Source organism: Aythya fuligula, chromosome 4, assembly GCF_009819795.1.
Source record: "Aythya fuligula isolate bAytFul2 chromosome 4, bAytFul2.pri, whole genome shotgun sequence".
Lineage (NCBI taxonomy): Eukaryota > Metazoa > Chordata > Aves > Anseriformes > Anatidae > Aythya > Aythya fuligula.
Genome location: NC_045562.1, coordinates 31,293,146 through 31,356,154, shown reverse-complemented (window position 1 = coordinate 31,356,154; position 63,009 = coordinate 31,293,146). Strand labels below are relative to the sequence as shown.

Below are 63,009 nucleotides of genomic sequence, written 5' to 3'. Positions count from 1 at the left end.
GAGAGGAAACTGAAAAAAAAAAAAAAAGTGATAAACCTCAATAGCAAACCTACAAGGATAAAAAAGGCTACAGTAAATATACATGTATGTAGTTTACTGTATATGCTGCTTAAGTGACTCTGTAAATGTGTATGCAACTATTTTAGAATTAAAGTATACATTTATAAGTATTAATTTGTTCAAGTCATTTAAGTTGTTTCTTCTTCTGGAAGACAGTGGTACTTAGTTCAGAGGTTCTTAATGTTCTGTTTGGGGGTTCTTTCACTTATTTGCAGTTTCATGCTTTGCCTTGTTGGTTCCCTTCTTCCTTCAGAGTTTATCTCTTGTGTCCCTGGTCTTTGTTAAATACAAAAACTGAAAAGAGCAATACGATGTTGTAGAGGGTTGGTCATTTACAGCTCTACAATAGAGTCTGTAATTTGTTTAAAAGAACTGTACGGTGTTCAAGTGGATTGGATATGGGAATACAAAGGGGTTTTTTATCTGTGGAATTGCCCTTTTGGATGCTGTGAAACCATCCTTCACAAACATGTTTTCTGTCCATTATTTCTTTCAGTGCACCAGCTTAAATGGAGTGGCATTTCCTTTCAGATACTTTTCTTGCAAAACATATCCTCCAGAAATCCCTATCCAAAGTTTTTATCCCCCTTAGTATGTTCTGAATTCACGATCCTGTACTTGTTCCAGCAATCCCAGCTGACCTGAAAGCTTGTTAAAGCTGCATTTGCTTGTTAATCTACAGTAGAAACTGAGCAATTGAAAACAAAGTTTGATTAAAACAAATTGTACTGGAAGGTGAGCATGCATGCAGCCAGCATTGGCTTAACTTCAATCAGTTAACAAATGCATTTCACTTGCTTGTTAAACCGGGGCTGTTCCTCTTATAGGCAAGTACTCACCTTCCCTTCCAATTGCCTTTCTTTCCTGCTTTTTCCCTGTTGTGTTAGCTGTGAGGGCAGGATGGAAATAATAATGACTAAAATTCTAAAAACAAGGATCCTTCTAATGGCTTTCAGTGTAATGGAAGCTGGCTCACACCTCTTACCTGGGAATTTGTTGTGCTGCGGCTCAAATGCAATACAAAACAAAGGCTGCATTTTCTTTTTCACCTCTGAAAGCTTCATTACTGTATCTTACCTAAATCTCAAGAATAAATCATGGGGTCTATCATGAACTTACTCTATAGCAGCTAGCAGTCCAAACAAGTACTTTGTTTCCTGTGTTATATTTAATACTTCAAATGATTTTGCCAGCTTTCAGGCAATTTAATCTGTCTAATGAAGGTATAAAAGTTACAGCACAAAAGCAATCCAAGAGGATGGGAAAGAAGTCAGCCATTGGAGTCCCAGTTTGAGGCAAAAAAGTATATTTTCAATTTAGCCATCTCCAGTGAAACAACTCTTACATTATTATTATTTTTTTTACCTTTGAACAGAGGAAAAAAATAATGGCAAGTATCCATTTAAATTTTGTTTTGCATGGTGGCAGTTTGAGAGGGGTGTTGCAACCCTTGGAATTTGACTACAGAAAATGGCATGTAGGTTTTCCTTTCAATATTCTGAATGGTTTAATTCAGCAATGAGTTCATTATTGTATTAAGCATAATTCAGAAATGAGTTTGTACTAAGTGTTTTGCATAGTCAGACAGTTTCAGGGTAGTGATGAAGCATTATTGGGATGGCGTTTGCTTGCTGCCACTGTGTGTGTTTAGCTGGAGGAGTGAAGCTCTTTCACAGATCTGTCGGCTGTGTAGTGCTCATTGCAGGTGGGGTTCTGAACCTGTAGGTAAGTGGTTTGGGGGGCAGGGAGAGACAAAGCTCATTAGTGCTTTGGGTATGAGGAAACTATCACTGAAGAAATGTCACACGGATCACCTTATTTCTTTGAAACCCTCCCTTGGAGTAAAACTTCAAGTCTCCTCCTCATTGTGATTCCTCTTCTTCGGTTTCATCCTGGCTTCCTCTCCGGATTTACTTGAAATGGGCCCTGGTGATTTTGGGGATTAAAGCTCACTAATGTTAAGAAAGCAAACAAAGGATGCCTCCAAGTAAAAGATCCAGTTAGGAAATAGCGGTTTCTGTCAGGGAGTTAGCTGAATTCCTCTCCCTTCTGTTGTGTAGGTCATGTTTTTAATCTCTTATTTTTCTCCAAAACTTTAAAAATGTACTCAAATGCAAAGAAAAAACTCTGTGCCTGTTTTTATTTACTTGTGGGCATGAGCAAAAGCCTCAGACCTTCCAAATATGTTTTAAAATCCAGACATTTAAAGATCTTAAGTAGTTGCATGGCTGGTGGCTAATCCACAGGGTTCCTACCACCACCATGAACCACATCTATGAGGTATTTCCTCCTTTGTGAGGGGTGTGAGATGCAGGAGGGGGCTTGAAAGAGACCTAAGCCTCTGTTGCATAAAAATTTGGCTGAGACTCTCCAGAGAAAATCCCAAATGCCTGATCCCATTGATTACAGGCCAGAGCCCCAGCACTTGTTACCAGTTGCTAAACAAGGTTACTGTGGACCTCTCTCTGCAGCTGAACCATGCACAGAATAACCTGGAGTTTCCCAGGAAGCTCCTTTTCTGCTGGGATCAGGAGGAAAGGGGGAGGGTGATACCAGTGCTCGTTTCCTGTTGATGAGCAGCAGAGGAACCCACACCCATGACACATTTTCTTCACTGGGGAGTGGTGGAAAAATTGCTCTGGGTCAATGATAAGCTTCATCGGTCCTGTCCCCAGGATCCTCCCTGGGCCTGGCCTCAGGTGGTAGGAGGCTCTCACCTGCCGGGTCCTGCCTGTCCCCTCTGCCTTTTATTTGTGCCGGGGATGTCGAAACGTTTATTTATTTATTTATTTATTTATTTTGCTGGAGTGATTGAAAGGAGTGGAGTGATTGAAGGAGTCGTACTGCTGGAGAGCCTTATAAGCAGCGTCTTGGCCTGAAGCCACACTGCAAGTGGATCACAGAAAGCAAGTGGGGAGCAAAAAAGCACCTTGCTGTGTGAAATGGGTTTGTCTCCGGTGAGGCGGGGTGGTGTTAGACACCAGCGTTGCTCCTGCTTCGCTGATACTCCACGGGGCGCTGCAGCAGCCACGGCCAACCTGCTGGAAGGCGGCGGGATGGGGAAAGCCGCACCTTCAGCCACGGCGGGTTGCAGGGACCGGGGGGGGACTGTGGCCGCAGAGAGCGGCTCCTCCGCGGCTCCGAGGGCAGGATTTACCCCTCGGCTCCACCGAGGCGGCTCCCCCGGGGCCGGGCGGGGCGGTCTCTCCCAGCTCGCCTCCCTCGGCTCGCCGCTGGCCCTGTGGGCTGGCCCCGGTGGCCGCCCCGCCCCGCCGCGCCCGGCAGCCTAGAAAAGCGGGGCCGGGGGCCGGGGCCCTTTCGGCGGCGCCGAGGTGTCCCGCGGCCGGCCGGCCATGAAGAAGGCGGTGCCGCAGGCGGCCGCGCTGCTGCTGGAGAAGCTGCTGCTCCTCGCACACCTCCGGCCGCTGCCCGCCGCCGGCACCGGCACCGACACCGACCGGGGGGAGCCGCCGCCGGCAACGGCACCGGCACCGGCACCAGCACCGCCCGCCGCCGGGTGCTTGCAGCGGGGCGACCTGCTGGAGGTGCCGCGCACCCTCTTCGTCCACTTCGGCATCTACCTGGGCGAGAACCGCGTGGCACACCTGATGCCCGACATCCTGCCCGCCCTCACCGACGACCGGCGGCAGATCCAGCGGGTGGTGACCAACAAGCGCCTCATCCTGGGCGTCGTCACCAAGACGGCCAGCATCCGCGTGGATACGGTGGAGGACTTCGCCTACGGCGGCAGCATCCTGGTCAACCACATGGACCGGCTCTTCAAGGACCGCCTGCTGGGCAGCGAGGAGGCCGCCCGCCGTGCCGAGAAGCTGGTGGGAGCCACGGCCTACAGCCTGCTCTGGAACAACTGCGAGCACTTCGTCACCTACTGCCGCTACGGCGCCCCGGTCAGCCTGCAGACCGACAAGGTAGGGGGGCAGCGGGGAGACAGGGGGCGTAGCGGGGAGAAGCCCCTCAGGTGTCGCCTCCTGCCCCTCTAACCCCGCCGCCCTGCGTTTGTCCGCTTGTTTTTTTTTTTTGCAGTTCTGCGAGACGGTGAAGATGATCATCCGCGACCAGAGGAGCGTGCTCGCCTCGGTGCTGGTGGGCTTGGCGGCGGTGGTCTGCCTGGGCCTGGCGCCCTCCACCACGCTGCCCACCATCCTCGTCACCTTCTTGCTGTGGATGGCGGGCTGACGGCGTTCCCGAGGGCCTGCGGACGGCGCCTGTATATAGGATGTACACTACTGTATTTATAAAAGCACAAATTACTCACCGGCGTTGTGTAACGTTTCTTAACCTTGTGTGCTGTTTTCCAGGACCGCTGTGTCTGGCATACAGCGCATGAGGCATAGCTTACTGTGTAAGCCGAGTAATAGATTTCCTGAAAATCTCAGTCGGTACATTCTCGCGCACCCTTAAAATCACTAAAAAGTAGGGGTGCGATGCAGTTCTGCTCCTTGCCTTTAGCCATAACTGATTCTGCTGATATCCTTCACGTGCTTTAATTTCTTAGCTGCATACCTGAGTGCCTCAGCTATTGATAAAATGGATGGTGCAGTGCCACAAAGCGGTGGATATGGAGAACAAACTACTTGCCTCTTACTTTGACAGATATGCTTAATATTCAAAAGTTACTGTCTTTTTAAGAATATCCTTTAGGGGAGATACAAGTAGGTAAACTGCCTCTCTCTGATAGCCAAAAGCAGCCCTCGCCTGGGTGCTCTGTGCTGCAGTAGTGTATCCGGCTGTGGTCCTCTGAGTTCCCTTCTGGGAAGTGCTCACAAATTTCTCATTTGTATTGATTGAATAAACACTTGCTACGTATCGAACAACTTTCAAGGAAAGTCTGCAATACCTCAGCATTCTCCTTGCTGCTGGTGGTGGTTGGTATGGCTACAGAGGGGTTCTCGTTGGTATGGGAGAAAACCAGTTTGCTTTTTGAAAGCTAGTGACATATAAATATTGCAGATTTCCAGTCTTTCAGGGCATGTGGCTGGGAGGAGAAGGAAAACAAATATGAATGCCCATCTAGTTCCCACTTTCCCACAGTAACTGGAACTACGTGGGTGCTGTAAAGCATCAGGCGTTGTTGGTGTGGTTCCTGTGGTCACTGTATTGTTTTGGATATTGCCTTAAAACAGGATGCCTCTTCGTGAAAGAAGACATATTTTTATACTCATCCCTTGCAAATAAGTTGTAAGCCAGCAGTCGGTGCTAAAAATCCCCAGTGTTGATGCCTTTCTATCAAGAATGTGTAAAGCTGGATTTGAAATCAAGTTCATCTAACTAATTGTTTCAGTGCTACAAAACATTGTTTTGTTGTCATTTTTCTTTGGCAATGTCTTAATGTATGCAGAGAAATTGTTCAGTTCCTGGAATGGCATGCTATACACGCACTTACACGTTCATGCACTATGCTCACCTTCTTTTCTAGTTAAAGGCAAATACTATGGTGTCTTTTCCAAGGACTCAAGCTCAGATTCACTTCTTTCTCAGCCGTGTTCAGTATCCTGATCAGCTCTGCTACCAGTTTCCATTTTTTCCTGTTTCTACAGGAAGACTCTGATTAACTATATTCTACCCCCGCTACTCCCTCCTCTAGACCTACAGCTGTTTGAAGATTGGGTTCTTGAACTGTGAGCCTCTTTGGCCGCCCTCTAATCTTTCTTCTTCTGGCTCCTCTGTTATAACCGACAAAGAATGTAAAGACCGGGGTGAAATTCCAGTCTCATAGGAAACAACAGCATTATTGCTGCAGTCATCAACTGAGAGGGGATTTCAGCCTAGCTTTCAGTACACGATCAGTCTGCAGCCTAGCTCCTAAGCAGCTGGATATCAATTACTGTTGGGTACTTGTAAACAGCTTCTGTTCTGCTTTCAAAGATTGTAATGCTCCACGTAACTGTGGCTGGTAACCCTTTTAAAGTTAAGGTGTTTTTTTTTTTTTTAAATCAACATGAATTGCTTTTTCATAGTGTATGCATTAGTAATATTTACATTAAATTCCAATGTGTTTTTTTACTTGCTGTGCATAAGGTATGAACTGTAGTCACTACTGTAATTATATAAATAGAATTTATTCATTTGAAAATGTCTAATGGTCTCTTGATATGGTGTATAATGCTGTAGCATTTCTCTTACATATCCCAGAAGGGCAGTGAACAGCCCATTAACATGCAGTTACACGGTGTCTGATTACAGGTGGGCTTTTATTTTCCCCTTTATTTAGCTGGGATTTATAAGAATTCCAATAATTCTTATGATTCACTTATACAATAAACAGCGGGGTCATGACCAGTAACCAGATTGTAAGTGGGATTGTTGGAAGGCAGAGAAAAGTTCCTGCTCTAGGAACAGCTTTGCTGATGGTGTTGAGCAGGAAGCATTCGGATTAATCTGGGGGACTAAACTGGGATTTTCATAGGGGTCTCTACAGAAGAAATGAAGCCAGCTCCTTGCGGACTTCCAGAAGCATTAGAAGAGAATTTTCCTTCAAAGCATAAAGTTTTAAGAAGCTTATGAAATACTATGAAATAGCCTAGGCTGTCCTGCTGTGTCCATTCATCAGAGACAAGTAATAGCATAGGTAAAGGCAGAGAAGTTCTGCTGTGTGGTAAGGAGTTTTTCCTACCAACAGTAATTCTAGAAGAGATCTGGAAATTTTGTGAAAGTCAGGCATGAATTCTCATGTTCAGCTCAGTGGGTGGTGTATGTGCTCTGAAATATTTTGGTAAATGTCAATGTCAACTTTTTTCTGTAATTGCTTGAGTAAAAATAAGCACTTGCCCTAGGTGGAGCATTGCATTTCAGGCTTGAGCTCAAACTATCATGCCATTGAAATGAAGGAGCTACTTATAAAAGAAAACCGCGGAAAACTGTGGAGTAGCTCCACTGCTTAAAATTGTGTGTGTTTAGGAGCAGCGTTGTTCATTGGTGACTGTAAGCAGTGGTGATGGGAAGAGTAAGTATGAAGCTGCAGGTCTTCTAGTGGTGGGGCTGTTTTGAAAAGTTGTGTGGTTAAACCTCGATGTGTAATGGGGGAGTGTAACCATCACCCCAGTGCCACTGGGAAATGCAAGTAGTGAAGACATCGAGTGAAAAGGATAGATATTTCACTTCAGGCTTTCCAAAGAAAACAAAAATAAAATGGGCATTCATAAGGCTCGAAATGTTTTTACAAAACGTGTGTTTAAAAGAAAAAAAAAAAGTTGCTAAATGGAGAAAGCCATTAGAACACTGAGCTTTCTGTTTGTGTTTATTTTAGCTCGGAGCGTAAATGATTACTCATTTTGTGGGTGAGCACAGCAGTCATCTGCTGCTTGATTTCACCTTTGGGTCCTCCTGTGCTGAAGGAGAGTGCTACATAGAAATACCATTGAGGCTTTTAATGAAAAAAAAATCAGCAATACTTGCTGTAGTCGGGGGGGGGGGGGGGATTAAACCTGTGTGACTTGACATCATCCAGACAGGTTTTAGAAAGCAAGCTGCATCTACAAGAAACATTACAGCTGCGATCTCTATGTATTATTTACTGCATGTTCTCACACTAAATAAAGTGTCTCACACCACTGAATGATCCAGAACTGTGTTAGACGGTCTAGATAGCTAGCATCTCCTTTTACCATTGAAATTGAAAAGCTCTCAGGTGACACTCAAAGCGAGTTGTGATGTGGGCTTTGTAATTGCTCAGGACTGATCTCACTAAGCACTTAATTGCCAAAAACAGGCTTCCTGCTCTGAAGGGAAGATGCTACCTACGGCTGGCTCTTTGCTGGAGTGCATTGCACTTTCTGGTAAGCCTTACAAAAATCTTTCAGGATACTGCACTGATAAAGTAAACTATCTCCTCTACTTTGTGAATATATCACAAAGTATTTGAGGGCTGTTTTTTGGCATGTTTTCTTAAAACTCAATTCTTGTCTGTATATCATGCCACAGCTTCACTTCTGAAGTCAAGGGAAAGCTTAGGGTACAGTCCTGAGTGCAGAGGGTGAAGGGGAGGAAATGGGGCAATCTTTAGGATACCTAAATCACAGTTACACTGACTGCAGCACAGCAGCTCTGTCTGGGACAGAACTGGAGATTTTACACTTAAAACAGCTTCTGTCTCACAGGTTAGAAATCTTTTTGTGAGGTGCTTTGTTGATTTTTTTGTTTGTTTGTTTGTTTCCCCATTTATTAGAGTACTTTATCAAGCCCTGTGCCCACGTTTTACTTGCTACCTCTTCTTTATAGCATATCTATGAACTGGAAAAGAATCACTGTCTGCTCTGTGATAGCGTGATTTTGAGCAACTCAGCTGCCCAGTCCCCTACAATGAATCACATTCAGACTAGGCACCCAGCTTTAGGTGTTAAGGCAGTGAAAGTGTGGGGGGGTAGGTAATGTAGGTTTTTTTTACTTGCAAAATCAGGGCATATTAAGCATGCTGTAGGACCAGTCAGTGAGGGCTGTGTGCGTGTGAAGACTGAGACACTGCTTGGTTTGGCATGCTGGGCACAATGTGTCTGCTCTCTTGTTCCCAGCTGGAGTTTAGGGGGGCTGAAATGAGGTTGTGTTAGGGCTGAGACTAAGGGAAGGCAAATTAAGCTGTTTAAATCGAGAATTACACCATAAATGCCACAGGCTGTAATCTAAACTGCTCAATAAAATGGGCTAGAGTCCATCTTTTGACACAGTGGTGGTTCGCTGTGACTCATGCCTATATAGCAACACCCTCACCAGCACAGCGTGGCTGCGCCTCTCACAGCTCTTGGAAGCACTCCCCAGCCTGTGCTGTCCCAAGGCGAGCTCCAAGAGAGCACTACTTAATGTGGGCTGCGCCTGGGATCATGCAAACAGCCAAGTAATATGGACGAGCACCACACGAATAGACAAACCTATTCTATGACCTCCTTTCATAGATTCACCTGGCCAGAATTTTAAAGTAGACCTGGCCTAGCCCATTTGTTACTGAAAACCTTGAATTCCTTCATGGAGCAGCACTTGAGTGGAAATGGCAATCCTGTGTTCTTAGGTGTGCACTAATGTGATGTCTACAGCATTTCTGGGGACATGGGAGGTCTGGTCCTAGGGCTTTCTCAGTCTGCCTTCAGGAGAATCACCAAACTTTTGATAAAACTATGAGGTGGCTGCCCTTCACCTTTCCTAATTTTCTCTCATGATTAGGTCAGTTGATGACTGAAGTACTTTTATCAGGTTGGGCAGCACCTGTGGCTCCAAGTTTGAAGGACAAAATGGCTCCCTGTTCCCTCAGGGCTGGAGCAGGTTCTCTTGGGGCTCAGTGTGTTTGGCACCCCGAAGAGGGCTGTTGGTCCTCATGGTCCGTGGGCCTCAGTGTGGTTCTGAGTGGGAACCAGGTACCTAGGCTTAGTCAGGAACTAGAAATGCTAAGTTTGGGATGTTTTCCTACTTTGACACAACACAAACTTTCAGGCAGATATAAGGAAGAGGCTATCAGGTTGGATCAAAGATTTGCTGCTTTGGTGTAGTGGGATTTTTTGGTGAAGTGTTCAGATACCTGCTGTAACTAACCATTGCCTTTAGTTTTTCTTTCTTTTTTTTTTTTTTAATTCTTTCATATGTCTCCCATGTCTGTAACTGAGACAACAATAATCTTCCTGTCTTCTTTCCAGATGCCAGACTTGGTTAATATTTGCATAAGGTTGTGAGTTTCTTGCATTGAACATACCAAACAAATGAAAACATGGGTCCTTACCAGAAGGCAACTTCATTGCCTGTGAAACCCGAGTTTTCTGTGAGGCTAAGGAAATATACTACTTTATATAATTAAGAATACCAGCAAATTTAAAGGTTATGCTCTGCTAAACTTGTCAAGCTACAATGTTCTGTACAAAGCTAATGTTCTGCATAGTCTTAGGCCAGACTCAGACTTGCACCTGTTTTCTTGCAGTTTTGTTGACAACACCTGCACACTTCCATGTAGCACTACACAGAAGCACAGGGAAGAGTGGGTCCGTTACTGCCACATAGTAGAAAAGAAATTAGTAAGTAATTCTACTCAAAAATGGGGATATGTGGGTGTAAAGATAACGAGAGGTATCCTGCACCCTTGGCTGAAAGATTTAGGTAGTTAGGGTTAGGTGTTAAACACAGTAACTTTTGCCATTTCCATTTGTGAACAAGATTATACTTAACTCCAAGGAAATGCTCAGGAGCAGGGAGGCTCCTGGTTTCAACCACATTCATTCAGAGTTGTTCTAAGCAATGTGCACAGTATAAGTAGCCCGGAGCCAATGATTGCTTGGTGGCCTCCAGAACCTGAAGTGTTATAGCTGTGGAAAACACGTAACTGCATCTAGCCCTAGGGGAAGAAGGCTATTTGGTTTGACACCATGCTATCACATCTCTGTTGCTTGTGAAACCCGAACAGATACCCCCTTGTGATCCTGTCCTGTTTTGTAGTCATACCAACTTGCCTGAAGTATGAGCTTAGGCTCTGATTCATGCAAATATGCCCCAGACTCTCACTTCCATGCCAAACCTCATGTTATTCATGAGTTACTTTCCATAGGCTGTAGCTCAGCCAGTTTCCGAGGAGTCCTTCCCGAGGTATCTAACTCTTCCAAGTTTTGGAAGAGAAGACTGAATGCATTACTCAGGGCTGAGAATCGCTCCAGACTGGAAGGTGTCTAAGGCCTAAAGTATACTTGAAGATGTAGCTCATGACATTTACAGTCATGTTGCTGTATCCCATTCCTTGGTCTTCCACAAAGTTTGGGAAGCTCCTCTGGAAATCAAGGTGTGTAATAGATTAGGACATGACCTGGACAAACAGAGGTAAACATAACCTCTCCTCATTCAGTGCATCAGCCATTGAGCACTGACAATTGCATGGAAAAGGTGACACTTTATTTTTTTATTTTATTTTATTTTTTAGGCATTACGCCCAACTTATGTTGGCTAGCAGACTGCTTTGGTCACACCATAAGAACAACTCAATTGTCATTCTAAATAGTTATTTGTACAATTTGATCATTTGCAGACCAGGGTTAGACTAGAAATGTCTTTCAAAAACTTGAAAAGCAGTAATACTGAAGAAAGCAGTATTTCTGCTTGGCCAGCAAACTGAAATTCCAGTGAGGAATGGAGCATTTCTATTTCTGATATCTTTGAGCAATTCCAGTAACTCCTAAACTGTTAAAGTATTGAAAATTATACAGGCAGTAGACCTGATACATAGTCATGAAATACATTTCAAAATTATAATGAGGTTTTTATGACTTGTAAAGCGTTTTTTTACAAGCAAGCTGAAAATATCCACCCAAACCAGTTATAGAAATTACTTTCCCTCAATAACTTTCTAGTTTGCATTTTCAGTTTAGGGAATGTATGTGTTAAAATCTCTCTCACAGACAGTACTCAATCCTGCAATTAAATATAAATCTATGTTGGCAACAACCATTTTTTTCTTATGGAAAAGACACTGAATTTGTGACGTTAGTTGTGAGCTCGCTATATCTGAGCAGGAAAGGAACGTGGGACAGGAGTGAGACATCTGCTTATACAAAAAAACACATTTGATCCTAACAAAAAAATAGGTTACCTAAAAGTTTAGATTTTTTTTTTTTTTAATCACTTTACTTGCAATGCATATTTAAAAATACCCCAGCAGGACACATTCTCAGCAATTCACCAGACCCACCACCAAGTACATAGTACTCCAAGCTTTTTTATTATAACAACACCATTCCGTTACATTTCTTCCAGCTAAAATCAACAGTGGCTTTGTTACTGGCTTCACATGGAACAAGACTAAATATGATATACTCCCTTCCATTCCCTGATCTCCCCAATATCTTGTGCCTGCGGCAACGTAATGATGGTGTTCAGAAATAAACATCCTGATCACTAAGGAACTTGCACTGAATTATGATTTGAAGAATCTTACAGGCCATAAACTGTGCAGCTTTATTTTTCATAGCTTTTCAAATCTATTCAGACAACTGCCTACAGCCAGTTCCTTCTGTGCTGCCACTTGCATTTCTACCTAGCTTTTTGCTAGTTTAGGTAATGCACCTTTCATCTGGCTTCCCAAGGTCTCTTCCTGTGAATACAACTACTCCCATTATTTTTTAGGAAACTTGGACTCTTGATTCAGAGCTGAGACAAGCATATCCTTTACAACCAGACACTGTTAGCAGCTTAATTACCTTTGAGGGCCCTGAGCTTATAGTGGAGGGCCAATTTTTTTTCAGCAATATGGGAACAAAGGAATGAACTTGGCAATATCCAAAGGTCGTTTAGCCCAATATCATTCTCTGCCAATGAGCAACAGTGAGTGCTTAGGGGCAGGGTATGGGTACAGGCAGAGTCTTGATGTAGTTTCAAAAATTTCCATAAGCAACAATTCATGATGTTCCTGTTTTGAAGCCTGCATTCATTACATCAAGTGCAATGCTCACCAGTGAATTTACCCTACCTGAACTTTTCTTATTCCTATTTTAACTTCTCTGTCTGGCCTCTAAATGGTTCAATGGCAACATTAGTTACGACTTATACAGAAAGGCACTTTATTTTAAAATGACTGTCTGATGATTAAATTAGCTGTTCTTCCCTTCTTTTACTACAGGGAACAATGAATATTCATTTTGCATGCCTTTTCTCCACTTAGCCTTAGAATTCTCAGATGTTCCTGGTATGGAACTCAGATTTAGTGCTTTCCACACATTCATGCTGGGATTCTTCTGAAAATGGTTCATTTGGCACCATTCTTCCGGTACAATGGCTGCTTTCAAAAATTTATTACACATTACACCTCTCAGTCCCACAGTATCATGCTGGAGTTTCTTTAGCCTTGAATATGTCCAGCCTTGCCAGTTTGTTACTTTAAGTTTACTAATTCCTCATAAAGCGGCTTCTTTTGATCCCTCAGTTTAGGACTAATGTGAGGATATATTTCCTGTAAAAAATAATTGTGAAAATTAATGGCTTTACTGTGGAAATCTCTTTTTTTTTTTTTTTTTTTTTTTTTTAATATTGCTGATACACACACACATACACATATATATATAAAGCTATGGCTAATCACGGAACCATAGAATGGTTTGGGTTGAAAGAGACCTTAAAGATTTCCCAGTTCCAACCCTGCCATGGGCACGGACACCTCCCACTCGATCAGGTTAGTCAGGGCCTAGTTCAACCTGTCCTTGAACACCTCCAAGAATGGGGCATTGACAGCTTCTCTGGGCAGCCTGTTCTAGTGCCTCACCACTCTCTGAGTGGACCTCTAATCTAAATCTCCCCTCTTTTAAACTATTCCCCCTTGTCCTATCACTGTCTGTCTGTCGCTCTCCATCTTTTTTATAAGCCCTCTTTAAGTATTGAAAGGCTGCAATAAAGTCACCCCAGAGCCTTCTCTTCAGGCTGAATATCCCCAGCTCTCTCAGCCTTTCTTCGTAAGAGAGGTATCTTTCCCCAAAGGCCCTTTCTTTATTATGTGTCAATTCTCTGACTCTGGCAAATGCCTGACTTATGGTTTATTTTTAATGAGGCTTTTCGTTATTAGCTTTTATGTTAGCAAGGTGGTCTGAAACTTTTTTACCCTTGTTCCCTGGGGTTTTTGATGTAACGAGCTTACTGCGCTCCCTGTTTGGGAGGGTTGCCCTGTCTGAAGGGCAGCCCTCACAGCAGGCCTTCGCCTCCTGTGGCATGGGAAGGAGGGTGGCTTCTCCCTGGTGCCCTGTGTGGGCAGGAGCATTGAAAATCCCCCATTCGTCAAGACCTCGACGTGGTGTGGACGATGTTGCACCATCTGCAACTGATGGGAGAAGGGAGTTGCAGGCCTTGCTCAAAATAAGAACAGCCGTGGCTGACAGTCCTTCTGTTAAGATCAGCTAATCCCACCTAGTGGCTTTCCAGGGAAGGTCTTGCAGTCGTTCTTTACCCATGTTCTCCCACAGGCCTGTCAGCAGAATGCTGTGCCAGACTTTTCAGCAAACTGGGATCACTTAACACTGGCATTGGCCCGTCACGCACCGCTACATCCATGCTTTTGGAGCTGGCAGAGCTGAGTAAGTATTGAAGCTTACTGAGGAGGCACAAAAGTGTTTGTGCTAAATTCCCGTTTCATTGGTGTAACACCTAACCAGAAATGGGGGAGGGACAGCTAAGCTGCAGAGTACTTTGATTTCTTCATAGGTGTCCACAGTGTGGTGGTTCCTGATTTAGTTTTTCATTGTAGTTTTGATTATGTCTCTTGGCCTCATAAGGAAAGCACAAGTTAGGTACAAAAAAGGCATTTAAAAATAATGTTGTTAGCCTTACTCAGTGAATACTACCACACACACACACACACACACACACAAAGATAAATGATGACTTTCTATGTGTGTCTAATATATGAAAGCGTATGAAAGAATCAACAAAAGAACCACAAAAAAGCAGGTTGCATTGTTTCAGACTTCCTTAATTATGTCTCTAAACATAGCACTATCTCCTTAAAGTCTCAGGAAAAATACAGAGAAAATTATAAGGAAGTATCATAAGTTGTTTAATTGTAATTGGCATTGACAGTCCTGAGTTTCCTGAGCTTCCTGACTTAAAAGCTAGTTAGCAGTTCACAGCAGCTGGATAATAAATTAAAAGGATGTGAGCTTGATAAATCAATGCCTTTCAGGATTGTGAGAATAAACTGGAATTCAAAGTCAAGTATGAATAGCCTAAGGAAACAGCGAACACTCCACTTTTTAAGCTACCATGAACATACTTTAAATATTTCATTCTAGGAAAAATAAAAACTGAACCTTGTTCTCCCCTGCTGCACTCAATATAATTTATTTCCAGAATGATTAAATATTCAATAGGTAAATCTTTAGTCTACCTTGTAAACCTTCAGTTAATATCTAGGTCAGATCAGATATGACCAAAGACTTTACAGTTTGATGCCTGTTTGGTTCCAATGCTGAAACCATGCTATAAAACTTCCACAGAAACTACCATAAATTAAAATATTTTCTGACAGGATTTGCAAAGAAACCAAAAACTGAGCAGTGACTGAGATGGAACCACCTCTGACCTTTCCAAGTCCTCCGGTGAGGACTGGGACACCAGTGGTATGACTAAAGGAAGCCTGCTCTGCAGCTCCTTGTGCTTCACATCAGTGTGGAAAGAAAATTCTGGTCTCGAGTTTTGTTACAAAAGTATTTCAAAAGTGCCAGAAAAGCCAAATTTCTTTAATTGCTGCTGTTGCAGACATGCAGGGGATATGCTGTCATTTCAGGTTATTGTCTGCCTAAAAAAACAGATGGAAAAGCATTGTGTAACTGTGTAGAATCAAAATACTGCAGTACTAAAGGAAAGGATTCTCCATCTTCTGCAGCTCTTCCCTCCTTCCCGTACTATCTTCCCTTCTATTTTCTGACATTTAGCTCTTCTTTCACCAACCCTCTGCAGTGTTACTTTTTTCAGCAATTCCAAGCTGCTCCTTCCCTTCTCTGGGTCAGCTGCATTCCCAGAGAACAGCCATTTCATTGATTAAAGGTAGGGTTTGTCGCACAGGGTTTTGAGAGCAAGATATAAAGGTGGAAGAAAGCAATAGCTCTGGAGGTCATGATGGAAAAAAATGAAGAGATTTTATACACCTCATTATAAACATTTTACTTCACTGTACTCAGCGATATTGGTTTAAAGTTGGTTTAGTTCAATTTACTTCAATAAAACTGTTGATATTCACGTTCATCTAGGTGAGCACAGAACATGCTTCAGAATTGATATTCTTTTCATATTCATTGCACATCTGCATGTTAAAAATCATATGTGTGTCTTGAAGTGGTTTACAAAGGAAAGAAAACAATTCTGTATGATGATTTCTCTACATTGTTGCCCCTTATGCTTCTTCCAGCAATATCAGATTTTATATTTAAAAAGGATTGCAACTCTTCAGAGGCAAAAAGCTGAACAAGAGCAAATGGTACTTTTCAAGAAAACAGACCCTTCGGGCACTGGGATGCCTTGTTAGGAGGATCCTACAAAACAGGCATTACAGCTACTTGATGAACTGGAACCTGAAAGAAAGTGGACCGACTGACTGAAATTAAGTCTTTCTGGACAGCTTGGTATAATTAGATTTACAATCATATTATGTCTAGGTTTTCTACAAAGACCTTTGTTTAAACTTCAAAGGATGTCTGCTTCCTTTTAAAGTATTTCCACTACCTACATATCAAACCTGTCAGAGTGCAGAAATACTACATACCCTCTTTTCCTGCTCCAGGCCATAGTAAAATTTACTCTGACCAAAAGAATTAAAAAAAAAAAAAAAGAAGAAAAAAAGGAAAAAAAAATCTTATGCTTCTATTAAAACATATTACAACTGCAGTGGCAGTCCACTCCAGGAATATATGCTGGGGCTTGCTAGCATTCCAATGAAACAGAAGTTAAAAAACATCAAGGACTTCTGTGTTACAGCTACCTAAAATAACTTAAAGGAAAAGAAAAGCAACCGTCTGATGCAGTGCTATAAAATAAAATGTGTAAGAAAAGGCCTCTTTCACGTTTTCAAATTTAGCCAAAGGAATAAATGTCATAATCTTGGCATCTCTGCCCTCATTCCTCATCCATCAGATTTGTGACAGTTTCAAAAAGACATTCATGAAGAAACTAACTCAGTGTCTCCTTTATATTAAGAGGAATTGAATAAAGCTTTAGGGCAAATAGCACATTATTTGCAATTTTAGGTAATTTTCTAACCAGAATTTATGCCAAATACTTATGACTCTTGTAAAATAACCCCCCAAAAGGCTTCTATTTATCAGGCTTAAATGTTTAACAGGTATGTGCTATGGTACCGATTAAATAAGGCGGTAAAAACTAAGTTCTCTGATAAATAACAAACGTTCTTCTGAGCCTGGTCCTCTTTCCCATCTTTTAGTAAATCTTCATTAAAAATAAGTGCATTAAAATATGTCATGTCTTTGGATAAGTGGTATTTATATATGGGGGTGGGGAGAAGAGAGAGTAATAACTGAAACTGTCTCTTTGCTGTGAAGAGTTATCACTCCTAGAAATGAGAATTAAAATGTTCATTGACCTTCTCCTTCCTTTACGAATCACCTTTACAAATGATGGCTACTGATAAATGAGCTGTGTCTTTTGAATGCACAATGCAATCCAGTACTATGTGAGACAAAGGGGAAGACACGAAAGCAAGGCAGAATTCACTGGTGGCAGTGCCTATCTGGAGGAGGAACAGAGAAGGCTTGTCCCCTGCAACTGTTCCAAGTTACTTGACACAATTACACGTTGTATAAAAGCATAAAATTAACTACATCAACTTTTTAAAATAAAAGATTGGCTGAGAAGGTTGCTTGTTGAGGACTCTTCTAGCTTTAATACAAGAAAAGCTATGTTTTTGAGAGCGTTATCTGGGTTCAATAAGTAGATTTGTTCTAGCCATGACATGTTTTCAGCTATGCCAAGTCTTTTTTTGAATACCTGAAGTTATCCGATAAGCTGTTTGATATAAATATAGTATTGTATTCCCTTGTAAATACTTCCTTACTGTTAGAAAAGACTCAAAAATATTAAGCTCAGACTTTATCACATTTGACAAGTCACAGCAGAATCCAAGACAAATACAGGTTAGAAACAGCTGTTCATAGTAAAACTTAATTATACTGAGCAATTTGGATTGTCAGAAAGAAACAGCTAACACCTGTGGGCAAGGCAGTAGTGAGAGCTCTAATACCCAATTAGCACACATGGAGCAAAAGAAGAAAAGGATCTTAATTTCTGTTATATAGGGAGGGGTCAGCAAGAAAACCAACTGAGTCTTTAGTTCCTACAGCTGACTTTGATGTTTAATAAGAAATAAAAACTAAGACTTTTTTTGCTATTTTGATTTTCTTTTCTTCATGTGATGCCATAAAGAGGAAGATCTGACAGCAAAGTTGTGTGTTTCCTTAAGATCTGCTGCTGTTGAATTACTGCAATGGGTTAAAATTCCTTGCTGAGCAGCTGCTCATCAGCAAACTGTAAGTTGTACCTCAGAAATGGTTGTGCACGGTCACCTGCCCAGTGAGATGTCAAATTTGTGAAATTCAAAGAAAATGCTGAAGAGGTTTTTCACTTAGAAGTCGTTGCTCATGTTCTTTCAATTCTTTCCACTAGCAATAACAAATGAAACACATGGGGTTTTCTGCCACAAAATGAGGAGTCTCCAAGGTAACAAGGGCACTGAGTTACAGATAAAACACACAAAACTTTGTTTATTGTAATATACCTCTAATTCATTCCTATTAGAGGTTTCACAGCTGAGTTAGATACAGTCAAAAAACCAGCAGGCACCTGAACAAAAAAGGTGGTGGCATTTAATCTTGAAGGCAGTAGCATTTTTGGCCATTCAGGACTTTTAAATGGTGTCATATCACTTGTAAAACACACAGTGAGTGTATCGTGCCATTATTGATAAAAAGATAAGCTTTTTCTTTTTAAAAAAGAAACTCAAATAGATAAATATTTAATATGCTCTATTAAAATACAATTTTATGATACTATATATTAAAAAGTAGACTGCTAGAAACTCTAGGACATATTTGTAATAAAGATGAATTTGCATGTCCTTAAGCTAAATTTCTTGGGATTCTCTGGTATATTCAAAACCAGTTTAGGCAAGGTGTGTAAGGAAGGAAGTTTCTGCTCCATGCTTCTTGTCAGTGAGAGTCTTTGGTTTGCTAGATACGGAAAATTGGCTACAACACTTGGATAGCAACAAATTGAAGAACTTCCATGCCAATTCCATACTTTTTATTGACAGCTGTGCACTTGATGCGTGCCCATCAAAGCTCTGTGCCTCCAGCACCTCTGAGGAGCTTTAATACGGGCTCTGAAGCAGTGCTAAAACCACAAGGCCTTCAGAGCCCAACTGCTTTGGGAAGGGCCTGTTTTTGTTATGGCACTAACAATTATGTTATTAGGCCTGGGTAAAAACTGAACTACAACAGCAGGAATTGAGAACAGATTTATTTCACTGAAGCATTACATTGGCCAACAGGAACCAGCACAACAGTAAGCACATGCTTACACCACAGCCTATCCTAAATGCCCAGACAGGCCTTCCAAGAACAGTTATGAGCCAAAAAAGACACAAAAAAGCTGCCTCTGAGCCCAACAAGGGCGCCTCCTGCCTAAAGGAAGGACGGAGGCCGGTCCGAGGGGCGGCAGCACCCCGTGCGCGACCCTCAGGAAGGGCCCTGGGGGGGCCGCCGCTCCTCCCTCATGGCGGCCCCACCTCGTGCTCTAACGCTCCCGTCAGCCCTAACGGCCCGCAACGGCCGCCATTTTAAAAGAGCTCGCGTGCCCCGCCCCGCTGCCCTCTGCCTCACTCTGACAGGCCAGCGCCTGCTGTCAATCACTCTCGCGCCCACCTCAGCCGGCTGCTGATTGGCTGAGCCGGGGCAGGGAGAGGGAAAGCCGTGGCGGCGGTGTCGGCTCTGCCTGGCAGCGGTGCTGTGAGGGGCGGACGGGCGGCGGTGCCGGCCTGAGGGAGTCCCGCTCGGGTAAATGGCGCCCTGAGGAGACGGGCGGGGTGTTTGTGGGCTGCTGGCCGCGTCCAAAGCTCAAGGTTTTGAAGTCAAGTTTTAGGGGATTTTAAGTTGTTTTTTTTTTTTTAAATTACTGTTTTGTGTTGGGCGTCGCGCGAATGTTATCTTTCCAGAATGGTTGCTTACATAGGTTCCTGTCCCAGAATGAATACCTGGTTGATAGAAAAGAAAAATGCATATATATGTATATATATATATGTGTATATATATATATATTTATATATAAATAGATCGATATTACTACCACAGATTTACATAAACTAGACCGTATGTAATTATGTACACAACTCACATTATTACTCAATACTGCTATAAATCTATAAGCTAAATTCTGTATAATTATATACACAAAACCTTTCTTTTTCTGGGATGGAAAAAAAGGAGTTGTGTTTATTCTATCAGTGTTCTAATTAAGGGACATGTATAGGCTCTTAAAGCGTCAGCTGTTGTGGAAAGACTGCACCAAAGAACAGGGCCATGACTCAAAAACAGGGCCGTGATTCAAAGCTTGGTTAAAGGGGCTAAGCTGTTAGGCAAAATAATGCAAACACAGAACAGTAATATCACAGTATAACATGCATTAAATGTAGCGGTGGAAGGGGCTTAATCATAAAACCAGTCTAGCCACAAGTATGGCATAAATCTTCTGAAAAACCTTTATAAATGTACACAGACTTGCTTTAGATTGAGGAACTGTTGTGGTTTTAATGGAATATCTAAGTGAAGAACAGTAAGACTTCTAACAACCATGGGGCTGGTTAATGTCTTTAGTATGGAGGCAAGAACTTGATCAGTGTGACAAACAATCATCTGAATACCCTTCTATGTGAAAGGGTGGGTGGGATAAGTTTTGTTACGTTACCTATTATGTATGGCTTTATTTTTAGTAATTCTTGTTTTTTGTAGCAGTAGGAAGTTACCTGGATGGCTGTTGTGTGAAAAATAAGCTGTGTAGATAATGGTGCTCATTTGGGTAATGAAGCTAGAAGTAAAAGTTCACTGAAGTTTAGTTTGTACAAAAAAAACAAGAGTAACAAGATGAAGAGGACAAGGTGACTTCTGCTTCAGACTGTAGAAAATGAATGCAATTATAGCTGCTTCGGGATCCTTCTTCCTTTTCAGCAGCATTGATCAATTTAATGCAGCAATGGAATTAATTCAAGTTTGGTGCAGCACTTGAGCTAATTTGTTTCTTGGGACCTTGAGTGATGGGAAGTCCAACGAAGAGACAGGCACATAAACGCTTACTCTTTGTGGTTTAGTTCCCTTTATTCTCTGCTTTCCATATACTTTCCTAGTGAAGATCTTAACTAGGTCCAATGAAGGAAACTTCATTGTTCAGCAGATAATTGTGGTTTGACAAGACGTTTTTTGTGAAATCAAGCCTGGTATTAGCTGTTTTTTATGGTGGGGGTGGAGTGGAGAATTCTTCAGGATGTTACTTAGTGAAGCTTCAATTTATTGAAGACAAAGCAAGATAAAAATATAAAGGGCATTAAAGAACAAACAGTTGTAGTTGATGTTTCTCATGGTGATTTTTTTTTTTTTGGCTGCATGTCTTTTGGAGAATGAGGGACATACCACGTGGACGGACCACGGACCAGGGATTGAAGTGTTGAAGAAGATTGGCTAAGTATAGTGGACCTTACGGCATAAAATCTTGGGAAAAGAAGAAAAAACAGGGCAAGGAGAGAAAGTCAGTGGAAAAAATCTGACTTTGAAGTCAGACTTTTGTGAGTAGTGTGACTAGTAAAGTTCTTAATTACTGTGTGGTTTTCTGGGTGTGATTAGTTTCCTGTGACCTAGATAACAGAAACTTAAAGCTGTTGTAGGATATCTTGGCACGCTGGGAAATAGCGGTCATGGCAGCAACAAGTCTTTTGATAAAAGCTTGATATTGATAAACCTTTTTCAGTTTTGATGTGAAAATGGATAAAGGCATGAAAATAAGGACCCTGGGGTGGAATTATCTCAGCTTCTTAGTTTTGACAGACAGTTCTGCCAAGTTTTATTATATATTGGTTTTAATTAAATTATTTCTGTTCCTGAATTCTTTGAATTCTCTACATTAATTAGGCATGGACTTAGTGCATTTCTGAAGTCTTTTTTTTGGACTCAAATCCAGTTCTAAAATCATTGGTACTTCCATAAAATAGAGTAATAAGAGAGAGGAATTTGTCCCTTTGAGTAGCGTTTAGGTCTCTATACAACTGTGATAACAAGCTTTATGAAAGAATTCATTATTGTAACTTGAAGGACAGCATACCTAGAAAATAGTCGTGATACCATTTGTATAAAAAAAACAAAAAACAGAATGTATAATTGCTGCTTCAAGTTGAAGATTATTACAGCTACGGAACAGTGTTTTGAAAACAAGTATGTAGATGATAGTAATTGCATGTAGGATTGCAGTCTTACGCTAAGTAAAGTCACATTAAATAGCCAAATGTAGCATGACTTGTGTTTTTCCGTGCTTTGGTAGTTTCTGTATACAGGCAACAGCTTAGACTTACCTGACCTGAAGTATCTGTGATATTCTGTTGAAGCTGTTGCAGATATGCATGAGGAAAATACAGCTGCAACGAATGGATGTGGCAAAACCAGAAGTAGTACTCAGAATGAGGCGGCCTTACTGGCCCTGATGGAGAAGACTGGATACAGCATGGTTCAAGAAAACGGGCAAAGAAAATTTGGTGGTCCTCCACCAGGTAAGCATTTCGTTTGAGATCACAAAGTTGAGGTTTTTGTTTAAGAATAGCAATACCCTTAGTTTTGAGTAGAACTCATGAAGAGTGTTTTTGTTTAAAGACCTTGCAAGGGCATGCAACTGGCATGATTATGGGGATGCGTGAAACTAATGTTTTGTGCTGGAAATGCTGAAAGCTTATGAAATAAATGGATAAAACTCGAATGATTTTTGTTGTTTTCATTTTGATTGAAGAAACTTAAATACAGAAGGAGGAATAGTTCATTAGGTGTCTTTCTTAATTACATTTTTTTCATTGTTCTTGTATTCAAGAGTTAGAACACATGGTTTTGTTTTCTTTTACCAAAACATCATTGTGGTTTTTATTCTCTTTTATTTGTTCTTGAGAATGTTTTAAGAAAAGAGGTGGTTTCTAAATCATGTAGTTTCAACTTCTTGGGTATTTACTTTCTCCTTCGTTGCTGCTGTGTTGAGCCTGATGACTTTTTTTTTTTTTTTTTTTTTTCCCAAAAATGCATTTTCAGAAAAGTATCTGGCTTTGATTTTGAGAGCCATGGAAGATGGGTTTGTCTACTCTACCCTTAGTTTGTTAAAATGGTTAACATCTTTCATGCTGAATTCAGGCTTTTTTTCTAGTCTGAAATAGTTTTTCTGAGTTTTCCTGATAAGATATTTAGTACCTGCCATTCTCTCTAACAATACTGTCAGTTACCTATATATAATAATTTTGCCATAAGTTGTGGCTGTAACTCTTCTTTTTGAGACAGATTATGCATTTACACAAGCAGAAAGATGGTAGATTCTTCGTGCTGCTGTTTTGGATCATTCTCCCTAGTGAGCTGTGATCCCATGGCTTTAAGTCATGTTTGTAAGCCTGAGCTCTACTGCTCATTCCTACATGGAGTTTAACAGACAGCTGTATCAAAATGATTGCTCTTTAGAAGCTTTTCCTGACTAAAATTACCTGCCCACTTCTATCAGCATTGGTAAAATAGAAGAAGAGAGCCAAATGAAATTCTTTTGAAAATGGCCCTGAATACAGAACTGCAGGGCTTTGCTGGCTGCTTTCTGAGAATTCAGCCTGTTTCTATGCTAATATATAAATATATTTTTTTCTCATAATGAAAACATTGTGTAATGTAAAATTACAATTTTAATTAGAATGTTACAGAATATTAGGTGTATTCCTTTGGTAAAAAGTATGTTTATTAATGGACTTTGTTAATCTTTCCTGAAATGAGATCTGTTGGACAAGATATTTTCCATAGATCTGTTCACTGACATTAATTATTTGTCTACTTCAGGTCTTCATGTATTTTCTTATTTGCTTAGGCTGGAAGTTGCCCTAAATAACTGTGAACGTTTTTCTAGGACAAGTGAGACTTGGATGTTTGAGATGGTTTCTGAGAAACTACAATTACTATTTGCAATTTTTTTGTGAATCTTGATTGTTTATGACATAGTTCATATAAGCTTATGTTGCTGTTGAAGGAGACATAGCTTCGTTTTTCTGTTACCATGCTGTTTGTTTGGCTGTCATATTATCCAGAGCAAGCAGTTGATCTGGCTCTAAATTAACCATAAAACCTGATTTATTAATTATTTTTAATTTTTCGTCACCTTCATTGTCAGTAGCAAGGTTCTTGTCACTTGAGGAAAGTATATCAGAAAAGTGTTTTTGAAAAAACAAAACAATTTTAATTACTTTGTTTGTTCCTCTGCTTAGATTGCTGCAAACATAATATTCTTATATGTGTAATTAGTGTACAGTTTATAAACTTAATCTGCAAGAAAGCAAAAATTTCCTAGTGGTTCTATTTAAAAAAAATAAAAATTAAATTCAGGAGTAAATTACTTGCCCTTTGGTGATACGTATGTGAGGGAAAAAATGTAAGTTAATTACAGAATAAATCATATTTAGGTGATCGTGAAATTCAAGCCAAAGTGAAACATTTAATTATTTTTCTTGTTGTAACTTGATAACTGTCATATTTTCCTTTGCTTCCTTATGCTTTGTCATTTCATACTCATACTTAGTTACCAATTTTTTTTTTCTAACAGTTTTGTACCCCTTGCTTTCTCTTCTGTAGAGAACCTTTCTTGTCAAAGCCTTCAAAAATATACTAGTTATGATTGAATGATTTGTCTGAGTTGAAACTCTTTTCTAATTTATTTGCCTAACTTAAAAAAATAAAAATGAGCCATTTTTTTTTTTTTAATACAGATTTTGGGAAAATAAATGACATCATTACGGACCATTACTCCGTATTTTTAAAAGCGTATACTCATTTTTTAGATTATCTGTTGAACATGTATGAATGTGGCATGTATGGCAGAGATACAGTCTTTATTATACATCAATGTGCTTGGCATAAGGACAAGATGCATGGATCTGTTCTGTGGATTTTACTTTTTTTTGCCCCTTAGCATCCAATTCCAGCATGTGAAAACTGATCCATTTTAGGAGGAAGAATATTCAGTGTTCTTGGGAACTGAAAAAAAGGATGGTTTCATATCCTACCATCCTTAGGGATTTCTTGTTTTAGTGGATGAATGGAGATGGTGAAACCAAGATGTTGGACCTTTTGAGTGGTATTGAGGGGGGACAAAAAGCTCTGGGGACTTCCGAAAACTTCTTAAAATGTGGGCAAGAAGTGTGATGAAATGTTTAAAATTGTAAAATGTTAAATGTAGAAAGTAAAACAAGTTCTTCCTCTAGCAATTGAGTTACCTCATATCAGTTGTACTAATAAGTAACACATAGTTTTAAGGGGCAAAAAATGATTGAAATGTAGACTCTGACAACAAGCTTGTCAGTGTTTTAAATAATGTTAGTTTCAGTGGCTTGTCATCCAACTTCAAGTGAAAGAAATTGAAAAAGAATTTAGAAAAACAGCAAAAAAAGGAAAGAAAGGACTATTGCCCTATGTGTACAGTTTGTATTTAAACATAAATACATAAGATGAGAACATACCACTTTTAAACAGAGACTGATAGTAAGTAAATAACTCCCAACCCCAGATTGTGTGTGGAGGTGTGCCTGTCTGGCATTTGTACTAAGGTTTCTGTTGGACAATTTATTTTAAGGTTGGGAAGGTCCTCCACCACCTCGTGGATGTGAAGTTTTTGTGGGTAAGATTCCTCGTGATATGTATGAAGATGAATTGGTTCCTATTTTCGAGAGAGCTGGGAAGATCTACGAGTTTAGGCTGATGATGGAATTCAGTGGTGAGAATCGAGGCTATGCTTTTGTAATGTACACTGCTAAAGAGGAAGCCCAGCTAGCCATCAAGATTCTTAACAACTACGAAATTCGTCCAGGGAAGTTTATTGGTGTCTGCGTCAGCTTGGACAACTGCAGACTATTTATTGGAGCTATTCCAAAAGAAAAGAAGAAACAAGAAATACTGAATGAAATGAAAAAAGTTACAGAAGGAGTGGTGGATGTCATCGTTTATCCAAATGCCACTGACAAAACTAAAAATCGTGGCTTTGCTTTCGTAGAATATGAGTCTCACAGAGCAGCTGCAATGGCTAGAAGGAGGCTAATCCCAGGTAAACCTCTTTTTAATTAAATCAAATTCTGGGGTAGCAGAATACGTAACTCTTTTTTTTTTGGGGGGGGGAGGTGAATAGTAATCTCTTTTCTCTTTGATTTATTGTACTTTGAGAGTTACAAAACTGTAGTAGTGCTTTTCAGCTAAAACAGTTTTTGTTTATGAATCATTTTTTAAAATAAGTGAAGTTTTAAGCAGTTCTGAGAACAAAAAAAAAAGCGTTTTATTAACACAAGTTACTGCAATTTACAAGATAGATATTGGCTTGGGCAAGCATCCAGTCTTCATTTGCATGTACTAGTCTCTGCACAGGTGTTCTTTCAAAGCTGAGCTCAAATTGTGTCCCTTGTTTTCATTGAGAGGTTTGAATGACGTTACTGATATTTCATATTTTAAAGACGGTTGGAAGCAGGTCTTTAATATTTTCGTAGAGAATCATTTGTTGTGATTATTTTCTTTAATTATTTCAGGTAGTAACATTTTACAAATTTTGCTTAAGTGGCAGACAACAGAACCGTCTGTTTCTGGTGGTGTGCATCATATTTATTTGCTTCTTAGAGAGGTAATCTATAAGAATGGCTTTGTTTTCCTTTGCGTCTTTCTTATTGATGTAATGCTTCTTTGCTGTAGGAACGTTCCAGCTCTGGGGTCATACTATTCAAGTAGATTGGGCAGACCCAGAGAAAGAAGTTGATGAAGAAACAATGCAGAGAGTCAAAGTGTTGTATGTAAGAAATTTAATGCTCTCTACTACGGAAGACACGATTAAAGCTGAATTCAACAAGTTCAAGCCAGGAGTGGTTGAACGTGTGAAGAAGCTGAGAGACTATGCTTTTGTTCATTTTTTCAACCGAGAGGATGCAGTTGCTGCCATGTCTGTAATGAATGGGAGGTGCATTGATGGAGCTAGTATTGAGGTAACACTGGCAAAGCCAATTAACAAAGAAAGTACTTGGAAGCAACATTTTAATGATCAGATAAGTCCCTGTTCTGAAAGTCTCTTAGGGTTTCCCAGCAAAGAGGATGGTCATCAAAAATCTGCATGGAAACAAGCAAACCTTTCAGTTCGTCTTAATGGGCAGCACAGTCCAAGCCCCCCTGAAGTTGAAAGGTGTACGTACCCATTTCTTCCAGGAACAAAGCTTACTCCAATTAGCATGTATTCCTTAAAATCTAGTCACTTCAGTTCTGCAGTAATGCACCTGGATTATTTTTGCTATAAAAATAACTGGGTACCACCAGAATACTACCTGTATTCAACCACGAGTCAGGATGGAAAAATACTTTTGGTGTACAAGGTACTTGTTCCTAGTATTGCATATGGTTCCCAGAGTTACTTCATGCCAGACAAACTCTGTACAACATTAGAAGATGCGAAGGAATTGGCAGCACAGTTGACACTTCTGCATCTAGGTAAGCATAAATGCTTTTAAATAGTTCTTAAGAAACAAAGCTAAAAAAGTTAACTTCAACATTGTTCTTTGTGTATAGTTTTGGAAAGCTCTTTTTGCATTGCTCTCTATAGACATTTTCAGCACTATAATGGTATCATTGGAGGGTTCTTGAAGTGAAACGTGCTTTTTAATTATTTTTTCTAAACCAAAAAAGGGAGAAAACTGAGATACAGTTATTCTTAATTCTTTCGAAGTTTAGCATCTTCATTTGTATTTATTTCTTAAAATTAGAATGTGGCTGCTAGAAAGTAGAAGTTCTAATATTATAAAAACCTATGATATCTGTTCTTCTTGTAACTGAGAAAGCAAATTATTGCATTTCTGACAGTCCATTATCCCTCCTTCTGTTTGAAGTCAAAATACGAAAATAATATAAAATGTAATGTTTGACATCTGGTTCCTGTCCAGTATTTTTCAATTCTGTAATACTGTGCTGTAGCATCCAAAACACAGAACTGATTTCTAGTGCCATGTCATTTCATTAGTAGTTGTAGCAGCCCTCAGCTGATAAAACATTCAAAATGAAATCAGAATTTCGGCCCTTTGGTAAATGGATTTGAAGGCTGTTACACAGACATACCATATGCTTTAAAAATATGTATTTCCAGATGAAACTTTGTGTAATTTATTCCATCTGCTCTTATCAGCAAATGTACTTTCTCTTCCCTTCCTTTTTCATCCTGGTGTATTTCAAGATGAGATAGGACTGACCTTTATAGGTTTGCAGGTATTATGAACCGTCACTTGACTTCTCTGATCTGCTCAGTAATATTCTTGTGTATCAGTACCATGCTTTCTTTCAGCATGCCTAGATCTGTAGGTGCTGTATTGTGAAATGAATTCTTGCTAGACTTTTGTGCAGCAACAGGAATATTTTTCTGTCATTAAAAAATATTTCTAGTTATTTCTAGAGCCAGAGGCTTCCTTTCTTTCCGTGAAGAATTATATTGGAGATGATAGGCTGTTCAGCTAACACAAACTAGTTCATTGTCCTATTCTATGTAAAAGACTTTTAGGTAGCTTTTATTACCATTTAAAAGAGGGGCAAAGCAAGAGTTGTTTGGGCCAAGGCATAGTTCGGGTTTTGGAGTGGCCATAGGCATGTTACCTACAAGCCTTATCTAATATCTAGGAATTTCAGGCAGTTTGTACTTCTGTTACTTTTATTTCAGTATATTAAAGAGACCACAGTGGTTTTTACACTTTCTAGTTTTAGGAAAAACGTGTTAGAATGTCAGCCTCCTGAGGCATGAGCTTGCAGGTTGAAAGGCACGAAATTCCTTACAGGCAGTGTCTGAGGCATCGGGCTTGGTGATGCTGGATTGTGCAGCTCTAGATAGCGGCATGGTAAGATTGCACAATGCAGCTAATAGTCATTTCTGATTAGCTGTGCATGCATCCAGCGCTCAGAAATGCATCCACATTGAATAATTGTTGTTTTTTTTTTTTTTTTTTAAAAAAAAGTAAAATTATGTATGGCTTACTGCTTTCTCTTCTCAAAGTATCTTCTGCTGTTGGTTATAATTTTTTGGTTTGATTCTTTTTTAGATACGAAGGGAGGATAAATGAGATTAGATAAAGAAGCGTTTATTATAATGGCTTCACTTAATAATTTTGGTCCAGTAACCCTAAATTTTTAGGGGAAAAAATGATAACCACAAGGTTAAGTGTGCTCCTGTGTTAGTGACACTTCATTTCCTAAGAAATGCTTCAAGACAGCATTCTCCATTCTGTGCTTTGTTTCCCTGCATATCTGGCCGTGCATATCTGCCCATTTTGTGGCTTAAAGCTACCATTATAAAAAGGTGTGCTTGAAATTGTTTTGGTGATTCTTTCTCAGAGGAGTATAAGAGAGAATTCTATAAGAGAGAATTTTAAACTGAGAATGCCTATCCACAGCTGATATCAAATCCAGAATGCAACAAGTTTAAAAAAAAAAAAAAAAAAAAAATGAAGTGTGTGTTGAGCTTTTTATCTTCAATTATAGTTGTAAGCTCTATAAGGGAAAATGTTTTAAAGTGAATTTAAACTATCAGTATTTTAAAGCTTTGTAACATTTCAGGGTTCTATGTGCACTGCAAGTGATATGAGTTTTTACCAGAATTCCCAAATCCCAGGTTTGGATTTTTAAAAGCCACCTAATGGCCTGGTACTGGTAATGCTGTGTTGTTATCTTTGAACTCTGAATGTTCTTTATTCTTCTGTTGTCTCTGTGCATCCTCTTTTCTGAGGATTTGGTTCAGCACAAAGCATTCACAGCCTTCTTTCAGAGCAAGTGTGGCTGAATTCTGAAAGACACACCTTTTTCATGTTGATTTAAAAACCTCTGTTTGGTGTTTCACATTGTTGTAATACCAAAACATAGCTTTAAGGACTGCAGAAATAGTGTTTTGTTTTTCTGTATTTCCCCCCATCTAATCTACAGAAGTTTTTATTCGAAGTTAATATACTCTGTTGAAACAAATACCTGTTGCTGGATGGGACAGAAGATCCCTCTTACTCAGTGAAGTGTCTGTCATATGGTCTGACATGTTGAATGATGCTGCATGGGTATGTGTGCTTGTACGTAGCAATGATTTTGAGAAAAGTCTCTGTGTACTTCATCTCGGAAGCAACTTGCTATAAATATAAGTATGCAAAGATGACCCAGAATAATTCCAGCTGGTAAGTAATTTTCTTACAGGAACATAAAGGTGTTGCCTGCTTAATTTTCTGTAATGTTTATAGTTTGTTTCTTTTAAAAGTCATGTAAGTAGATTAAGGTGAATGAGAAAGGGCTGCTCTGAGAGAATTTGAAAATAGAATACATGGAGAAAAGCTGTTGGAAACCAGAATGAAAAAGTCTTCTTAGTAATCTGTGCCATGCTGAAGTCCAGAGACTATCCAAACAGTGGGGCAAGAGTATGAGTTTTCCAGAAGGTATAAGAGGTAGCAGCAGAACATAATTTTTGCCTTATTTTAGGAAGAAAAAAGGAATTGTGACTGTAAAAGTTAAGAGAATATCTGTACTTATTTTGTTTGCTGTTTCAGTAGTTGTCTTTTTTTGTGTGTTTGAAAGGCAGAGTCAAGGTTTTGTCGTGTTTTTTTTTGTTTTGTTTTGTTTTGTTTTGTTTTTTTTTGTTTTTTTTTGCCCCATAATGACTTTCATTAAGGTTTGAAGGGTGCATTAAGTTGAAGACTGTCTTTCTGACCTTAATGCAAAAGGATTGAATTTCAGGTTCCTTGTGCTATCATTTGTGCTGAGCAGTCACAAACTTTGCAGCTATATATTTCGTTTGGTGTTGATAGGCAAACTGTTGGTAAAGGCAGGCTTCCCCTAATCATTTTTTCCTTACGCCTTGTTTTGGTTTACTTGGTACACTTCAAGATGTATTAAGTTTTGTTTTGTAACTCCTCATACATTGCTTCTTAAAGCAAAAATACATGATTTGACAAAGTTTCTTAATTCTTAAAGCCGAAGAAGACAGTCTTAGCTAGTCCTGTTTCTTGCAAAGGTAGACAAAATTTCAACAAGATGCATCTTGTTATTTCTTTTGTTGATAAGGAGATGAATTGGACTTACTTTGGATATATTTATTTTTTGTGCGTAGACTGGCACTGAGCTTTTTAAAGAAAGCTGTAGATGTTCTGCAGAGTAGATAGTGTTTTAATAGCTTACTGCAACTCTTTCCTTTTGAGGTGTGCAGCCCCACTCCCCAGGTGACATCTCTGAGGTTACATGGTGTCAGAAATAATGTCAACATCTTAACTCTGTACAGTAGCAGTAAGTACAAAAGCAAAACAGCAGCTTGTGGTTGGTCAACACCTCAAAGCTGGTATGGGGTAGGTATGCCATCCCTGGAAACCTGCTAGAATACAGGAGGAAAAAAAAAAAAAGGCATATACTACTGGTGTTGCTACGTAATGCAGAGTATCGAGGGGCAGCCAAAGTAAATCTGCACTTCTCAGTTTTCAGAAAACACTTTTCATGATGCTGCAGTGCTGCACATAGAGTACAGGTAATCTCCATGAGAAAAGAGGATTTATTGATATTTCTCTCTTACCATGTGTAAGTCTTGGGGTATGTAGAAGGACCTTGTAGATTCAGAAAGGTCTCTGTTCCTCTGAATTGGTGTATTATTGTTTGAGATCATCTGGTGATCTAAGATCACATTTTTACACAAACAGTTCTTTTTATGTAAACATTCACATTTTGATCAACTTAAGTTGAATGTCAAAACAATATATATATATATATATATATATATATATATATATATATATATATACACACACACACATATATTTTTATCAACCATGTTATGCACCCGGTAGAGTTTGGAGAATACTCAGTCTGTTTTTCATGAACATTTTGGGTGTACCTTGTATATAGTCAAGAGAAGAAAAAGGAGAACCGAAACCGCAGGAATAAGGGTTTTTAGAGAAAAAAAATATTGTAAAAATCATAAAATACTGATTATGTAACTTCAGTATTTTTCTGTTGGTCATTGCAAATAGTGTATTTTTATCTAAATGTTATGCTACAAGTAGAAAGTTATTTTTTAATGTTAGAGCGGGTTTTTTTTTATCAACACAATAAGCAAGATATATGAAATCAGGATATTCACATAGTAAGGACATCTTTACTAATCTCCTGTATCTAGTATAAAGCGCTCTATTATTAAAAACAGGTATTTCTGTATCAACAGTACTTGCTTGTTGCCATATACAGTAGTTCTGAATAGATAGCAGTACAACAACTTACCACTTGGTGTCACCTGAATATTTTGAAAATGGTTCTCAGATAAGACAGACACGATTTCAGTGAAAGACAAATAAGCTATATTTTAATGTTACTAGATAAGCCTGGAGTTTTTTAATTCCTTGTTCTGTTCGTGATTTATTTAAATATATGGAAACTATATATCTAGGTGTTCATTTTGGGGATATGGAGCCAGACTGCATGTTGAAGGTCCAGAAGAAGGTGACAGTTTACAGTTTGGGTTGGGAGGGGTAAGAGGGAAGGAACAGAACAGAAAGAAAACTCTACGCCCTGTAGAAGAAATGATTACTTTCTCTGTTATTTTGAACATTGTTTCAGTGTGGGCTTGTCTCTAGAAGTTGTATGACACCTTGGTGTTCGCAAGTTACGCTTTCCTGTCAAGTGTGGTGCCCATGTAGAAAAACATGGTTGGTAACGCTTCCAACTCCTGCCTTTTTGGACTCTGTCCTTCAGGCTAACTAGACATGAGGCAGCTCCAATTTTGAGACTATATAGCTGCATTAATTAATGCAGAAGCTGCTCCAAGACCAGCAGTGAAATAGTGCAGAGCCAAATTGAAACTAAAAAAAGTCTGTTGAGAGGCATTATTTATCTGTCAGGTACCTTGCATCATTAATACAGCTTTGTAGGTTCTGGAATCAATTTGGCTCATCCAGATGACTTTGAAGTACAGGTAAAGGAGAACCTGAAGTTGTGTAGATTTGAGTTGCAGGAGAATTTCTACCTCCCTTTCTTCAGTGAAGGTAATCATCTGAGGCCTGAAAAAGCAGAACATTCTTCTAAGAATGATTTCTGGCTTTACTTACTGCTGGTGGAACTCCACTGGTATAAGGAAATTTTGACTTGTTTGTTAGGTTACACATTAAACTGACTTTATTTTAATTGTGTTAATTTTTTTGTATAAGAAATGTATTTGGATATAATTGCTTGTTAAATTATACCCAAATAAATTCTTATATACTACATTTTCTTGTGAAATACTAGCTTCTGTTTGGTGAATGTAATTGCATAGATAAGCATTTATTTTAGAATGGACGTATCAAAATGGAGTCAACTGTAATAGTGCGTGCAGGCATAAATACAGCGTTAGGTAGCTGTGACCCCTATACTTAGTAAACATACAGGTGCTTTAATATCTAAGAGTTCTGAAAAGCTTTTCTGATGTAACTGTAGCACTGAGGTCCATTGTGTTTACTAGTGACTTCTCTGCTTGGTTAGTGACTGACTATCAATTTTCTATTTATTTATTAAAAAACAACAACAACCCAACACATCCAGTGTTTGGTTTCCTGCGTATGCTGTAGTCATGTTCCTGTCTGGAAGTGATGGAGATTCAGGAAGGTCCCTGCAGTTGTAGATCTTCCTCTCCCATCTTACTCATTTGCGTGATCTATTTTGGAGGCTGAGGATAGTCCCTTCAGTTTCTTTCTGTTATGAGTAAAAAGAGTAAAGCTTTCATAGTCTTGTACCAAATCCATGTTATAGCAGGACTCTGTTTTACATAGTCCCAAAATAGTGTTTTTGGTGGAAATTACATCACTGTGCACTAGTAAGTACTCTGTTAAAATCTTGTTAGTCTTAGAATGTTGTGATAGCCTCCTTAAAAATTAGTGTTGTTTTTACTGCTGTATTTTGGAGAGAGAGAACCTGAATTGTAATTCAGATGTTTGGCAAATTCTTGTTTACAAAAATGCAAGTCTATATTGTTATTTAGCTAAAGTTTTTTTGATTAAGATCAGCTCTCTCCTCTCCTTCTCCCCCAGCTGAAACTAAATGTAGATGGAAAAATACATGAACTATATATACTTGGTCCAAGTGAAGACCTTCTTCATTTATTTAAGCAAGTTAAAAAAATATAGTATTGCCTTTCTTGATAACAAAACATCAGATGTCTTGTAAAACACGAAGATAGACAAAACATCTAGAAACTAAAGTTTTATTTGTACTGTTTATCTGCAAAATAAATTACTATTTATGTTTTTCTTATAAATAGTTAACATTTAAAATGGAAAACTTCATATGTTCTACAAAAAATGAGAACTTAGCATAGTCAGTTGGAAGGAACCTACAAAGGTCGAGTCCAACTGCCTGACCACTTAGTGTAAGAAATAAAGTACTCAATTCAAAACTCTCTCTGTTAGGATTCTAAAGCATTTAGGAAAGAAACGGTATTTTTTGCTAATGTTCAATATTTTCTAGGTAGCCCATCTGATTTCAGGGGAACATTGTGCAGAATAAATTATTATTAGATTACCGGGGTAAGAAAACATGGTTCTTGACCGTAGTTAATATAGTCCCTCAACTTGAAACAACTCCTTTATATTTACCAGAGAACTCCTTTATTTTTTTAAGTTTTGATTTCCTTAAAGAGGTTTAAAAATAATAATAAAAAAATTCTCTTAATTTCCGGCAGAGCTCTGTACTGATGTGATGATTCATTCCTTCCCATGGCAGGGGGGTTGGAACTATATTATCTCTAAGGTCCCTTCCGACCTGAGCTGGTCTGTGATTCATTCTGTGATATTCCCTATATAGTAATGGGAAACAAAAAATGAGACTTAAGCAAACTGCTCTATTAAAAATGTACTGGACATCACGTTATTTCTCTCGTTAGAAGAGACAGAACTACAGTTTTGATGTCTTTATGGAACAAGACACAAATGTTTTGTGTCTTGTTTCCTTTTAGACTTTGTCCAAGCTGCTTCTCCTTAATCCTGTGTTGCAGGGTTTATGAAGGGCTGTTGCATGGCTACACAGCAGTTAGTTACTTTTTTTTCTTGATTAGACATTCCTAAAAATCAAATTTCTTCACAAATCTGGTGAGAGAACTATAAATCCTATACTGTCCTATAACAATTAAGTAAGCTTTGCTACTATCCATCTGGTTATTAACAATTTGGTTCATATAGTGTCAAGGTTTCTGTGTTACAAGATGTCTGTGCAGTGTATCATTCTTCCAGTGCTGATGCAAATGGTCTCCTGAATTTACAATTTAAAATTTCATTCAGGGAGACTCCATCAGCACATGGAGACCTATGTAGCACATTGGAAGATGGTAGAATCTCTTTCTAGTCCTTAAGATAATACTCTCTGCAGCAAGAGGCTGGGTCCTGGGAGGTTTCTCCCTGCTGAATCTGACTTGGGAGTTATGGGGAAGAAGTTTCATTAAAATTTCCTCAGTTTTAGGGATCTGCCAGGTTTTATAAGTGTATTCAACAATAAAATATCCTTTGTTCCCCTGCACCTGCTATTCCACGTGACATCGCACTGTGACACACTTTAAGAAGTTAATTTTCAGGTAGAAGAAAGCATTTAGAAGCACTAGAAAAGTAAAGATACTACTACATCTGTGAATCAAGGAAAAGCATTTTAGTGGCTTATTAGAGCATATAAGTAGCAGTTTAATTCCAGTTCACCATGTGGTATTGTTTACTGCATGCATTCTGAAGTGAGTGGATTGAGTTTCATATCTTACTTCAGATTCACTTGTTTAAGCTTTTTAACTATCGCATGCAGTAGCAATTCACAAATCAAGGATAAAACTTATGTAAACTAGTTCAAGAGTATACTCAGCATCTGGCTTTTTGAACAGTTGTATTGGTAGACTTCTGTCATGGATTTGGGACATTTAACTTAAACGTGTCACAGTTGATTTTTTTTCTTCTACTATTTCATTATAAGCATTTTCTTTACTTCGACATTGCCTTGGTTTGTGTTATAAAAATTACCTTTATTGCTGTTCGAACAATTAACAGCTGAGTACAAAAGGTAAGATGCTTAAAAAATACATACATGTAACTTACTGGCTTTATCAAATACAATCATAAGTGGTGGTTGGTATTTTTTGTTTGTGATTTTTATAATGTAGTATAGGATGTTCCTTTTACAGTATGAATTTAAATCTTAAATATTTATCAGATGGCTTACACAATTGTTCTTGTCACAATCCTGAAGCAACCATATGCTTTTTCTGTCCCTAAAAGCACCAGTGAGATAGTAGGAATGAGCAAACATCCCAAGATTACTTGCTGCAGTTTTCTGTCCATCAAAAACATTCTCAGCACTACTGTTTGGGCTGTTAGTTAGAGCAGTTGGGGGTGTGCATATAGCAAAATAACCTTGAGACCAGCAAGGCTCTTAGAAATACCTAGTCCGGTGTCTGTTTTCAAAAGAGACTGTAGCACTCCTGTTACAGACCTGCTGATGGATCAGCCAGTCTGATGTTCACTTGGATAGTACAGCACAGAAGTTAGGGTTTTAATTCCTACAATGACTTTAAACTGATCTCTGAATCACTTGCATTTCCAGATAAGGTTTAGATTTGTGTTAAGAACCAGAGTTGTTATTATACTGATGATAGGGGCTATTTCTCTGGGGAGCCAGTTCCATGTAAAAAAAAGTCTGTGTTCCTCCTCTCTTTTGAAGAAAATAAAAATAGCATTATTTTAAACTTTCTGCATGATACGCCACGATGGTAAATGTTCTCTTTTTTTGGTGTGTGTCTCTGTGGATGAATTTAATGTGTCAATGGCTGTCATTGCTGAGGCTTCGCCCATTTTAAGATGGGGATTACCATTTTCTCTGAGTGTTGTGAGATAGCTTTTTAAAAGCTTATAAGGGAGTTTGAAAATAAAGTTAAATCCATGCTTCATGTTAGCTTCATTGCTGGGAGCTTCTAATCTGAGTCATCCAGGATTTGTCCTAAAGATTGTTATTTTTCTGTCCCTGCTGCTCACAGACAGGGACCATAAGCTTGTAAATCTAGGCCTGTGTAGGAGAACTTGGAGAAAAACAAGTCAGAAAGATAGAACAAGGTTGGTCTATGTTTATGCATGAAATAATTTGACTGACATCAGTAGAGTCAGTAACTTCAAAATAAGAGTAAATTTAATGGGCTTTTCTAGTCAGTTGCTGATTATGCTGAAGACAGAGGTTTGTTTATGAAGTAGGGCTGGCAGAACATGGTACTCCATCGTTAATGCTCACTTTGACCTAAAGCATTAATATGAAAGACTGCTGCTATGATAGCGTTATATGTAAGAAATTGAGACAATTTATGCCTATTAGATCATTGTCCTATTTAAGTTTTCTTCACTAAAAATTTGTTCTCAGTGGAGGTAAAGTAGTATGGTTAAATATAATTTCATTAAGTATTTGAGTTAATATTAGGGGTGCAGAATAAAGGGAAGAATGCAGCATTGGGATAAGACACTGAATGCTTTCATTACACCATTATCCTAAATTCCTTATTTCATCTTTGAATAGGTAATGCAGTATGCTTGCTGAAATGAAAAGTTGTCTTCTCTTCTCTCCCCCAACTTTTTTCCCTTTTTTTATTCCTTTTTCCTGCAGCGAACTGTGCACCATACTCTGCTTGAATTGCCATGAAGAACAAGTTGAGCAGTTGAAAAGTTTGAAATTTGTTACACTGGATCTTGCCATCGAAGGAAAAAGAACACCACACTAATGCACAATTACTGGAAATTCAGATTACACATTTCTTGATGAATTATTTTTCAAAGTACATTTTTTTTAACTTTTGATTTTTGAAGATTAGTGCAATTGAATGTTAAATCGTTTTAGTTAAATTTGTTTTGAAGAGAGAACTTGTTTAAAAGATTTTTATTACCTGTAATAGTTTCTACAACAGTAGCTTATCTTTAGTGTTGAAATAATTCGGTGCAATTCCAGCGCTTGTATTGTGAGTTACATACAGAATATTTTTTTAGTTTCAGTTGTAAGTAATAAATCTGAAGTAAACACTTAAAAAAAACAACAACAAAAAAAAACAAAACAACCTGGCAACCCTGCCTTTTAATACATAAACATAATTCCCAGTATTCCAGTTGGAGCTCAAATATGAAATGCAAATGAGATACTCAAAAGACTTGTTTCTGTAACTTAATGCCAAATTTTATAGGAAGAACACATCCAAAAAAATTTTTGCTTCTGGAATAGCATTGTCAGTGATGGAGTGGTATTTTGAAGGGCCTTACGTCAACATGCTGTCAGGCTACGTAAGGTATATTGCTGTAGTCATAACACAGGTTCAACACTTCAGATAATTCTTAAGACAAAAATTGGCGAAAGAAAAAAGTGTGACACAAAAATTGCAGCTTAGTGAACTGTACATAAGATACATGTCCTAGGAGAGAGACCGTAACAAGTACACATAGTTCTTCTGAGTTCATGGAAGCCTTACTTGTACCTAGGTTATTCCTTGTAACCAGCAGTTCTATTTGCCTGTGGTTGTCACGTTGAACAGCAGCTTGCTCACTCTAATCAGGCCATATGCTGCTTCAAAAAATCTCTGTTAGCATTAAATGGAAAATAGTTCTTAAGTTTTTAAATCGGGTATATGTAACTCATTTTGAGTGAGCTATCTTTACTCCTGTAGCGTTAACTATTCAGCATTTCTCAGTAAAGTGCCTTATTTATTGAATGACAATTTTTTTTCCTTTTATTCCTGAAACAAATACAGTGGATCAACCTCCTTTTTAAACTTGGTATGTAGTTTCAGTTCCTGGTCAAGGAATGGGCCAAATAGCTTATGTTAAGAGTCTAACGGCCTGACTTATACAAGTATTGGTTGTAAGCTGTTTTGTTTGAAGAGCTTGTCAAAAAAATAATATTATGTAGACAGAAAACAATGCAATGGAGAGATTTAAAGTTGAATATTTTTTCTTAATTCAGTCAAATATTGACGTTACATATTTTAGTTGACCATGTTTCATCAATACATTGAATTTTTTTGTGTTAATTTAGGTACTGATAGAGTAGTTAAATTTTATTTGTATTTCATATTAGCTACGTAGGTGTTTTAAGTGTTGTAATTTTTAATGTTGAAATCATTTTTGACTTCTGTACTTGAATTGGAACATTGATATTAAATTTATGCTGTTAATATTCCGTGTGTTTACTTAAATATTAGAAATGTACATATAGTACCTTTGTAAACATATTTTGTAAGGTTTGTTTTGCTCTCTCCAGTAGCAAACTTTGGCCAGAGGCTCCAGTTCAGATGCTTTGTTGAACACACAAGTCTAAGTGAAAAAAGAAAATGAAAACACCCTTTTTAAAAGTGTGTTTGCTTAGGAGCTTCTGTAACACTCAAAAGCTGTTAAACTCCTAAAATTTCCTAAGAAATTCTGTTGAGAGGAAAGAAGAGGGGGCTTGCTTAACTTTGTGTTTAAAGTGAGTGGTCCCTGAGGCCAAGACAGAAGTCAGTATCTGAGGTAGAATAATACCATATCATGCTGATAAAGTAGGGTGGAACTAAGATCATAGTGATGCCTGGCAGCTTGAGAATTGCCCTCTACAAGCTGCTGAAACAAGCTTTGTTTTTGTCATGAATCTTGCTTAAGATTCACGTTCTTAGGGCAAGGTTTTCTAATTGACACCTTAAAATACAATAGACTTTTCACAGGTGCAAGAAAGACTTGATAAAACAATGTTCTGTGGTCCTTCTAATGGAAACCTGATACAATGAGCATGGTTAACTACTTACAGGAGTCAGGTGATGAAGTACACAGAGGTTGCATAATACCAAAACATTTATAGACCTGCAATACTACCCATCCTTCCAATCTGGGTTTGTAACCTTGCACCCATATTTGAAGGTCTCGTACAAAAAGCAGTTTTGCTACAAACCAGCAACTTCCATCATTATTAACACAAGCATGTACCTTTTGCAATTATTTTAAGTATTCCCAGTAAGCTTGACTGTACAAAAGCACGATCAAACATTTGAGTGTAACGAGTACTGGGCAGCTATAAGCGAAGTGCAGCCTTCAGCCACAGTTTGGTCTTTGTTTTGCAGATAAGAACAAAGGTGTAAGGAATAAGCAGTAGCACTACGTTGCTGTAATTCAATGTTTTTGAAGTTTATTTAGAACACATCATTAAAACTCTCTATAATCAGTGTTCAAAAATGCAAGCATATTTTTCATATTTATAAAAGTCTCACTGGAGCTTATTAACCTTTTGGAAAAAAATGTATTCTAAAAACATTGCAAAACCATATTCTCTCTTTGCCATGTATTTTACAGTACTATTGTATAACACTGATAGAGGTGGATCTATATAGAGTCCTGTTCTAAAATCAGTGTAGAAAGTAGAAGTCCTTCTGAAAGCAGATGTCACTGACTGCATTGAAACTAAGTTTTGCTCAAGTTCCCTTGCACTAAACCCACTGCATTGAAAAAAATGCCCTGTATAAGAAAGGGTGGTCCTTAATCTTAGTTTCCTTCTTATCTATTCCTTTTTTTAAGCCTTGGCACATGGTTATGCCAATGTTGTGAAGCAAATGTATTGTGGGCAACAGCCCGCATCTTCCACCCTGTGTTTTTCTGGGGGAAGCTAAGGCCATTTGTCACCAGCAGCTAGTGTCTTTTTGAGTAACACAAAGGGAAGTTGCTAAATTAATAGGAATTTCTTTTCAATAGAAAACTATTAAAGAACAAGTCAGCTGGTAGTTACTAAATTAACACAACCTTAAGGTGAAAGCAACCCCCAAGAAGTCAGTTTTACAAATCTGTTCCTTTGAATTCCTTAATAGAGTTGTTGCTGATCAGCTTAGCCTCTCCAGATAGTTTAGCAGCTATTTGGTGTTCAACTTAATAGGAAGAGGAAGGAAAATAGATGATGATTTAGCACTATTAGATACAAGTGTCCTGCACTTAAAACAGTCAAGATGAAGGACAGTTTAGAACAATCACTTAGTTCTTCTACCCCTCTCAGTTTTTCACCATGCTAACAAGGCTGTTAGGAGATGCTACAACCTGAAATAGTTGTTAGTTATCTGTGGGTGTACTATTAAGCTTAACAGTCAGAAAAAGTAAAAAGCTGTGCCCTCCTTCCTACATCACCAGCGACACTCAGTACTGCAGTAACTAAACACCCATAACATCCTCAGGAGGCAAAGCCCACGTTGCCCCATGAAAGCACTGCTCAAACCACCTGATGGCACCAGGGCATCAGCAATGGTGCCAGACATACAGGACCATGGCGAAGGCATGCCACTTCCAAAGCAGGGCCATAAAAGCAAAGGCGACTGCAAAACTACCACATAGAGGCATTCATCAGCAAACAAAATAAAAATATCCAAGTGTATCTCAGTAATAGCTTATTTTTTGTTTAAATGGTCTTCTGTCATCCAACTGATACAATTTTGGCCTTACACACAGAAGGGCTTAATTTTTATAATCTTTGTCCTTTTCTTGAAAACAGGCTTTTCTGTCTCAAACTATAAACAACAGCCATAGAAATAATATTAAAAAAAACATAATACATAAAAACAAAAACACACACACTGTTAAGCTAGGTGGAATTTTTAGGACTCTAAAATGCAAATATGTGTACAGAATTAGGAAGAAAGTTACACATACTGCTCAGAGGTGGGTGGAATTTAAAGAAGTGTGAGGACACCTAAACATCTTCAAAAAGAAGGCAACAAAAATAAGGTAGTTTGGTCTCAATTCCAGTCTTACATTTGGAGAATGCAGTGATGCTGAGCTAGCAGGTAAAGTTCTAGACTCGAAAGAGTTGAAAATACAAGGTAATAGCCACTGAGAACAGTACTGGCTTGTAGATCAAACAGCAGCGATCATACTCCACACTTACAAGCTTGTGGTGCTCCAGAAAGAACGTGTAGTATTGCCATTTTTTACATGGGGGGGGGAGGTCATTCAGGCACAGGAGCTTGTCAGCTATTTGTTGACAGTGATAATCAGAAATTGAAGTTAATCAGTATGAGAATCAAGTGTTTACAAAGGCAAACTGCAGCTCACTGAGGCTGGTCTGTATGTTACAGCTCAGTTTAGGTAGGAAGTCAAATTCCCTTAAAAAGCCACGGCAGAATGTGTCTGACATGAACATCTTTTCTCTCTCTCTCTCTCCTGTTCTCATCCCACCACGCAAAGAGGTTAGTATTTCTAAGCACCTTTGGCCAAAGTTATAATATTCAGTGTGGATATTGGCAGAGTACTTGCTGTCAAGAGCCAGTGAAAATCTGTGAGACTCAGTGGAAATACCTTGATGGAAAACTTAGGTAAAACACAGCCATACCACCAGGGCAGCTGGCCAAGAAACAAGTACCCATTTCTTTAACTACAAGAATTACCACTTCAGGTCTTGAATGTTTTTTTCTGCACTACCACAGGCTACAGCTGCTATTGACTTACAGTTTCCTGCAGAGGGAAGTATTCACTAATGTATAAAAACAAATACTGAGTCAAACGATCTTTGTCAAAGTTGGAAATGTCGCAGTGTGTGAGTGAAGAGCGCAGAACTAGAATGTCAGGAATGGTATTCACTCAATTAGTTTGTACAGAGAAGTCAAAACATTTCAAGGGATAAAACAGTCAGCTTTCCAAGCAAATGAAAACTTACTAAATCAATGGGAAATTAAAAATTTGTGTCTTAAATCTCACCCCTTTACAATTTAGGAGCCTAACTCTGTGCTTTGATACTGACATTATTAACCTAATGAAGAAGAAAAATAAGACATTGCTACTTGTGCTGAGTGCTTCAGGTGGTCCCTGCACCAACAGGGCCCTTCTGTCCGAAATCTTCATGTCTCCCTTGCTCTGTTCCACAGATTCAACAGCAAGGACAAAGACAAATGTTAGAATGTTTCTCTCCTTTCCCCAGGACCTCTTCCTAGCCAGAACTTACTCTTTGCAATGCAGTCCTAGAGAAGTCAGATTAGCAGGTTGGATTCAAACTGATGAGGGAAGAGTACTTTCATCCCTCCCTTTCTTTTTGAATAAAAGAGCTATGAGGGTCATTTTGTTGTTCAGAGGTACATACTTTAACACATGAACCTGCATCATAGGTAAATTGGGCTCTAAAAGAATAGAGTAACATCTATCAGGAAAGTCTGTTCATGCTTTCAGAAATGAACTGGTTCTGACTGGAGAGGAGCTAAATGGCAAAGAAAGGCTTGGGTGCATGCAAAACAATCATCTCACAATTTCCACAGAATGACAAAGATTTTGAGGAGCACACAATGTTTTGGACTAGGTAACTTTAAAAGAAAAAAAATTAAAAAAAAAAAAAGCCACCTCCATTGTCTAAGGCAATGTTCATAAGAGAAAGCTACCTGGACTCCTTTGAACACTAAAGGCGTATATTTTGATGAAATTTTTATTACATGTTTTTCCTTTAAAAAAGCATTTGGTTTTCAGCTACCATGAAATCATATTTATTTTATTCATTCATCCCCTCCAAGGATTTAGGCTATGGAAGCGCTAGATGAAGACCAGAGGAAACTCCTATCACCCTGTTCAGCCAGCAACACAAACATACACACTGCTGAATTTCATTACATGCCCTGGAGCGAGCCCAATAACATACCTAATGAAAGCACATCTTCCAGAAAGGCATCAGAGCCCACAAGGTGCCAAATCTTGCAACATAAATTGGATCAGGGCTTCTTAACTTTGAACAGAGGCAGTACTTTATTTGCAAAAACTCAATTTCTCGCACATACAGGCGGCATTTGCTAAGCTCCTGAGAACTCCCCTTGGTTCAGGAAACTTTCAAAGCTACCTACCACTTTTACATGCTGGTAACAGCTTGTCTCCATGAATACATCAGCTACATTTTCCTGCTTCTCTTTCACAGCCTCATGTGAAGTTTGTCTAATATTTCAGTAGCTACTTAATGCTGCTGTGAATAAAACAGTGGGAGTATTCCACGAGCACGTGGAGATCAGCTGTATTTAGCTCTGGTTGAACCTGCACCACAGAAATGAGTTTAGTGAGAGGTAAAGCTTTTCCAAAAGCTAACTAATACATAAATGCTGTGGGCTTTTGGGAGCTCAGCTTCATGTCTATGTACCCCCCACACCGCATATTCAAACCCCACTGAAAGAAAGCAGCCACAGCTGCTTCTTGGGCTAGGGAAAGGTTGGCACAGGAATCCTGTTTGAGTAGTGGCTCCCAGAGTTTTTGTGCTCCTGCTCCAGAATTACATGCCAGAAAAGCCATTTGTTCCATGTCATACTGGATTTGTGCTTGTTAAACCCACTTCAATTGCATGATATTCCAGTATTTCAAAATGGAAGGAAGGTGTACTTCTGTATAGGTAAGATTTGACTTCTTGGCTATTCTTCCTTAGATTTACATTAATCCACTGGGGGTAAAGAGAATGATTTTTCAGTTTTCTGCTCCTAATAGAGCATTTTGCATATTTTGAGGGTTCTTATGTTGGTACTAAGCTTTCCACGTTCCTTCTTCCCTCCTCCCTGTATACTAGTTCTGCAGCTTTTCAGCTTCAGGAATAATTAAATACATGGTGGGATCCCAAGATGTTAGAAAACTATGGATAAAGATGCAAAGGACAAACTGTTCAGACACTTCCCCAGGTTTTTAACAGCCTCGCTATTACAAGCTAGCCAGAAATAATTTTAAAGCCTCATCTCCTTTGGCTAGGAAAACAACAACAGAAAATATATTTTATGTGCTTACATTCAAATAATTGTACATTACTTGCTAAACAGGAGTGGCGTCTAACCAAGTAAGAATATACCAGCAACCTGAAAAGGAGGATCAGCATAACTAAAGGAAGCTTCACTTGAGTATTTTGTTTAAAAGTTTATGAAAGAGTTTGATTTTTTTTTTTTTATGCAACATTTAAAAAAAATTAATGGAATTTTACTCATATTCTTGGTGGTTTAATAGTTCATTAAAAAAATAAAAGCAATTTAATTACATGGGAAAGAGTTGCAGAGAAGATGAGAAAAGTAGGGATAAAAATCTAAGTACCAGTGAACAATTTTTAATTGCATTTACACGGATAGCTGCTTCTTGGCTTCTTTTAGATTTGTTGGATTTTTATGATTCATAATTCCAGGGTAAGCATATGTTTGTTTGGGTAGGATATTCTCATTTATAGTCAATCTTAGTGTAGATAAGACACAGATATATTACAACCCTGGAAAGCAAGCTGTGATTAACTTTTTCAGTATATTTTACCTTAAGTATTTCAGAAATAATTGAACATATTTCAGTAAGTACATGCAGTAGCTGTTTAATGAACAACTTGATGTTAACAGTTACTTAATTTTTGTAACTGCTGAAGGAAACGAGCTATCTTATTTTTGAAAAAGTTGTTCTGATTAAAAAATAAAATAAATAATAAAATAAAATAAATAATAAAATAAAATAAAATAAAATATCACATGCCTCAGCACACCTTTGTCTCCCCCTGGACAGATAAGAGCACCTCACAAGTCAAAGGAAGTAAATCAGCCTAAGCCAATGAGCCTGAGTGTGGAATGAAATCTATGAATGAAGTAACCTGGTAGCAAGCACGTAAGACCGCAGTGGTGGTTCAGCCAGCTCTGTGTATGGGAGAGCTGTAAAACATTTGCTACATCATCTCATCTTCACTTTCCTCCTTCTCAAGGAATTCAACATGACAATGCTTCAGAAGTTGCTTCATGGTCTTTTATTCCTCTAATGGGAATCCTTCCATTTAGTTTAAGTGTTTTCCAATTCAGGCCCTTCAGGTTGCACTGGACAAAGGCCCAAGAACTGAGCTTTCTTAATGCTTTAGGCATCCCAAATCAAATGGCTATGCTTGAGAGTGGGCCTGCAACACAGCCTCACTTAACAGTACCAGGAAGTCCTATTCCTAAGCTCCTGCCTCCAGACCAGCAAGGCAGAGAGGTCTCCTTGTATAAATGAGGACCAACAAGGTGGCCACCAATTTCCAGAAGTGTCAGACAAAGTGCAGTTTTAACATTCAGTCTGTATCAAGAGAAGAATGAGATGGGCTGAGGGGAACCCCACTGCAGAGGAGGGATGTCAGGAAGCTCATATGATACTCCAACTCCACTGTCGTGTGCCTACTTGTGTAAAAGAGGGTGTTACGCACAGGTTACTAGTGAGCCACACCAAAATAAAAGTTCTGAGAAAGAAAACATTTGCTGTTTTTGGCCTAATTTCCAAGTCAGCTCAACAAGCTGTACCTCAAGCTGCATTACCTTTCTTGTCAGCTCTCTTTAGATTCTTCTGGTTTCATTTCTATTGTATCATTTTGTAGACCTTCACGTGGCATTTTTCCTGCCTTTTGAGGACATTTTTCTATGTCATCGACTTTTCTTCCACAATAGACTTCAGGCTACTACTGTATTTAAGTGAAAATTATTTGCTGTTTCTTTCTTGTCAGCTCACACTTTTTTCTTTAAAAAGAAATCCCAAACCCAGAACACCCCTTGTGTGTCTGATTCTTTTACTTAAAAGCTTGCTGACTGCTTGCAGTTGCACTGTTTGCGATCAACCTATTCTCCTTGTATGGGTTTCCACACTATTTCCATATAGACTATATCCACCTTTAGGGTTGCTTTTGAGATAAGATAGTAGAATATTACTTTCAGCATTACCAGTGTACAGACTTCTGCCTGCTCAGATGTGTCTGTCACTGGTTATATTTTCTCTTATCCTTAACAGAGCTGTGCTGTAGGAAGCCTACATTACAGACTTCTGCTAAGTATCAAATATAATCTCAGCTCTGTTCGTTATGAATAATATTTTAGAGATGTTCTTTTATTTATTTATTTATTTTTTTTTACAGAGGAAGGGTTTGATACAATTATCACACGCATACTCTAATGATCTTCTTTGCCAACAAGATACCCAACCCAATGGAAAAATGGTCCCATGTGACCGAGACATATGTTATATTGATATAACTAATAAACAGGTACTGTGGTAGAACCAAAAGAAAGGATAAAAATAAGTTTATTGGCTGAGGATTATGACACAGCTACTTCATCACATGCTTAAAAGAACTTTATTTCCAGTTACTTCACATGTAGGCACTATCTGCACCATCTCAGTTATCAGTGCAGTATATGGGGTAAAAATCCCCAAAGCTAAGCACAGCTTTCTGAAATGAGAGTTTGAGCTAGGGAAGCAAAAAGGCAGCAGCTGCAGAAGGCACTGACTGCACAAACCCAGTACATCACTAATGCTCCTGGGCTGGATTCCCTGACTGCGAACTCGCCCAAGTCTCCAGTATATACAAGTCAGCTGCTGTGGTGGGTTGGGTTTTTATTTTTGATCTACAATTTAACAAGTTGTTATGCACTGAGACATGCATTTTTGCCTCTACCTCATTTTCATTCATTTTTAGCTTCCAATCTTTTAGGACTTGCCTGGTGCTTCCCAACACCCAGAGGCATTAGGCTGGACTGCTAGGACCTGGTTAGACACAGTCCCCGATGCACAAAGCTCAAAGAATGGAAGAGAGAGGTTTCAAGCATCTGACCGCAGGAAAGTCAGTCACATGCTGAGGTGCTGGGATAATCCAAGGTACCCTGCTGAGAGAGATAACGGAAGCCCTGCAAGGCTCTAACCAGCCCTCAAGGTAGATCAGCCTCCATAATTGTTGGTGGAGAACCAAAAGGGCTGTAAACAAGTCATGTTTAAAGCAAACGCCGGCCCAAAGCAGGAAGAAATACATGGTGCATGTGTGTTATTTGCTGACGCACATGTGTTAAGTCCTGACCTACATGAGAAAATACATGCATTATTGGAGGTACACAGAGCATCTGCAGCCTGGAAACGTTCCAGTTATCGATGAGAACAACGTACAGATCCAGGACAGAAAGTAACATGTTTTTCTGGCTGGAAAATATGGAAACTATTACCTCTGGGGAAAAATAATCCAAAACAAAGACATTCACAGGCAACTCAGAGAAAAGCATCAAAGTGACTGTGGATTTGGAGGGACAAATATATGAGGAAAGATTATGAAAGCTGAATATGAATATTTGGCTAAGCACCAATTTAATAAGGGATCAAGAGATAAGTCTACAACTATTTAATTCACAGAATGTTAATGTCATTGGTGAAGCAGACTTTTTTTTTTTTTTAAATGCACCGAGAAGTTTATTTTCTAGTGGATATACATTCGAATTTTAGAAAGCAGTAGGAAGAGAGTGATTTGATTAATGTCCCATACAAATGTTAAAGTCAGTGCTTAATCAAATCTTAGCTGAATCAGACTTTAAAGTCTTGAGCGACTGAACTACAACATGGGGAAAAAATGTAGAGGCTAGTTTGTGATTTCTTAGCTTGGTCCTTTTACAAATTTCTACTCCTGGAATCAAAGTTTTTTTTGCTACTAGGAGTTTCACACCATAGGCTGGCTTTAACTGGAAAGGCACTTTATGCGTAGGCCAAGAAGAACATGAACACAAGCCTGACAAGCAAAACAACAATAACCAAAAAAAAAAAACACAAACTGACAGCAACAAACTAAAACATCACCCACTTTTCAACCAACACATGTTTTAAACTGCAGTTTCAGATGCAACTGCATTATCCCTATTAGACTGAATCCTGATGGAAATCAGGGGAGTAAAGTCATTAGCTCCAGCTAGGCTTTGAAGACAGCACAGCTCAGTAACAGCAAGTGAAAGATGAAACATGGTATTCACAGTGAGTCCTTGTACTTGCAAGGTACCAGACTGAGAACACGATGTAACATCACTCATTATTAATATCAGACCACAATGAAAAGACAACCAATGGTAATTTAAATTAGTAAGGCAATGAAGGCTCTGATTATTAAATGAATTTACAGCTTTATGAAATGGAAGATAGTCTAATTTTCTAAAGGTGGGTCACTTCTATCTCCATCATTGTAATACTTGATAGCAACTGAAGAATTTGAGGTTTTCGAGAAACATTCTCATGTGAATGAACTTATTAAATATTTCTTTTTTTTTTTCCCCTCCCCCCAAAGCTCTTGTTCATGCTATCATACTCAAAGACACTCACTGCAATAACTTTACAGAATAAGTTCTCACTGAACAAAGCCTCTATACTGCAACTAATTCATGATTTTTTGAGAGAAGAGAATGAGTTTCACAAAAGGACAACAAGATCAGTCTTGAGCATGCATTGGCTTTATTCAGCTGTGGTGGACCACAGCCAAAACTCAGCACTAAATTTGCCAGCATCAAATGTCTAAAACGGCATCTGATTTTGAAAAGTATATGAGGGAGCTGGGCTTGTTCAGCCTGGAGAAGAGGAGGCTCAGGGATGACCTTATCGCTCTTTACAGGTACCTTAAAGGAGGCTGTAGAGAGGTGGGGGTTGGTCTGTTCTCCCACGTGCCTGGTGACAGGACGAGGGGGAATGGGCTTAAGCTGAGCCAGGGGAGTTTTAGGTTGGATGTTAGGAAGAACTTCTTTACCGAAAGGGTTGTTAGACATTGGAATGGGCTGCCCAGGGAAGTGGTGGAGTCACCATCCCTGGAGGTCTTTTAAAAAGACGTTTAGATATAGAGCTTAGGGATATAGTTTAGTGGAGGACTTGTTAGTGTTAGGTCAGAGGTTGGACTCGATGATCTTGAGGTCTCTTCCAACCTAGAAGTTCTGTGATTCTGTGATCTTTTATTTGTGCATACAGCCTTTTTTTTTTATTCACTGAGAAAAAAAAAAAAATCAAACAACAAAACTAAACACAACAGAAACAAATACCTTGCAAAAGTGTTTTCTTCAAGATTTTTTTTTTTTCCAGACCTAGATAGTCTCTTCTCAGGATCAAATCATCTCCTCCCCTGAAATATCCAGGCAGGGTAGAAGAGAGGCAAAGGAGATGGAATCAAGACTTGTGATGAAGCCTATCTTTGCTACTATTGAAGACAAGCTTAAAAAAGAACGTTGAGGGACTGGACAGTGACATCCCAAACCATGCAGGGATGACTGTGGATGCTGCCATCACCGGGTCCCCCTGGCAGCAAAGGGCATCTCCCTGGGAACACCTGCCTTAGTGGGAGCCCACTTTTGGGGCAGCAAAGGGCTGTTGCTACACAAAAACTCCCAGCCATACTATAAATTTCAGCACACTCAAAAGGTAGGGATTTGGCTAACTCCCAGTTTTAAAGAAATTAAAAATGTCTTCCAAGTCTCTAAGGCGGCCAGATCCTATCGGTTCTCAGTGTGCTTCGAATAACGACGCTGGCTTTTGTCCAGTGGGAGCAGCTTGGCTTTTTCTGCCACACTGCTGTTATTTTGAGCTGGTGCCTCAACACACAGGCACAGAAAAGGAGGTTTTAGAAGATTAATACTACTACTAATAATAGTAGAATCCGAATTCTAACACTATTGCTAAGAGATTAATCTGATGGAGGGAAAAAAGCCATCTTAATTACCTGACTTAATTGGCCCAGATGGATGAGCTATAATTCTGCAGTAGCCTGACATGTGAAGAACAAGGCATGTGCAGGTGCTGTGGGGCACCCCTGGGCTCCAAGTGCTAGGGCAAAGAGAAGGAAACATCCAAAGGGGCAGCCCCTGCAGCTGCAGCACACTCTCCCACTTGTCCCGCCCCTCAGATTTCAGTGGGAATACTTAAACAAGCCAAAAAACTTTAGCCAACAGGTTTTAGCACAGGTACTGGAAGCACAGCCATTTGATGTGGGTAATCTTGGAGTCCTAGCTCTGTGTCCCCTCCTGTATCTTTAGTCTTCCTTGAACGGATTACTGGAGACCCTCCCAATCCGTTGCACCTTGAGGTAGAAATCCCATCCCTGCTTCTTCTCTTTCCCCCACCTCTCCATCCACTCTCCTCAGGCTTGAAGTACCTCCAGCTGTGGAAGGGGACAGCCACTGCAGTAGCCTGGAAGAATTCAGATGCAAGTGGCAAGGAAATGGGGGTAACACTGTTTGCCTTCTGTGGAGCAACCCACCACTAACTTGTTACAGAAATTACCTGGAGGCAAGACAAACGGAAGCTTACTCTGACACAGGGAAGAATTTCACTGAATTATATCAAGCTGAATTCCCCACAGGCAATGTACTTGCATTCCTGACTGATCCCAACCTTCCTCATTCAGCAGAAAAAGGGTGCAAAGGAAGCTCAGCAACAGCAGGATTATTGGCAAAAAAAATCCCATTGACTTCAGTCAGCTGGTATTTCAATGCTGAAATTTTGTTATGCAATACTTTTTTTTTTTTTTTTTTTTTTTTTTTTAAGTAGTGGATTAGAAATATGCTATTTTGTGTTTCTTTCCCCTAAAAGGGAAAGGGACAACTATTTTACGCTTACCGCTAGCCTTTACTTCATAAAAATATATATATATATATATGTATTAAAAAAATCAAAATAAGTGTTAAGAGAGACTTAATGGAGAGTATTTAAAAATACTTGATGATTGTACAGTATCATTTTTATCATTTAGGCACCATGAGCTCTGAACTAAATAGTAAAGCAACCTATAAATAGCACTCAGCTTCAGCAACAACTTGTCAAATTTTGCTACGTTAAGAAAAGGATTAAGTCGCAGCTTTTTGATCTACTGAGGGAATGTTATCAAACCAGGGTATACACAAATACTATGTCGAATGCATATTATTTACACATAGCATGCCAGCGATAGGATGGAGGAGCTCAGTTATCCCAAATCACCCAGCATCACTCTAGAGCACTTCTCTACTGTCAAATGTTGTCCTCAGCAAGAGGTGGGCACTAATCTCATCTACACAGCGATGCAGACTGTGAGCGATGGAAGTGTGGTCCGTGCAAAATGGGATTCAGCATGTGGGGAAAAGGATTACGTGGTAAACTAGAAGACAAACTCAGTCATGCTGGGTAGCTGCAGCAAGCTGGCTGTGCATTTGGCAGCACAGGCTAGGGACAGACTTGGAGAACAGCTCTGCAGCAGAGAGGGGGTGGGGTGTTCAGCACATCAAGTCCCTTGCAATGCATGCCAGGTAAGCCCTCCTGTCACTGGTCTGCAGGAAGAGAAGCCTTCAAAAGATTTCATCTTGTAGTGTCTCAGCTGCACAAAGTTTCCTTTCTTTTCTGTCCTGAATCTTCAATAACCTCTGCAAGTTTGAATTCCATAAATAAAATATGTTTGTTTACTTTAACCTCAGCCTGGCTTGTATTAAAGTGAGTCTCACAAACTTTAAAACCAAGGCATTATTTAATCACATCTGTGTACTCCTAGTCTATCCAAAAAGTTATAAACTGCATCCCCCTGTAACTGCTTTGTGGGAACGAGGAGCTGGTATGTAACACAGTGTCGATGTCTGTGTGGAAGAGACCAGTTGCCAGCAAAGGATATAGCGCAGAGAAGTGCAAGGGTGTCCTAACAAGACGCTGACATGACAGCAAGCAGGGCATATCAGCCCTGAAGATCTGAGGACCTTTTACCATTTTTCATAATAAATTGCAGTAGTTCATTGAGAACTGGGTGTTAGGGAGAAATAAGCTCTTATTTTTCCTTTTAATAGATCATGCAGACACATCAGCTTTTCAGAGCAGTACATTTGTGAGAGCAAGCATCTTGTTAGAGGTGGCATCAGATGGGAAAGGTCACTTTTATTCACATCAAAATATTAATTGCATTTTACTACACTATACTTTGAAGCAAATGATCGTACGAGCCTTCATTTAGATGGTTCAAATCCTGTTTCTCCTCTCACAAGTTATATCAAAGAAAGTTTGAGATGACCAGAATATTTGAAACAAAAAAAAAAAAAAAAAAAAAGGCTGTGAAGTGCTTAATGTTTTAGACACATAACAACAACAGAGCCACAAGCTAGAATTAAACAAGTTCAAATTACTTTTCTTTGTTCCTTTTACATCTCCCAAAATCATGCCTGGCCAGCATTGCAGCATAATCTGAGAGACTCTAATGAAAGGCACAATCTAACGCATGCAAATAGGGCTTTTACTCAATACACAGTTAAGTACTTTATAGATCATTATTGGTTTACATCTCAAAGAAAGTTTCACAGTCTCTTACTGTGGAATAAAAATGAGAGAGTTTAAGTTAAAATATTTTGGTCTCCTTGTAGAAGCACTTGCTGTTAACAAAAAGCATCACTGGGGGGTTGCCACAGAGGAGGTTTCTCTTTTTAGGAAGACCAGGATCCCTACTAAGACGCTCATGGAGAAAGCAGGGTGCCAGACTCAGTTCCTTTCATGAATCCAGTAACCTTCCTCTCGGAGGACAACTACTGGTCCCATGACTATTGCAGGGGCTTGTCCAGAGCTTTGCTCTTCTGAGTTAGGACTTCCTCACATTTTGCATCCAAGGTTTACTCGCAGCCAAGTTTTCTCCTGTTTTTCTTGACAATAGTTTCTGGTTACATAGCTGTTTACTCACTGAGGTTCACAGGCAGTAATCTTCTCCCCCTTACATTACTAAAAGAAACAACTAACTTTGTATTTTCTAATGCATTAATTCAAATTCAGTACCTTCAGCTTTCACAAATTTGCTGAAACTTTTTGTCATAGGGTCCTCCAGCTGCTGGAGGGAAAAAAAAAAAAAAAAAAGTCTAGCCAATTAAATGATGTTTTCTTACTGACTCTGGTTTCAAAGAAAAACTTGTAAGTATGACTCAAGGGAACTCTGGAATCTCAAAAATCAGAAGGTAAATTTTTAACAAGACCTAACAAGAACTGTGCTGTATATTATTTTAGTGCTATGGCCATGAAGTTTGAGGGATCTGTCTATCTGTCTCAGGAGTTTGGTAGTGTTACAGTAAGTGCATGATTTTGAGAGTTACTAAGTCTGAATGTTTTCTTTCAGGTGGTTGTTAAAAGTTAAAAATCACATAGTGTAACGAACACAGGAATTGTTGGGTACTTTTCATACACATAGTTTTCCCCCCAGCTCCTCAAGGTCATCTCTGTCTCTACAGACTGTTTGAGGAAAGCTGTCTATCAAATGCAGCAGCAAGAGCTTTGCTCCCTCACAGAAGTGGCTTTCATTATGGTGACCTGATGTTACTGGACTATTGCTGCAGAAGATGTCAGAAACATACCAGTTTTTCTTCAATGGCCTCCTCCCACCCAAAATAGAAGTACTTCAGGCAATTTTTCCATTGTTCAGTGGTGTTTAAGACCCCGAGTTGTCACTCTTAGTGGACTGTCTAGCAATACATTAGTTCATATCTCCTTTCACAGCAGGAAAACCTCTGCCCAAAATGGAAGCCAAGCAGGGCTATGTTTGAGGCCACCCTAACGGAGCTCCTCTCAAACTTCCCTACTCCACGACTGGATGCACCCCCATCTTAGTACAGTAGGAAGCCCCCAGGGTCTGGAGCATGCTACTGCTACCAAAGAAGTCACATCAGGAGCAGGCTGTGAGCCAGACAGGCCCTAGGAGAACTGGCACACTGTCCTGGATAACTGCTGAGGCACCTTTGTTCTAGGAGATTCGCTATCAATCTCCTTTATTGGCACAGTGCTGCACTATAAAACCCTGAAAAGCAATGTAAAGGAAACTGCTTGGATGGAGTTTCTTGAAATATGCTGTTCAGCTTGTTTCTGTTCTCCTGTTGTCTGCACGAATGTTTTGCAGAAGGAGCAGCAGCAGTTTTATGCCTTCACTCTTCCCTTTGCACTAGGTGCCCCCAGTATATTTTAGCCCCTTCTTCTCTTTCCCCACCTGTACCCATTCCAAGTCTCCCTCCTCTTAGTGGCATTATTACAAATAATCTACAAATCTCTAATGGTACCAAAGTCAAAAGCAGAATTCATACCAATTTCATCAACATTATTATATATTATTAAATGTGGGGAGACTCAAGTGGATAAATTTTAACTATAGTTACCTTGCACATATCACTCAATACTGGTGTTAAAATACCACATTGTACTGTCGTACACATGAACCTTCCCTCTCGCTCTCACCCATAACTGCTGGCATAAACAACAGCCAGACACGGACATCTGCAATTTTTGATCTTACTGTGTGTAATACAACGCTTCCTGAGCCATGAAATTACTTGCACACATGCAAAGCCCAGTGGAATACATGACATAGACATTTAAGTACAGGCTTGCCTCTGAAGGCTTGATGCCCCATGAGATCTGCTGCAGCTACACCACCCTTTTCAAGCAGAGAAATCTAAAGGACTGCAATACACAAGCAGACTGCTTGGAAGACACACCAACTGTATATAGCCAGAGCCAGGACAAGAGAGGACAGAAAGGCTCTGCTTAAAGCAGACTGCTGAGAAAGCAGGACCAACGGAGGAGAACATCGATGGTGGTCCCTGTGAGCCCAGACTGTCAGCATCTCTCAGGATCAGACCCATGGGGAGTGTGACATAATTAGGAAGAGTATTTATAGTTTGTTAATAAAACAGATGAAATGGAATGAGGATTAGAAAGGATCTTCTAATCCTCTTCGCAAATAATTTTTTTTTAAGATGTAAAACTAGTATGTGATTTATAACATTCAAAATGAAAGACAGACATTTCTGATTAAGTTTTATTACTACACTAAAAATGAACTTAGTCACGATGAATTTTTCTGGTACTAAAATGATATAAAATGCAAATCCAAAAGGATTCTTCATCTGCTTGGTATTAATGTCCATCTATGAAATCAAATTTGTCAAAACTAAGTTAAGGGCCACTCTTTTAGGAAAAAGAATCACCATTTTGGGAAGTTGCGTCTATTTTTCAGTAGCACAGAAAGTGTTATAACTCTTGGCTGGTGCAGCTGTCATTTCAGATGAAAAATTATCATTTCAGCAGCCATTGTCAAAGAAAGAAAAAAGGCTGCACATGAAAACAACTACATTAAAGATCTTAAAATATATATATACAATTTACTGAAGTTTTTTTAAAAAAGTTAAATGTGATTATGACCTTTCTGGCAAAAAGACAAAGCTTAAATGGTAAGTTTGATATCAACTCCCATTTTTACACTGGTGTGCATCTGCTATAAAACAAGAAGGTATCTCATGAGAGTGCAATCCACAGTACTAACTTCTGGACTGTTTGTGTGTTCTCACACGCTGCTCAGCATCAGTCAGGCTAAAGCAAGATGAGGAGAGAGACAAAATACCATAGCTTGTTCATCTTCTGATGCTCAGAAATACCAGTAAGGAGTGTAAGGAGTGTTTTTTTGTTGTTGTTGTTGTTTTTTGTTTTGTTTTTCTTTTTTTTTTTCCCACAAGTTTGTCATTGAGAAAACAAAACCAGCACTACCCCCTTGGTCTTTTAGTGTGTGTGCGCGCGCGTGCACGTGTTTACTGAGCAACAAGTTACAAATTAAGCTTGGCTAATTTTAGCAGAGGTGAATCATACAGATCCCCAAGAACCAGCCAACTTCTACATTCAGCAGTGTTCTTTGCTTCTCATAGATTTTGGAAGGAAAAATTTGTTCCACATGTGTACAAAACAATTTGAAAACAAAACAAAACATATGGCTCTGCTAAGGACTCCACCTTTTTCCTTTCCTCTGCCTGTTCCATACCATCACTTTGAACAGCCAAACAAGCTCAAACAAGCTACCTGTATTTGTGGCCAGACACCACCAGCATTCTCCTGTACCAATACTGGACCAGCAGTAACACACCACTAAGCCAATCTCCAAGACTCCCAGTGAAAACTTTCTGTAGAAATCAAGTGTCTCTTAACAAAATAAATGCTTCACACACACACACAAGTTTTTTTTTTTTTTTTTTTTTTTTTTTTAATTGAGGAGCAGGAAAATCTTATGCTCCACACTCAGGTTTGAGGCAGGGGTGAGTGTGCTGAGGCAGGTTTGAGTGGTGTTGCTAATAACTTTCACTCTGACTAGTTTTGTGCCATAGCACTTGGAGGCTTCAGGTGCTCAAAGAATCATACAAATCCTGGATGCAAAGCATTCACTATTACCCCTTTGAGAAGAACTTCATTAAACTGTTCAAAACCACTGACTTTATTCCTTGCTTGGGGGAAACACTACATCAACAACTTAACTTCACGTTTCTGAAGACTTGTATAGCTAGATAAATTTCACTTATAACTGAAGAAGATGCCCAAACAGTGCCACCTCTAATCACAAGATCTGCTATGCAGCAGCCAATGAAGAAAACCAGACATTTGCCTGCTATAAATGGGTCCCACTGGCCCAAAATATAATTCCAAACCTAACAGAGTTTAGCCACATTTTTACAGACCATTTCCAAATAAAGCAGGAGAGACACATGAACATATCTTTCTGTGTTTCCCTCCCTTCCGCATTTCTCAGAAACTGTAATTCAAACACAGACCAGATCTAGCAGACCAGATTCAGAGAAAATATAATTTGCATTTAAATCAGTGAGTGCTACTGGTGACTAGAAGGCAGCATTAAACCACGTGTACTTATTAAAGTCCTAACAGAAACATGTATTGTAAAACAGATGGTAGAAGTTGAAAGAAAATTGAATCACAAAATAGAATCATTAACATAAATGCTTCCTCTTGTAATTAGCTACCACTGTGTTGGTATCAGCTAGGGTGTTGGTGGGTATCATTCATTTCCTCATCTCAGAATCTAAATGTGTGTATTGTTTCACTCCCAATTTCTTTTTTCCTTCTGCACAGGTGCTTTGTTTTCCTCACAGTGTTTCCCTGGTTAGTCTCCTTAGTCACTGAAGGCTTCTGCGCAGACCAATTTATCCTCTCTTCTCCATCCCACCAGTAGAGTTCTCCACACTTACTGAAAGAACTAGTAGGTGTTGACAGGGGGGGATATTCTGGGACTACATTTCAGACATATTTCTCCATATAGCTACCTCACACATCACAGCACAACCTTCCACTTGCAAGCATGATAGCCTGGAAAGACAGCTTGGGAAGTACAAGACTAACGTAAAACAGCAGAGCATGGTCAGGAAGCTCTATTTTTTCCCCTTTTCCTTCTCCCTCCTCAACAAGATTTCTGCAGCAAGAATTAACCACCAGTTTGGCTGATTCATGACCCAGGACATTGTTTAAATTGCTCTTCACTGCTGGTAGCAGTGATAACTGTCTTGCTGGTGAACAACACCAATGGGATTTAGAGCACCAGTAAAACCCGGTCCACACAAGAAACAAGAACACGTAAGTAAACTAGCACCAGCATAACTCAGAGCATCAAAAAGACTCAAAAAACATCAAAGTTCAAAAAGAAGCCATATAAAGATGGAATTCCCTTACCTGATGGAGCTCTCAGCAGCATACATCCAGCATGTATTCCCCTGCAAAGAGAAGCATGCTCTTGTGTCTTCTCATTGAGGAGCAAAGAAGCTGAGTGCAGGCCCCAGCTCATCTGCAAGCTGTTGAGCTGCCTGGCTCCCACCTGAGCCCCAGAGGAGCCCCAGCTGCCAGTGATGCAGTGCCCTCAGGCAGGCAACACCACTTCTCTTGAAAACAGACCTGCAGGTCACCATGAATTTCCCCCATATGGTTCTGTGCAAGGGACTGCTGGCCTCAGGCTGTAGGTCTAGGTACACAATTGTCATTTTAAGCACCTTCAGCCAGATGGAAAGAAAAAAACAAATCAAAACTAAAACTGAGACTGTTACAGGTCATCGCTTTGGACTCCTGGGAAGGCAATAGCTGTTTTTGCACATTTCCAGTCTAAATCAGAGCAGTTACATAGGGTTTTTGATCCACAGGAACTTAAAGAAGTTGAAACACGCCATGGAATTTAACCCCAAGACCTTGTATTTTCTTTCTAACGTTAGAATGCTGCAAATATTGTGGTAGCCTAGAAAGGAGATCTCAAATGAAAATTGAATGACTGTAGTTATTTCTCTGCTCTTTGAATCAGTGTCTGCAGGAAAACAAAAACAAAAACAAAAAAACTGCAAGTTTGAAGGAGTCAGGCTCACACAAACAAAATTACACATATGGAGTTGTAGGTAAAGGCCTGAGCTGCAAAATCATTAGCTGCTTCCTCTACACCAATTTATCAACAGTGATTTACACATAGAGAAGAAATCACTACAATTTTATTTAAAATATCCATGGTTTTGTTCTCCTGTATGGAAAGGAGCAAAACTTCCACCTATTATTTTCTCAGCTGGAAGTTAATCCATGCTAATTTTTTCTGCAGTGTTGAAGATTTCTGAAAAGCTTCACAGATAATTGAATTGCAGCTTCGATACGTGGGATCCCTCAGTAGCCAAAAGAGCATCATCCCCTGTTTGTCATAAACATTTTTAAAACTGTAAGAGGAGTGGTGAGAAAAGAAGGACAGATGAGCCTGCTCAGTGATTCTGGTTGCATTACTTCTCCCAGCAGTTTTTACTAACTACACTATAATTTCACATGGTTATTTCAAGGTTTTAGAAGTTAGGGGACTGACTGAATTCAAGCCAGTGGTTCTATAAATGCTGGCTAAAGCCAAGTATCCCAGTTCTCCATGAACAAAGCCAGCTTGTTTCTCTCTCAGTGGAGCTATCATCTCTTGACTTTTCTACTCAGCTGTTTCCAGTGATGGCTCATTTTCAAGGTGGGCTCCCACTGGGAGCTCCTCTGTGTCCTGCACAAATTGCAGGTTCTCACCTGGCTCAGTGTGGGCACCAACTGAGTCTGGAACAGAATCAGGTTTCTTCTGGTGCTTGTTAGCACAGTTTTGAGGCACTTTTGTCTGTGTAGATGACACTGAATTGTTGGTTCAACAGAACATAATGACATATTTGCAGCATAAGATCTGCTATTCAATTACAAGATCTATTATTCACTCCTCTGCTCTGTCAAAGTTCACTTGAAATTCTGACCTTTTTTTTTTAGTGATAGTAGCTGTTTCATGGCACAGCGATTTGGGAAATGATTACAAAAGTTAACATTTCACTCATCTTTCAGCTCCCTCGGATAATTACAATTCTGAATATTGTAAAGCCAAAGCAGCTCATTTACAGATGGCAAAAACTGTTGGTGTTGCAGGAAAAGAATGGTGAGCATATAAGCATATAATCCTAGCAGATGTTCTGAATCTCGTGTATGTACAGGGGCAGCAAAACACTTTAAAAACTTCTCCTTGCACAAGGAGAACTAGTTGCAAGCTCTTCACCATAGAAAGTTCAGCAAACCTCCTTAAAACTGCTTTGCTGAAGGATCTAAGGTTAAAACAACCCAGCTTCTCCCTATGAATGAGCCCCTCTTTTGGGGCTGCAATTTGAAGTTTTCTCTTTGCAATTCTGAGTAAGACAATTGCAGCATGATATGTTCCTGTAGCAGAGCTACCACCTCCCCAAGACAGAGGCTGCAGTTCACTGCTTAGGACTTTCACTACACTTTATCAGCACACGTAGACCTCGAAGACATCTGTCTCTGGAAGAGAATAGCTCCATAAATCAAACATCTAATCATTAAAAATTACCTTAAAAAGCTGCTTCCTGCTTTTAAGAAGTAATACAAAGGATGGGACAGAATTAAACATTTGCAGAATGGTCAAAACTGATAGAGGCCATGATTAATTGATTTCAAAATCCCAAATGGCACAATCACTCCTGGCTAAGCAGAGAAAGCAGAGCAGTTGGCTCTCTCCTCCCAAACAGGTTAAGATGGTTAGTTTAACATTACATCCCATTTCTAAATATTTTGCATTCCTGATGTCCTGGGCTAACACAATAGGAATAACTCATACTGCATAGGAAATACTGCTGGGCATTAAGCCTGAATCACATGCAGCTCAAGTCAGAGCCCTTGACCTCTCTGAGCACCTTGTTGCAGCTGGGACCACCTGCAGTTTTGGTGCAGTTCAGTCCTCTGGACAAGGCACTCAGGAAGAGCGAGGCATTTCAACACAGAGAAAAGATTTGTTGCATTGTGCATTTTCTTGGTGAATTGCTTTATACTGATATATTCCTCTCTTCTTTCCTGAACCTGTGAAGTATGACTGCCACTTAGCAGCACCTTGTTGTACAAAAAGACGCACTGAAATAGAGAAATTCATTGTGGTGAGACAGCAGTCTGTGACAAGAGATCCATGTCCCTACTCATCTTCATAGGACATTTCCAGACAGTTCAGGTGCATTTTTTAGTGTCATACAGGGATGTTTAGAGTCACAGTTGATCTGAAAGTCTTCCTGTGCTGTAAAACGTAACTGCACACATCACTGTCATTATAGTTATTACTACTATTGTTAGATTTATTTTTCATATGAACTATACAACTGTGAGCTACATGTGTTCACAGCACAGCCACAGCCACGGCTCTTCTCCTTTCTGCCCCAAAGCAAGCTGTGTGTGCTGAAGGCCAGCTCCTCCTTTCTGATGCAAATGTCATCGCAACAAATGAATCAACCCTTTCTTCTGGTGAGGCAGAGCCAACAAGCCTGTCTATAGCATGATGGAAAATTATAGTAATAGGATAGTGGAAAAATTACAGTTAGTGAAGAATTGAGTTTATTGCTTTTAAATTTAACAGCCCTGTGGAGAATAGGAACAGCTTTTCTGCAGAAAGACTTGACGTCAGTGCCAAAAATTTGAATTGACACCTTAAAATAACCTGCCAAAGAAGGAAAAAAAATAACTTTTCTTCTTGAAATACTACTGCAGAGTTAGATCAAATTAAACCCTTTTAGTACTGCTGCCCAGAGGTATGAGTTGGGGAAGTGGTGACTATTAACTGTAAATTTAGGACCACGTTCATAGAAGAGCTGCAGGGGTATTCAGCAGGGATAGTTGTTCTGGGTAATTTGCTAGGAAATTCTAATACTGACTAAAAACCCCTAAGCTTCTACTCAAATGGGGAGAATTTTACTGTCTTCAAGTAGGTAAGGGCAATCTGACTTTTCTATATAAGAGCTTCTCAAGAAATTTTGTTGGGACACTTTATTTTTATTTTTATTTTTATTTTTATTTTTATTTTTTTTTTGTATGTATTAAAGCTAGTACAGGGGTTTTTGAAATTAAAAAAAAAATAATAATAATCAAGACAAGACATTGCATTAAGTCTGAATACCTAGATTAGTCTTGCATATTTTGGTGTTTAGCTTGCTATATTTAAAATGTCATTCATACGTTTGCATCTGGTTTCCTTGCAATAGAGATGATCATATCCAACTTTTCAGTATTGACAACACCACTGACTGTCTATATTTCTTCAAAGTACAACTTAAAGTCACAATTAAGTCAGTTACACAGTTTGCCTTTGCATTCAGTACATGTACTTGTCTTACATGTTCAAATTCTGAGGCCTGACTGGAGACCCACCACAGGGTCTCCTTAGTTCTTCAGAAAAAGCAGACCCCAGTATAAAATGCCATGCAACAGACAAATATATTTATTTCTATCTTTTGGGTACAATTAGAAAGTCTTGCCAGTTGCCGTCACTTAGTAAAGCTTTTAATAAGTGTATAGATATAAAATCTAATCTTTTGGACATAAACTAATATGACTAATTACATTCCACTATCTACATTTCCCCCAAGGTTTCAGTATTTTCTGCTTTATTCCTGAAGTGTAAGATTATACGATTGCTATTTGTTCCATAACATGTTAATGATTCAAACAATACACAAACTGTATTTCAGTTTCTACCTGGGAGAGAAATCCATCACCATCTCCACTAACATAATGGTGAAAAAAATTACAAATTTACAATTTGAAGTTTTGTTTTTATAGAAAATCAGCATTAGTGCACAAGCTAGACCAGTTTTCACAGGCTTGGTGAAAATGTTAGAAATATAAAATTTATTTACCAAAATGCAGGTTTGGGTTTCTTCAAGCCAATGTGCAGTAAGAACAAAATGAGGAGATCACTGAGTCACTCCTTGAATTACTCAACTGAGGCAAATTCACCTCAACAACACCCCAACCCTAACATTTCAGGGACCAGCAAAGGTGCTTATGTTTTTTGCCTTTCCATTCCTACAGCTGTCTGGCTGAGCTAATAAGAAAATTGTTAAGGTCAAAGGAAAAGTCTCTTCTCTTCTCTTCTCTTCTCTTCTCTTCTCTTCTCTTCTCTTCTCTTCTCTTCTCTTCTCTTCTCTTCTCTTCTCTTCTCTTCTCTTCTCTTCTCTTCTCTTCTCTTCTCTTCTCTTCTCTTCTCTTCTCTTCTCTTCTCTTCTCTTCTCTCCTTTTGTCTTCTCTTCTCTTCTCTTCTCTTCTCTTCTCTTCTCTTCTCTTCTCTTCTCTTCTCTTCTCTTCTCTTCTCTTCTCTTCTCTTCTCTTCT

The 63,009-nt window shown here is 39.2% G+C and overlaps 2 protein-coding genes across 2 annotated transcripts; both read left to right on the top strand.

Annotated features, from left to right (window-relative positions):
• The first annotated feature begins 3,413 nt into the window (after window positions 1-3,413).
• On the top strand, window positions 3,414-4,257 carry LRAT (lecithin retinol acyltransferase). The gene is made up of 2 exons (XM_032187351.1): window positions 3,414-3,989; window positions 4,105-4,257. The coding sequence occupies exons 1-2, from the start codon at window positions 3,414-3,416 to the stop codon at window positions 4,255-4,257; spliced, it is 729 nt and encodes a 242-aa protein (XP_032043242.1).
• A 17,925-nt stretch (window positions 4,258-22,182) lies between these two features.
• Window positions 22,183-37,490, top strand: RBM46 (RNA binding motif protein 46). Its single transcript, XM_032187124.1, has 4 exons — window positions 22,183-22,333; window positions 25,420-25,887; window positions 26,520-27,302; window positions 37,458-37,490. The coding sequence occupies exons 1-4, from the start codon at window positions 22,183-22,185 to the stop codon at window positions 37,481-37,483; spliced, it is 1,428 nt and encodes a 475-aa protein (XP_032043015.1). The 3' UTR covers window positions 37,484-37,490.
• Window positions 37,491-63,009: the final 25,519 nt, after the last annotated feature.

What these genes read in the sequence shown, in the direction of transcription:
- LRAT (XM_032187351.1), top strand. Translation starts at nt 3,414, where the DNA reads ATGAAGAAGGCGGTGCCGCAGGCGGCCGCGCTGCTGCTGGAGAAGCTG. An exon ending in TCAGCCTGCAGACCGACAAG is followed by an intron (nt 3,990 to 4,104) that starts GTAGGGGGGCAG and finishes TTTTTTTTGCAG; the next exon opens with TTCTGCGAGACGGTGAAGAT.
- RBM46 (XM_032187124.1), top strand. Translation starts at nt 22,183, where the DNA reads ATGCATGAGGAAAATACAGCTGCAACGAATGGATGTGGCAAAACCAGA. An exon ending in ATTTGGTGGTCCTCCACCAG is followed by an intron (nt 22,334 to 25,419) that starts GTAAGCATTTCG and finishes ATTTATTTTAAG; the next exon opens with GTTGGGAAGGTCCTCCACCA. An exon ending in TAGAAGGAGGCTAATCCCAG is followed by an intron (nt 25,888 to 26,519) that starts GTAAACCTCTTT and finishes TCTTTGCTGTAG; the next exon opens with GAACGTTCCAGCTCTGGGGT.